Below are 60,948 nucleotides of genomic sequence, written 5' to 3' on the forward strand. Positions count from 1 at the left end.
AGTGCGTTCTGTGTCTTGTTTAAGAAATATTTGCCTGCCTCACGGTCATGAAGATATTCTCCGGTGCTTCTTTTCAGAGACTTCATTATTTTGCTCTGAAATGGGTAGCTACCATCCACCTGAGACGGGTGTTTGTGTGGGGATCAAAATTCACTTTTTTTCCATATGAAGATCCAGTTAACCCAACACCTTTCACGGGAAAGACCATCCTTTCCCCCCATCACACGACGCTTACACCTTTGCTAAAAATCAAGGGACGCTGCACGTGCAGGTTGCTTCTGGATTCCCTATTCCGCTCCACTGGTCTATTTGTCCAGCCTTGGCAATCACCATACTGTCTTGATTGCCGGGGCATCATAATAAGTCATGGGATCTGGCAGTATAGACCCTCCAGTTCTGTTCTCCCTTGTTAAAGTGATCTAGGTTTTCTTGACCCATTGCATTTCCATGTAAATTTTAGAATCAACCTGTCCGTTTTCCACACACACACACACACACACACCCTCCCCGGTACTGCTTTTCAGGTCTATCCGAGTTGTCCTGTGAACATCATGTCTGTGACTTCTAACTGTTGCAGGGTGTGGGTATCAGTCATTGACGAGGCAGGAAACGGAAACCCCTCTAACTAATTCAAGCAAAGAGGAATTGAATTCAAAGAGGAATCATGGAGAGGAGAAGAGGGGGTGTGGCCCGGAGACCAGGGAGCTGCTACAGTTCCAGGCTGCGGGCGCAGAGGGCAGGGGTGCTACATACGCATACGGAAGCCATCAGCCCCCCGGGCTGGGACCACAGCCCGAGCTCCCCTCGATGCCCAGAGCGACCACCAGGAAGCCAGGGATCACACCTTTGCCCACTGTTGTGGTTGAATATGTCCCCACAAAATTAGTATGTGGAAATCCTAACCCCAAGGACCTGAGAACGTGAGACCTTGATCATTGCCAATGCCATTAGTTAGGGTGGGGTCCTACCGGAGCAGGTGTCCTTATAAAAGGGGAAATGTGGACACACAGACGTGAAGATGAAGACAGAGATCCTCAAGCCAGCAAGGGCCAAAGATCGCCAACGGGCCACCAGAAGCTAGCGGGGAGCTCTGGAACGTCTCCCTCACAGATTCAGAAGGAACAAACCCTGCCTGGACCTCCGGCCTCCGGAGCTGTGAGACGATAGACGCCTACGGACTAAGCCCCCATCTAAGCCCATCTGTGGCGCTTTGTCACGGAGGCCTCGGGTAACTAACACACCCCGCTTCTAATCTGGTGCCCGGGCCTCCCGTTGGATGACTCTACCTGGGACCCGGCTCGCGAGGGAGGCTGGGACCTGGGACAGGTAGCTGAGGCTTCCAGACCCGGAAGCACAGAGAGAATAGAGAAGACGGAGAGCAGGAGACAACTATCGGGTCCCCGTCCCCAGGTGCCGCCTGTCCATCTACCCCTGCGGAGGACACCAGCGCTCTGATGGGCACCCTCTGTCGTGGCTCCTGGGTTCCCTGTAAGAATTTTGGTATTTGTGTCAAGGGGAGGAATTTCTGTAATGCCTCTGTCAGGTGTCTGCCTCTATGCCCTCAGAGCCCAGAATAGGGCCCGGCACGGGTAACAGGTGCTCAGTAAATATCTGTCGGGCGAATAAACGCTGTCTCTTCCCCACACCTTGAAACAGAGCAGGCTCACCCAAGCCTGGACTGAAGGACAAAGCCAGCTCTGAGTAGGCCTCGCACTGGGGGGTCAGCAGGCTGTCCTAGAGCTCGCCCGCCTAACCTCTCACTTACAGTCCCCTTGGGCCTCTGATCGCCGGCCCAGAGCAGCTCTCCTCACAGCCCATGCCCTTCAACCCAGTGGGGAGGACGGACTGGAGGGGCAGGCCCAGAGCCGGGGAGAGCAGCCCCGCAGGATACAGCAGGCGAAGGAGGTCTCTGGTGGGAGAGGTGCCAGGGCACTTGAACGGGTACTTGTTGGAAGTGGGTGGGGCACAGAGGCATCAGGGCTGCTGCTCGGGTCTGTGGCTCGGGTCCTGAGATGAAGACAGCCGGTGGGGCAGTTGGCTGGGGGTCAGCTGAGTCTGAGCGGCCTCTGGAACACCGACCACCCCCAGGCAGCCGGATACACGGCTCTGCAGCTCTGGGGGGGGGGGGGGAACGAAGGTCACAAGTGAAAACCCCTATGAAAATATTTTTGTTCACCAACATTAAACATTGAAGCAGCTCATGATACAAAGAGAGAATCAATAACCTTTTACGCATCTTAAATTAACCAAGATGAGTGCTGGGAGACGCTTGCAGAAGGAATTAGGCTCTGTTGCAAGTGCCAGGTGTATACGAAGCGTGTTTTTGTGTGTCTGTTCGTCTGCTCACATGTTCGATGCCTTAATGATTTTATGACTCAGAGTTATTTATTCCTGCCTCCTGGGCCTCACCACAGTCCCAGAAACAGAGAGAGTTGCACAGTTTCAAGCGGGGAGAGGCTCCCGTTGGCTTTTATTTAACCTGCTTGGCAGAGCTGAGCGGGGGCCCCTCTGCCCGCCCCTCCCCTGGGGAGCTGGGTGGTCTCAGCTCCGCTCGGAGACCCTCCTGCCCGAACACCTGCCATCCACCCGCACTCGCTTCCCCTGTCCCCGTCTCCCCCCGCACTGTACTGCAGAAGGCTGCAGTTCGAGCTCTCCTGAGTTTCTCCTCCCTTTTCTTTTCCCAATTCCCAATTCCTTTTTTCAGTTTCTCCCCGTTGCACAGACTCGCAGTCCATTTACACAAGACCCAGGGGGCTCAGGATGTGAAGAAGCGAATCTGCATATTCCAGAATTTCACATGAGGGGGATCGCAGGACGGAAGGCGTCATTCACCGATTCATAAACCCAACAACTCTTTGGTGAATTTCACTGTGTATCCATGGTTGTATTCGTCCCGGAGATATACTGGCAGGAAAAAAAAAAAAAAAAAAAAAAAAAAACACAGAAAAACAAAAAAAAAAAAACAGAGGCAGGCTTTTACCTATTGGGACTGTAAGTCCAGTGGGGGCGCCACACCATAATTAATTACACAAAATAAATGTGCACATTGTTCTGGTGACAAGTGTCCCAGATGAGGATGCCATGGTTCTAGGAGTGCATTTAAGGGGGGAGAGCCGACGTCAGCAGGGAAATCAAGGCAGACTTCCTGGAGGCAGTGCCAGTTAAACTTCCTGCCGAAGCCCCTCTTCTTCTTTCTAAAGCACATGTTGGGGCTCATCTAGAGAGGGTCTCCTCGTAACGACTACTCTCAGTTTTTATCAGAAAATACTTCTATCTGCCGTCGTCCTTGAAGAACATGTTGGCCGGCTGCCGGATTCTAATTGGCTTTGATTTCCTTGCAGCAACATGCCTTCCGCGACGGCTGTTGAGAAGTCAGCTGCGAACCTGGTTGCTGTCGTTCGAGGGCATCCGCCTTGTGATACCAGCTGCTTCCACAATCTTCTCGCTGTCTTCGGTGTTCCGCGCTTTCGCCGCGACGTACCCGGGTGTGGATTTCTGCTCGTCCGCCCTTGCCTTTTTATTTCCCTTTTATATTATTCACGTACTGCATTCTAGCTACCTTCTTTTCATGTGTCTTTTAGGGCAGAAAAGCATCCCAAGCTGGGTCTCCCCGCTTTACTCTTGCACATATCAATAGAGGTCAACTTATAAATCAAGCTGTTACAAGCGATCTTATCAAGTCTTTTCTTATGAACGTGTGTTTTTATTTCTCCCGGATCTTTATCCAGCACTTCCGGGTCGCAGGTTAGACGCGTGTGCCTTTGAGAGACATTCCCCATGTATCAAATGCCTTCTGTTCATCATACACACTGTCCTGTTCTGGAAAATGCAAGGCACATGTGCCACTTTCCCTCTTCCTGCCTCACTCCCCGAGAAGGTAGGACATGAAAAGTAAAAACAAAACAAAAGCAAAACCGAAACAAAACAGATACACTTCTGGCCTAAGTCCACGGCACAGGAGGGACAGGAGAAGCTAATCACCATGTCAGACTGAAGCATGGGACAGTATGGGTGGGCCAGCCCCTAGAGTCACAGCCACGAGAGAACTCTGGGTTTGGCCACACAGCTGTTCCGAGCTAGGAAAGGAAGATTCGGCAGAATACACTGAGGGCAGCGACTGGAGGGAGCCGAAGCCCCATTCCGTGTCCATGCGCTGCCTCGCGGACTGTTCCATAACCGCCAATTCTGAGCCCCTCCTCATGGCCCTGGCCTCAGCCCCGAACCCCATGCTCTCCCACTACTCTTATCTCCTCCCGTCCAGGTCTGCCTCCTGGCCACCGGCCTGAGCTTGTCGGGACAAGAGCCAAGACTCGAGACTCAAAGGAACAGAGACACCAGAGGGAAGGCAAGGACAGAGGCGCCACGGAGAGGGGTTTGCAGAAGCAAGCTCACTGCTCTGGAAGCAGACAACACGGGCTGCCTCTGGCCACTAGATCCGGCGCTGCTCAGGCGACGCGTCATCCTCCAGGGGACATCCCTCTGCCTCCTGGCAGATCTGCCCTGGCTGCCCAAGATCTGCCCTGGCTGGCCTCGGCAAGGCCTGTGAACGTTAGCGGCATGTGGTGACATCTCTGATCTCACCAAGAGGGGTTGGGACCTCTGTTTCTAGCACTACGCGCTCTGGAATAGGAAAGAGGGCCCTCGGGTCTGACTTCCGGCCACAGACGGGCACCCGTATGGAACAGCTCGGAAGCAGGGCAGCAATGGGTCGTTAAACCGATTAGTCATTTCAGGTGTGTTCTCGAAAGCCAAGCAGAGTCAATGGGGGCACCGATCTATTCGTGTCCTGTCCCTAATGACCTTGGCTGCTCCTCTGGGAGCAAATCCCACCTCCCTGTGCCCAGACAGGGCTGAGAGCAGCGCTGAGCAGGGCTTTCCAGGAGTTCACAAGCTGCTCTACTGGGATCCATCAGAGACGTGGCTCCCTGCCCTGCCGCTGGGTGGAGTGACAGCCACCGGCCCGCCAGCTCATCTCACTCCGTCTCATTCTCTTCTCCGTGCCCTTCCACCTTGGAGTCGCCCTTGTTGTTCTTGTCACCCGGCCAGGGCTCTTCACCTTTGCACGCTCGTCCCAGGCGTCACCTCCTCCAGGAAGCCTTCTCTGACCGCACAGGTAGATGAGGGCCCCTCTTGCAGGCTCTCGCATCACGGGTCCGTCTCCCCCAGAGGCTGGGCTCTGTTGCCAGAGGAGGAGGAGGCCAAACCCCAGGTAAAGACACCCGCCTTCCGCTTGTCTCGGCCACAGGCAGTTGTCTCGCGTTGGGGCTCTTGGGATACAGGCAACAGACACCCACTGGGGCTAATTCTAGGGATAAGAGGAGGACAACACTGGAAGGTGACGGGTACTCCGAGAATCACAAGAAGGATGAATGGCCTCGGAACGGGGAGCAGAGTGCTGCAGGCGGTTTCTGGGATCCAGATGGAGACACTAATGCCCAGCCCCTCAGGATGCACCCAGGGGACAGGGGAGCATCCACCGTTTGAATCTCTGTGTCCTTGGAAAACCAGCCTGGTTGGTCTGACTCGGGCCACATGCCCATGTCCTTGACCAAGCTCGAGTAGGACTCCGTGTTTGACAGACCCTCGTATGTCCTAATTCATTTCTTCTTCTGGGCATGTCCATTTGACAGCTGGGGAAACTGAGGCAGGGGGACGTTAAGCAACAGCCAGTGAGTGGCCATCAGGAAAGGAGAGCAACCAGATTGGCTCTAGACCCTCCTCCAAGCCACCCTGCCTCTAGGACCATATAATAAGTCACTGGGTGCTGAATAAGTGAGCGAATGAATTAGCAACCTACACCGAGCCGGCCTCTCCCTGCTGGGTCCCTGGGTCCCTCTCCACCCCCCGCCAGGTGTGAGTGGGTGCGGGGCCCTCCCTGAGGGATGGGTGATATTTCCTGGGGCAAAGACGGCCAGCACACCTGTCACTGCTGAGGTGATTACGTCCCCCTCGCTGGCTTCTCGGCCAAGCTGCAGCTCTGAAAAGTCACCGTGCTCTTCCCGCGACACTTGCAGCGAGAGCCTAAGAAAAGCTTAGAAGACACGGCTGAAGTCTGTGTCGTCTTGCGTGGTCGGGAAGGGAGTTCACAGCTTCAGAAAACGGGCCAGAGAGATGGTGAGACCCAGCTCGGCAGCAGGGGGCCCCGCCGTCTGGGCTGTTTCATTTTCAGGGGGGTGCTACCTAAGGCCCGGGAACATGTGAGTCAAGTTCATCGGGCCAGCCCGGCTTTGTCTCCGGATCAGAACACAGAGGTAACCGTAGACGAGATGTTAGCTAATACAGGGAGGACCAGAAGCTGAGAACTGTCCTGGTCCTGGACAAAAACACTAAGACGATTGTCCTACTGAAGGCACGCCCCTGCGGGTGGGGTCCCACGAGGGCAGTGTGTACCCCCACATGGGAGTGTAAGGGACCATATGGCAAAGAGTTAGCTCCTGAGACAGGAAGTGGGCGCTGGGGGGAGAGGAAGGCTTCGTCCCCCCTTGGGGTGAGCGACTGTGGGTGTTTACACCCGCGACAGAGCAGATGTGCTCAGGAGTGCTCAGCGGTGCCCAGGGAGATCCGTGCCCTGCCCCAGAGGAGGGTCCCATGGGAGGATCAGTGTGGCAGGCCCAGGAGGACACGCGGTGCGGCCTGGCCCTCTCCTGCCTTTACCCGGTCCCTCCTCACTGGAGGCAGGAGGGAGGGCCTGGGAGGGAGGAAGGAAGCAAGCAGGCTCTGAGGGGGGACAGTGCGGGAGGAGCCCTGGGGACGCTCTCAAGCACGGACTCCCCGGGACACTCCCCATCACTCTCCTGCCTCCAACTCCCCGCACCCCCCCCCCCCACCGCCATCCTTCTGGGACCAACTGAACCCTCCCTCCTCCATGAAAACCTCCCAGCTACACTTCCCCTGTCCCCCCCGGTACTGTAGTGATTTCCGCGCAGCCTGTCATACCCACGAGCTCCCGGGGACCCCAAACCCTGTCCCGTCCTTCTCAGTAGCCCCTGCCGTGGCCACAAGCGCCTCTCGCACCCCCGGCCTCAGTGGGGCCCCGGACGCATTGCACATGGAAACAACCAGGCCTGCCGTCACCTGGAGGGGGCTGCCGATGGGCCGCGTGCCTCCCAGATGTCAGTTCTCCACCTCCCCCCAGTGGAGCATAAGGTCCCCAGTGGCAATATCGTCCCCGCCGCAGAAAACCGACGCGACGGGAGGTTATGTAAGTAACTCGCACAACGTCACGCACGGGGTCGAACCAGAACTGGAGCCCTGGGGTATTGCTCACTCCAAAGCCAGGGTTCTCCTCGCCGCATCGGAAAGGCAGGGAGGAGAGTGAGGAGAAGGGTCTGACCACGGCCTGCTGGACGAGACGGGAGGGGACAGGGGCCGGAGTCCGGACACCAGCCCCTGAGCCGGAGCCCATGGGGCCCCTGCCCCAGGTGGCGATGACCAGAAGAGACAAGCATTCAGGCCACAGGTACTAACTTGGGTCAGAGGCCATGCTGGGCGCAGGGATAAGGCCATGGTCCTCACCCACAAGGGGATCACAGCTGGTTGGGGAAACGGACACCAGCATCAAAAACTATAAAACAGTGAAGCAGGACAAAGATGTGTGCTGCTGCCTCCACGCAGGAGGACGTGCCCTCCCAGACCTCACTAATCTCCGGCTGCTGTATGCACCCCGGGGCCCGCCCTTGCCCCCCGCCCCCCCCCACACCATTGCCCTGGTCCAGCCTCACGGCGACCCAGGAGAAGGCCCCGTGCTTCTGTTCCACAGACGGGCAAACCGAGGCCCAGGCCGGACAAGGGCTTTGCCCCCCAAACCCCGGGCGTCGGACTCGGGTCGGGCCTTCCCCCCCCCTCCCCGAGACCTCTCTGCACCCCACCCAGGACGGATTCCGAAACTGGCCCCGGCCGCGTCCATCCAGGGAGCTGGCGGCCCCCCCTTCATAGCTGCTCCAGCCCTCTCGGTTCTGATCCCAAATTCTTTGCCACCATACATCTCTCTCTTCTTTTCCTTTCAAAGATGACTCACAAAATGAAATGAGGCGTTCGGAGTAAATGATGACGGGCCTGAATTATTCAGACTCCTCCAGATGCTGAAATGACCTTAATGTGTTTATGTTTTGCATTAAGCATCGAAATGGGCTGAGGGTTCACACGATTTATCTTAATTTGTGAAATGCTTCTCGGTCCCACGCTCCAGCCCGGGACCAGCTGTGACACAAATGTCCAGGGACATCAAAACTAGTGGCCACTTCCCTGCTAATTCCCGTGCGTCCTTCCTCCTGGTCTACTCGAGAGCTCTGCTGTTTGCTGCAATCTTGGGTTCGCTGTTATAAGACCCGGCGCTGACCTGGGGTGGGAAAGGATTGCTCTGTGACTTTGGCCTGTTCTGCTGAGAAACCCTGAGGTCCCAGCTCTGGTGCCGCCCGGGGCAGAGCCACCCAGGCTTAGGACCGGTGACCCGTGCAAGCTGAACCTGGGTGTAAAGAAGAAAGTACCCGAAGCCCTGTTGTGTCCGTGACTCACGAGTGCCCGTGAGTCCCCTGGCACGCGGTGGGCACCCAGTAACGTTTCCTGGAAGGACAGCCTCTGGGCTGTGTCCCCACGCAGCTCTGGCCCGGGCTTCCCACCAGCCGAAGCCAGCGGGCACGGGGTGGGGGGGACAGGTGAGTCATCGATAAGCCCATGCAGGCCGGCACTCGGGACCCCGATGGGGCAGAGAATCACAGAGAACAGATGCGGTAGGGAGCTGGCAAAAGGCCCGAGCGCCCAGCACCGTGGCCCAGAACCCAGGGTCCAGATGCACTATCTCTGGGCACTTCCTGCCGGAGTAGAAGCAGCTCCCACAGGACTGACCCCAGACGGACACCATCACCCTCTCAGAGTCAGGTAGGAACAGGGGGTCCTGCCGCAGGCAGGAGACCAGCCCCAGGGGCCAGAGGGCGACGCTCGACTCTCTCTGGGTCTCTCTCCCACTTGCTCCTACACTGGAGGGACTCAAAAACCTCAGCCACAAGTAGTCGAGCCGAGGAAGTAGGAGCCAAGGAAGAGCTCCACCCCGTGTGGTCGGGTTTCCGAGAGCTGGTTCCCCAGACCTAGAACGCCGTGAGTTGCCGTAGAGAGAGAGGGTTCTGTAGTCACCTAAGTTTGAGGACTGCCGACCGTCCTGCTATCTGAGTATCCTAAATGTCCTGGCCCACTAAAGGTTCTGATAAGTCCTGCGGGGGCGGGGGAGGGCAGCTCATGAAACTCCTGAGCTCTGGGTTTCAGAAACGTATTTGTCCACAGAAGCTTTTCAGCGCAGAACATCTGTGAATCCTCTGGGTACTGCTGCTTGGAATTGCCACCAATTCCAAGAGGAGCCACCAGGCCCGTGAGCCATCTTTGTCACCCTGGCCTTTCTCCCTTGTATCATCCCTGAGCCCTTGGCAAAGACTTACAGGGTCTGGCCCAGACTCAGCTGTGCCATGCGGTTAATGGGGGAAGGGCTGGGTCTCTGTGCCCACGACAGGGGACAGAGAAGCCAGCCTCTGCCTCCCACCTGTCCTGGCCCCTCTCCCTGGCTTCCCTGGCCACCGGGCCTGCTTCCGGGGGCTGGCTACTTACACGGCCGGCGCCGGGCCCCCACGCGTGCGCCTGTGCTCCTACGCTCCTACAGACTTCGCGGCAACCCTGTGAAGTTTCAGCCCCGGGTACGTGTACGTAGGACACGTGGGCTCAGAGAGGTTGGGTGAAGTGCCCAAGCCCTGCCCGCCCACCCCCTGCAAGAACGCGCAGCCGCAGTCCTCATCACCATACAGCAAAACCTTGGTTTGTGAGCACAGTTCGTCCCGGAAACACGTTTGCCATCCAAAGCACTCGTTGGTCCAAGCACGTTGCGAGAAGCATCGGCTCAGCTGCGATCGTGCGACGTTTGGCCTCACGTACTCGTAAGACATCGCTCGTTTATCAAGTTCAAGTTTATGGGACGTGTTCGCTCGTCCCGCGGAACACTCGCAGGACGAGTTCCTCGCAACCCGAGGTTTCACCGTATTCTGGCCACCTCTGTTCCTGCAGCTTTCATCCCCCCCGAGGCAGCCCCTCACCCCAAGCTTCCTTGGGGTCCCTGCTGAGGCTCCGGCTGAGGGTTTAGAGACACTGCTCTCCTGAAGCCCCTCTGAAAGGAAGGGAACGGACTCTTCCTGGGCGCCCGCAACGTGCCCAGCTCTGGGGGCTGGGGACCTGGGATGCGTCCGACGGGGCCCTGCCTTCAGGAAGCCTTGAGTCTTAGTCCTCAGCATGCAAGTCAGCACCCGCATTCCCTTGACACAAACGAGAAAGGGCACCGGAGGTGGGGCTCAGAGCGCGCCCAGGGTCACACAGCGGGAACCGGTCCCCGCGCACTGGGGGGGTGTGCACACGGCTGCCCATCCCCCTCCCCCCGGGCTGGGGTGAAAGGCAGGTCTGCGCGGGGACTCTCGCCAGCCACTGGGGGGGGCCTGCCTGCCGTTTCCTGCCCTCACGGGCTGTCGCCGCCCCCCTGCCGAGCTGAACCAAGACTCAAGTCCCGGAACACCTTGCGTTCAAAACGTGCACCGTCGTCCCTGGTTGCGCTGCATGACATGGTCACCTTTAGCTGTCAATCTCCAGTTTGCTCCCGCTTAATGACGATGAGTCCTATTCCTCTCTCCTCCCGGACGGCTCCTGGAGCCCTCTTCCCTCCCAGGCTGTGTTTCCCCCTGACCTTTTCCACCGCCCGTGGAACTGGCCAGACGGGCCGCCCTCGAAAGCAGGGCCACCCACCTCACAGACACCCTGTGAGCGGCTCTCTCCTCGGGCAGCGGGGACGGGCCGGCAGGATGCTGAGGGGAGCGTGTTCTAGAGCCCGTCAGCGAGCCGGTTGGGGGTCTCGACTCTACCGCCTGGGCCACTGCTGAGCCCCCTGTGCTGTGTCCTCACCCGAGGAGTGGGAATATCGACTCTGCGCCCTCCCTCATGGCCCTGGGGCACGAGGGGCACTCAGCACATCTTGTATAATAAATGCCCAACAAAGACCAGGTATCCAGAGGGATTCGTGTTTCCACGGTAGGACAAAGCCTCACGTGGCCAGGCCCGGGATCTTTTGCATTGTGACTTCTCACGCAGAAGCTTCCGGAGGATTCAGGAAGCACCTCCAGGGAGACCTTCTTCTGTTGGGAGAAAGGAAGCCCACCGGCTGTCTCCTCACCTGAGCCTCTCTTCAAGGATTCGGCACGTTTGGGGTGGTGGCAGAGGGTCCAAACGCCGGCCCACGACACCCTCCCCACCCCCACCCTGGTCCCAGGCCCTGAGACCAGCCGCCCCGGTGCCCCCAGGCACGAGGCTGCTGCGAGCTGACGAGGCCTGGGCAGGTCAAATGTGATGGACGGATGTTGGCACCCCCCGCGCCGCCCCACACCAAGTTCACACACGGAGGCCCTAATGCCCAGTGTGACTGTAAGTGGAGGTGAGGCCATCAAGGAGGTCATTCAGGTTAAATGAGGTCAGGAGGGCGGGGCCCTGACCCGACGGAACTGGCGTCCTTATAAGAAGAGAAAAGGCCACCCGAGGACACCGTGAGAAGGCCACACGTCTGCAAGCCCGGCAGAAAGGTCTCGCCAGAAACGGAATCTGCCGGCACTTGACCTTGGGCTTCCAGCCCCCCGAACCATGAGAGAGAAATGTCTGTTGTGCCTTCTGTAAGGTAGCCTGAGCTGAGACGCTGAGGGGACGTCAGGGTCCAGGCAGGACCACCGGGTGGCCCTGGCCCGGCCCGTCGTGCCGCTGACACCCTGGACCCAGCTCAGACTCACCCGAGGTGGGAGGGGAGCGGGCCGGGTGAGCGGGCTGGGGGCAGCGACTCAGAATGAGAGCGGATGTGGGAGGTACACGGCGTATCATCCACAAATTGTCAGGGCAGCGATCCCCACACTCGCGGGGACATCGAGGATAAGACAACACACAGATCACTGGGCCCCCAACTCCTGGAGCTTCTGACTCAGTGGTCTAGAGGGGCTCCGGGGTATTTTCATTTCTAGCAAGTTCCCAGGTGCTGAGATGCTGCTGCTCCGGGAACCCCACTTTGAGAACCACTGAGGGAGTACTGAGGCCAAAGGTCAAAGTCAGAGAGCAGAGGGCCCCCGTCCGTTCCTCCATCCCCGGGTGCCATCGTGCAGCCGGGACAGCAATGACATTTGTCGAGCCCCACGATGTGGCTGGCCGGTGCATGGGCTAACTTAATCTTCAGGACGAGCCGAGGAGGTGGGCACGACCACCGCCGTTTTACAGACAGACCCCAGCTCAGAGAGGTGAAGCGACTTGCCTGGGGTCGCCACAGCCCCCGCCTTTCCCGTCCTCCGGGTGGCCCTCCATCACTGTGGCCTGGCACGCAGGGCACAGCCACGGGCCCCGGAGCGTCTCCCGAGGGATGTCAAAAACAAGAGAGCAGGCGGGTCCAGATGCAGAGAAAGCCCTTCTCTCTGACCACCTGGGCCCCCGGGTTCCTGCCGGTTTCCAACGGTAGGTTAGAGGGATCTGCATTAGTGTTGTGCCACCCCCTCCCGGACCGTCCCCGAGGGCCGTCAAGGCACAGGCTAGGTGGGAAGGAAGGTGCGTGTCCCCTGCCGGGGCGGCCGGGGCGGGAAGCCGGGTCCCACAGACAGAGCCGTGCGCCACGGGTTTCTGTGACAACCCGGCTGCAATTGTCCATAATTATAATTAACTTCAGAGTTGATCATCCTCCTGGACCCTTCGGCCGGGGAAGGCAGAGGAAGTGCTCATGTCTGGGCCTCTGGGTGGCTCCTGGTCCGGGAGCCTTCGGGGAACAAGATTTGGGAAGGACGTGCCAGGCACCGCGAGGGAACCATGGGGCTGGGTAAAGATCCCCCCAGAGCCTGACTGTCAGGGGGCCTGCCACCCGGCACTGCATTTACCTCCTCTGAGGGGGAGGGGGCCGGGGCGCAGTCACGGGCACCAGAGCGTGACCTGGGCGGTTCAGAACACAACCTCTCCGGGACCTGAGAACGCAGAGCACAGAAGACGGGTGTCCCTGTACCCCTGTGGAGGGTGGGGGCTGGCCCAAGGTAAGGAGAGGCATGGTGGCCAAGGCCCAGCCAGTCCCCTGTCCCCAGGGACAGTGCCCTGTCCCTGCCTCAGGGCACAGGAAGTCACAATGATGGCTGCTATTCACAGAGCACTGACTGAGTGCCAGGCCCAGAGTCTAAGCCCCACAGACGCACCTGACCCCAGGAAAGCCCTCAACTACCAGACGCACTTGGCAGATGGGCAACTGAGGCACAGAGAGGTCAGGGGCAGCGTCCAGGCTGCCTGACCTCAGCTCTGCTCCTGTGGGCCCCAGTCTCGCTTCTGACTGTTGGGGCCCACCGAGGCTTTGGTTGGGGGAAAAGAGAACGCTGCTTCCAAAAACAGTTTGAAAACCAGTGTTATGGTCCAACCTCCCCCCTTTACAGAAGAGGAAACTGAGGCGCAGGGGGGTGAAATGACCCGTCCTCGATCACACAGCTCTGAGTCCATACATCAAAGGCGAGTCAATCAATAGAGTCATTGATTCTAATGACTTACAGCTTTATAGTGATTCATAACAGGTGGGATTTTCTTTTTTAAGATTTTGAAGATTTCTGCCAAGTGTAGGCTAACTCTTCTGTACTTGACCGCGGAACATTCTAGGTGTGTTGAACTTGCTCTGTCCAGCTCCCCACTGCTTCAGATGGAGGAAACGGTCGGGGGGGGGGGGAGAGTCAGCCTGGACTGCCCACCCCCGGAAGGAGAGACCGCCGGTCAGGTTAGGGGGACGCTGAGGACAGAGAGGGGAGGGTGAAGGGTGAGGGATGAGGGAGGAGATAGACAGGGGGGCTGAAAAGCAGGGAAGGGGAGACTCAGGGACGTGGGAATGTATACTGGCAGGAATTTTTCCACCCCAAGAAAGGTATTTTCAGGAACGTATTTGGTATACTTGAGAACAGTCATATTTACAGAAGACACGAACGGCTGGAGTTGCTTAACAATCCGTGCTTGGGGAGAGGAGACAAAGCGTGGGGACAGAGATGACACAGGACTGGTTACATATTGATCCCTGTTGAAAAGAATGGTGCGTCAGGCTCATTATATTATTCTGTTTGTGTGTGTTTGAAATTTCCCAGCATAAGGAAGCTTTCTAAAAGCATATAGTCAATGCATTCCAGAATTTTTAAAGAATAGTTTTCTGAACACGGCTCTCTTTATGAGAAGAGTAGATTAATGAACTAATGCCCTCAGCCTTCCCCACCCCTGTGTCTCTCACTCCCCATTCCTCTCTCTCTCTCTCTCTCTCTCGTCCAGGAGTCAGCAGCCAAGGTTAGCAGCTGCATACTGACGTACTGATTCCTCTCTGTCTTTCCTCCAAAACATTTGTTAAAATACTGGCACAAAGGAAAAATAATTATTGGTCAACAAAACGTCACAGAAACCTTCCAAATCTATCCCATCCTGCACAGTTTGCTCTAAACGTTAGAAGTTTGACAACTTGGCCATTTGTCCAGTGGGCTTTGCCTGGTCCCCTCTGACCACACTGGTCATCTCCACCCTGGTCCTCACGGTAGAGACGGGGTTAACACCCAGATGTCTTCTCTGGACATCTGTGCTACCCTGATACCCGTAAAGCTGAGTTGGCATTGTTATTATTTGGGAAAGCCTCCCCTTCCCGGCTCGGTTTCCCCATCTATAAGAGAAGTGGAAAGATGAGACGCTCACTAAGGTCCTCGCAGCACCAGGACGTGAGATGCTCAGCACTGACCTTGGGGCAGGGACAGCGGCGTTACCGGGCTGGGGTCCGTTCTGGGAGGCAGAGAGGGCTCGTGTCTCCTACTCCAGCCACGTCCAAACCTTCCCACCCGGCCCTCCCGTCTGGGTCCCCCCGTTCCCCCCGTCTGCAGCCAACCCCAGGAGTAGCCGAACATCCCCAAGTGGGAGCCTCCCAGTTGAGATGAGCAGCTGTCCCAGTTAGCCCGGTCTGAGGGTTCCCACAACACCGGGCTTTTCGGTACTAAGCCTGGGATAGTCCCCGTCGACCTGCTCAGGCCGGTCGCCCTGTTCCCAGGCAAGCTGGCTGCATATATTGTTAGCAGAGAGGGGTATTGGATTGGAAGCAAGTTAAAGCTGTGTTGTGATTACCCAGTTTGGGGAGATGAAGGGAGCGGAGGCTGTTTGTGACCTGTAAGCCTCGCGATTAAAAGACAGCAAAACACCAGGCCTGTGCTGATCAGGGAGACCCAACCGCAAGAACATCTGCGTTCCTGGCATCACTGAACTTGGCCTCTCTTAGGAAAAGGCAGGAAAGGCAGAAGAGCCTGTATGAAGAGTCCCGCCTTCTCCGAGTCCACCAGCCAATGAGAAACAGAGCCCGCTCTGCCTGCGGAACAAGAAAAGTGACTTAACCAGGGAGGGGCTGGGGCAAGGCCCAGGGGGGACCTGGGAGGTCAGTCGATGGTGCCTTCACCCCACCGGCCTTCCAGAGGCCATAGTCCGAGGCCACGTCCGCCCCGAGGGCACCTGCCAGGACCTGACAGGCTCGGGCCCAGCCGCGGCACGAGAAGGTGGTGGGGACCTCCCCGCTTCTGAGACGGCCTGCATCTGAGTGGGTTCTGTGACAGTGTAGACGTGCGTCACGAAGTAAAGAGCAGGTAATGCAGACAGCTCCCCTCCCCTTGCTCATCACCCCTTTGTTTCCCCTGGAAAACGGGGAAAGTGTGAGTGGCGGAATGTTCAAGCCTCTCTGATTAGGTGGTGCCCGGTCAGAATATATGACCGGCAGGGGCGTCTGGTGGCTCAGTCTGTTGAGCGTCCGACTCTTGGTTTCGGCTCAGGCCACGATCTCATGGTTCGTGGGTTCAAGCCCTCTGTTGGGCTTAGGGCTGACAGTGCAGAGCCTGCTTGGGATTCTCTCTCTCTCTCCTTGCCCCTCCCCTGCTCCATCTCAAAAATAAATAAGCTTAAATATATAGAGAGATATATATCTTTCCAAATAATAATGACTGAAGCACCAAAGTTATGAATTGCTTATCTTTATTTCACCCCTGTAGTAACACTGCCTTCTCCCAGCTGTGGTCCAAACTCGGGGCGAACTCTAACCTGGCCAAGCCTACATGGGTGAGTCAGGCAACCGCCCGGCTGTGGGGCTGGGGAAACCTGAACCAGGACCCCGAGGGAGGGGTGGGTGTGAACTCGGGTCGTTCTGGGCCAAAACAAACCCTAAAACACAAGCACTAGAACCCGTCAGGTGTGAGTGTGCCTGCAGCCCGAGATCATGATGAAAACTGGAAAACACTGTTTTTAAATTGTTTTAACATGTATTTATTTTTGAGAGGCAGAGAGAGACAGAGCATGAGCGGGGGAGGGGCAGAGAGAGAGGGAGACCCAGAATCGGAAGCGGCCTCCAGGCCCTGAGCCGTCAGCCCAGAGCCGGACGCGGGGCTTGAACCCACGGACCGTGAGATCATGACCTGAGCTGCAGTCGCACGCTCAACCGACTGGGCCACCCAGGGACCCCAAAACCAGAAAACGTTTTGAGTGGAATCGTGAACGGGGCAAACCACGAGGAGTGCATGTGCAGCCATGCTTACCGGGAAATTGGTGGCCTTCCGTGCAGAAAGGAAGGACGGGGAAGCCATGCGCTCGTGGTGACGACGGGTGACCACTGAGGAGGCCCTGAGAAACGGACGCGATTTCCCAATCGCTGTGTTGCACCCCTGAATCTAACATGACGTCATACATCAACTCTAGTAAAAAAAAAAAAAAAAAAAAAAAGATAAAAATTTAAAAAAAGCAGCAAACTCAGGTCCATCTCAAAGAGCTACAAAAGAAACCGCGAAATAAATCCAAAGAGAGTAGAAGGCAGGAATAAAAATAAGAACACCAATTGGTGAACTGAGAAACAAACAGAAGCAGCAAAACCTACAGTTGGTTTCTGGAAAAGACGGGTACCTTCTGGAGAGCGGGCAGAGGAGGAGTTCTGACAGCTACGGATATCCTGCGGGCAGCTCGGAGCTGAGGCTCTCACCGGCGGCGTGTCCCTGGGGGGCTTGAGCGACCTGCCTACGTCTGCTTCTTTGCCTCAAAGTCAAGAAATACGACGTTGGGGCGCCTGCGGGGGGGGGGGGGTCAGTCGGTTAAGCGTCCGACCTCAGCTCAGGTCATGATCTCACAGTTCGTGAGTTGGAGCCCCGTGTCGGGCTCTGTGCTGACAGATTCTGTGTCTCCGTTTCTCTCTGCCCCTCCCCTGCTCATGCTCTTTTAAAAAATATAAAAAATAAGCTGTAAAAAAATTATTTAATGAAATGGTTAAGATAGTAAATTAAAGAAAGAAAGAAAGAGGGGCGCCTGGGTGGCTCAGTCGGTTAAGCGTCCGACTTCGGCTCAGGTCATGATCTCACGGTCCGGGAGTTCCAGTCCCGCATCGGGCTCTGTGCTGATGGCTCAGAGCCTGGAGCCTGCTTCGGATTCTGTGTCTCCCTCTCTCTCTGCCCCTCCCCCGTTCATGCTCTGTCTCTCTCTGTCTCAAAAATAAATAAAAAAACGTTAAAGAAAAAATTAAAAAAGAAAAAGAAAGAAAGAAAGAAAGACAATGTCTGCGCCATCAGCTAATATGAGAATCGAATGTGGCAATTGTGCACGATGTGTCCAGCAGGTAATAGAAACCGAGCGCCTCATAGTGGCTATTGTCACGGTGCTGATGGGGGTTGTGAATGTTCTGTCAGAGCTTTGGAGGGTTGCGGGGCGGGGGGGGGGGCACCGGGGGAGGGAGGACTAATCCCCTCCTGGGAACGGCCAGGGAGGACTGCCTTCCAGGCTAAGCACTGGAGAAGGAGGCCTGGGAAGAGGTAGACAATCCAGGCTGGGAGCCTAGTGAGCTTGGAGGCCTGAGGCCCGGCCTTTCCCCGTGAAACATGGCCGGCGGGGAGATGGGCCTCCCAGAGCCCCGCATCCCGAATCCCTTGGGCCAGCTGCCAAGCAGTGGGCTGACATTTGAGGCCAAGGTGGAGAATACAAAAGGGCCGGGCTGTGGGCTTCGGGCTCCTGCATTATGCAGCAGGGGTAAATAATGGATAACTTGGAACGGGGTTTGTTTTTTTTAACCATTTCGTTCCTGATTTTTGCCCAGGATGTGGAAGACACAATGAGCTTACTCAGCCTGTCTCTAGAGGGAAGAGAATGATTTAATGCTGATGCTCGCTCCAGGCTGACACGTTGCTTTCAGCTGGAAACAAGGGAGCAAGTCTGCAGCAGACGAAGTCAGCTTGTCTCAGAAGAAAGGAGTTCCCGTGGGGCTCTGCGCACTTTCCCAAAGGCCTCAGTCTACCCAACAGGCGACACCCACTCGACATTTTCCCAGGTAAAGAGAATGGGATGTGTCTGGAGCTGGATGCCTCTAGCCTGTAAGCTCGTGGGCCCTGCCTCTGGGGAGAAGGGGACGCGACCCAGAGTATCCTCTGCCCAAGTCCGTGGGCCCCACCACCCCACGGGAGGGCCTCAGTGGGGACCCTCTCACAGGAAGGCCGATCGGGGTGAAATGTCGTCCTCCCCTGAGGAAATGGGTCTAGACCTAGGTTAGAAAAAGGGAGGCTCTAATCCCCAAAAATGAGGGATGGGGGCCCTGAGAGGCCATAATCAAAGACTTCAGGGTCGCAGAAAGAGTTGGCACTGGAATATGTCACCAACAGAGTAGCCTACGAACTTGGGCTCCTGCAAATATAGTCATGAGGCAACCGCCACATGATCCCGCAATTGCGGGTTTGTGATCACACGGAAATCGGTCCACCGATGTTCACAGCAGCTCTACGTGGAACTGGCAAAACCTGGAAACAACCGGAGTCCTTGAAAGGGTTCATGGTAAACACACCGTGGCACGTCCATGCCAGGGAACGCCAGTCAGCCACAAAGAAACACCGTATTGATTCACCCAACCACCCGGTTCGTAAAGAACTGCGCTCGGTATGAACAGCCAATCCCCAAAGCCTACGTGCTGTTTGAGTCCATTTACAGAACGCTCTTGTGAGGACAAGAGTATGAAGATGGGAGGTGACTGGGAGCAGAATGGTGGCAGGGAGGGACCTGCAGTTATACAGAACAGCCAGAGGGACCCTGCGATGTCGGAACTGTCCAGGGTCTGCTGTGATGGTGGATCCACACACCTGCGCAGGTGATAAAAGTACACAAAACAGGGGCTCCTGGGTGGCTCAGCTGGTTGAGCGTCCGACTTTGGCTTAGGTCATGATCTCGCGGTCTGTGAGTTCGGGCCCCACGTCAGGCTTTGTGCGGACAGCTCCGAGCCTGGAGCCTGCTTCGGATTCTGTGTCTCCCTCTCTCTCCGCCCCTCCCCTGCTCACGCTCTGTCTCTCTCTCTCTCTCTCAAAAATAAACAAACATTTTTTTTTTAAAGTGCATAAAACTAAGTGAACACCCACACAAGTGGGTACGAATAAACCTGGGGAGGTCTGAGTGACACGGGTGGATTGTATGGGTGTCTATACTGAGGGTCATGTTATACTAGCATTTGCCAAGATGTGACATCGGAGAAAAGTGGATAAAAGGCACACTGGGTGTCTCTGGCTTGCTTCTTACCCCTGCCCGGGAGTCTACAATTATCTAGAAATAAAAGCTTTAGCTTAAAGAAATTGTTATGGGATATTGCTCGGTGCAAAGGACACACCACAAAACCCAATGTGTATTATGATCCGTACACTTTAAGCCCTCAAAATGGACACCCATCTACTAAAGCCAACCCCCCCCCTCATGACCATGCAATCCCCCTCCTAAAAGCATTCCCGAGAGAAATGCAGGCATGTGACCACCAGAAAATACGTACAAGGTTAATAACAGCTTTATTCACGGTAGCCAACGGTTGGAAACAATCCAGATGCCCATCAATAGTAGAACTAATCGACTGTTATGTTCACCCAACGGAATCCTTAACTAAAAAGCGCGATCCAGAGCCTTACACATGGAGGAGTGTCCCTGATAGGATGATAAACAAAAGAAGCCAGACACAAAGACCACAGACCGTGGGGCTCATTTATACCAAGTTCGAGAACAAGCAAAACCATTCTGTAGCGACAACAGCCGTTACCCAAGGAAGCAGAAGGACTGCCTGCGGAGGGGGCCCCCGGGGCCTCGGGGCGCGGGCAATGTGCCGCGTCCTCATCAGGGTGTATATACGTGTGAAATGAATCAAACCACACGCTTAGGACCTGTGCACTCTGCCGTGTGTGTTATACCTCGATATGCTTTTTTAAACAAGAGAAGAAACACGCACGCCTAGATTAGAGCGCAGAAAGCGACGCGGAGCGGAGGGGTCACCTGGAGGGACCCGCATCTCCCCCGTCCTGGCTCTCCGTCTCTATCTGTGGCGTGACAGCCGATTCCGGGTGAAGCTCCAAAGGGCACAGAGGGCCCCCGGGGGTGGGTGGGAGGGGCTACTCCATTCCTGCAAGGGGGTAGCTGGGGGAGGCCTCTGCCCAAGGGAGGAGGGGATGGCGGGGGTGCTTCAGAATAGAAAGCTGCAGCCGGGCCCCTCGGGGGCCCAGCCTGCTCCCGGGACACCTGCTGACCCCAAGTGTGAGCCCTATGGCAGCACTGGCCGCTACCATGCACATTGGGAGAGTGGTGGAGGAGAAAGGGGACCCCAGGAAGAGGGAAGAAAGAAAGAAAGGAGCTCAGAGGAGAGAAGAAAGAGGAGAAACAGACACGACCACAGCCAGCGTCCCCAGAGCACTGCCCTGTGACCCACGCCTGCCAGGCAGCTGGAGGTGGCGGGCTGTCGCCACCCATAGTCTCGTTTGCAAATGAGGAAGCTGAGCACAGGGTTTGTCACTTGGCCCGGGACTTCACACGAGTAAGTGACAGCTGCGTTGGAGCCCAGGCAGCCAGAGCGCGTGCTGGAGAGCAGGAGGAGGAGGAGACAGCAAGCAGAACGGGGCTCCAGAGGGGTGGTCAAGGGAGAGGGGGAAGGACACTCAGTCTTCTGTCCAACAGGTGTTTCCTGAGCACCTCCTACCTGCGGGCACTCCAGGACAGCGCCCCGGTGTATAATCAGGGTGGCTCCACGGGCAGTGACCCCTGCTGTCACCCAGGCCCGGTGCTTGGTTCTAAGGGTCTCCACGTTTTATTCCACAAGTTTTCTCTCCAGTCCTGAGTACAAAAATGAAGCGGTCACCCCCAATCCCTCCTCCCCTTCCCAGGATGACGGTCCAGAGGCTGCACCGGCAGGTCAGAAGAAAGAGGGACGGGGGCCCTGGCCAAAGCAGAGAAGCTGAGCGTCTGCCGCTATCACGGGGAGGGTTGGGGAAAGGGCACGGATTGTCCTTTAAAGCTGCAGAGGCATAACTCAATTCTTTTTACAATTTCATTACTGGAAAAATCTATCGGCCCCAGGAGCATTCTGCTCACAAAATTGAACAAAAAACAAAAGGGCATTCGCTGTGTCTTCCCTGAGCTCTGAGTTGAGCTGGATACCCATAAATCACTGTCAAGGAGAGAAGGGAGAGCCTCATTTAGCTTTGTCCCCGCCCGCCCAGGTTCCCCCAGCACAGGAGGCAGCAGAAGCCGCAGGAAAGCAGTGTGCCCTCCCCACAATGGTGTGAGGAAGGGATCGGCGCCCCCCCCTTTAGAGCTAAGACACTGTAACTTGTCCGGGGTCACGCAGTGACCATGTCCCCCTCTCAATATATTCATGCTACGACACATTTTGATCTCCCAAAGGAGCTGTGCTGCTACATTTTTGCTCCTGGCCGACGGGGGAGCCCTGCGCCCGGAGGAGCGGCCCCCCAGCCTTTAGACATCACCGAAGCAGAACCTTCTCCCACATCCTTCCAGATCCCGGCTGGGTTCGGGAAGCATTCACAAGGCCACAAGGCCTCCCAGACGCCACAAGGCCAGAGTTTCCGTCTGTTTTGTTTGCCACAAAGACCCTGTATCCAGACAGCACCTGACACACAGCGACACTCAATAATTTCTAATGAGAAAAACTATTCAAGGGATGTTAGCTCCGGAGAAGTGTCCATGACTGTTCCTGCCTCCGCCCGGCTGACCGGCTGAACTGCCCCGTTCCCCAGGCGAGGACGACGTCGTCCGGGGAGCTGGGGCATCACTAGTCCTGACCCAACACCCAGGACAGCTCCTCTGTGGCTCCTGAATCGTGCGTCCCCCCCCCAGGCTCTGACAAGTTCACGGGTCCCCTCTGGAGCGCTTCAGAGCACCGCCTAACACCTTACTCAGTCCCTGTGCAGTTCCCTGACAGGCCCCTTCTCCGAACAACTGCAGGATCGCGGGGAGGCGGGGGGACACAGAGCCTTGGGGGCTGGAGTGGGGGCGAGACTCAGGAGGCCTGAAGGCCCTCAGGAAACGCAGACAAGCAGACACATCCTGGCTTCTCCGTTCAGAGTTGCCCACGCCAGCCGGTTTCCTTCTCTCCCTTTGCCGCGTCTGCCCTATAAACTGCGTGAAGATCCATAGAGGGTCTTTTTTTTCCCTCTCTTCCCAAAACTCTGTTGTGCCTTCTGTAATCTCGTCAACAGCCCAGGGAGATAGGGGAGAGGGGACCAGGGTGAGGAAGCTGGGTCGAGCTGCAGGCAAGCGGCCAAGAGTTGGCCGTTGAGGCCAGGTAGTGCCCTGCTTCCGACCCGCTGCCTGAGGTCTGTGCTGACTCACTGCCTGAGGTCTGTGCAGGCCTCGCTGCCTGAGGTCTGTGCAGGCCCCGCTGCCTGAGGTCTGTGCAGACTCGATGCCTGAGGTCTGTGCTGACTCGATGCCTGAGGTCTGTGCGGGCCCCGCCGCCTGAGGTCTGTGCTGACTCGATGCCTGAGGTCTGTGCAGGCCTCGCTGCCTGAGGTCTGTGCAGACTCGATGCCTGAGGTCTGTGCAGACCCCGCTGCCTGAGGTCTGTGCTGACTCGCTGCCTGATGTCTGTGCAGGCCTCGCCGCCTGAGGTCTGTGCAGACTCGATGCCTGAGGTCTTTGCGGGCCCCGCCGCCTGAGGTCTGTGCTGACTCGATGCCTGAGGTCTGTGCAGGCCTCGCTGCCTGAGGTCTGTGCAGACTCGATGCCTGAGGTCTGTGCAGACCCCGCTGCCTGAGGTCTGTGCTGACTCGCTGCCTGAGGTCTGTGCAGGCCTCGCTGCCTGAGGTCTGTGCAGACTCGATGCCTGAGGTCTGTGCAGACCCCGCCGCCTGAGGTCTGTGCTGACTCGATGCCTGAGGTCTGTGCAGGCCTCGCTGCCTGAGGTCTGTGCAGACTCGATGCCTGAGGTCTGTGCAGACCCCGCTGCCTGAGGTCTGTGCTGACTCGCTGCCTGATGTCTGTGCAGGCCTCGCTGCCTGAGGTCTGTGCAGACTCGATGCCTGAGGTCTGTGCAGACCCCGCTGCCTGAGGTCTGTGCAGACTCGATGCCTGAGGTCTGTGCAGACCCTGCTGCCTGAGGTCTGTGCTGACTCGCTGCCTGATGTCTGTGCAGGCCCCGCTGCCTGAGGTCTGTGCAGACTCGATGCCTGAGGTCTGTGCAGGCCCCGCTGCCTGAGGTCTGTGCTGACTCGCTGCCTGATGTCTGTGCAGGCCTCGCTGCCTGAGGTCTGCGCAGGCCCCGCTGCCTGAGGTCTGTGCAGACTCACTGCCTGAGGTCTGTGCAAGCCCCGCTGTCTAAGGTCTGTGCAGCCCCATACCCTGTAATGAGAGGCTCCTCGTGTGCCTGCTTGGGGCAGAGGGGGCTCCAGATGACCTCTCTTCTGATGAGGCCTGGGCCCTGCACCTCAAAGCAGCCCGTAGCCCCGAGGCCCCAGCCTCTGCCCACAGGGACTCTACAGGAGGCCGCCTCTCCTGGCCTCTCATTTTGTGCTCGTTTTTCAAAACAGCCTTCTGTCTGGCATCTGATTTCTAATCAGGCGTTTGTCTCTTGTGCTTTCAAGGGGCTGTGGCTGGGAGGGAGCGGGGGCCCAGGCCTCCTGCCCTCTCTGCTGCTAGGAGGCATATGGGAGCCTCACAGTTCCTTCTGGCGGAGAGGCAGGTTAGAAGGAAAGTGCAGGGAGGGAAGAGAGAGACCCGGGCCTCAAATGACCCACCTCGCAGCCGGAGCCCGTGCGCATCCCCATCACAGGCCCAAATTGACTGCCAGCCGCCAAGGGTAGCTGAGCTAATCAGCCAGCCAGACACCATCTCCCTCTGTCTCTGTCTCTGTCTCTCTCTGTCTCTCTGTCTCTCTCTCTCTCTCTCTCACACACACACAAACACACACACCCCGGACAGGAAAACAAGACTAACAGCATGGTCCATCCACTCCCTCCACTTCAGCATCTGTGGCTCCTACTGAAATGCCCACTCAGTGCCCACGGGCCGGGCCAGGGGCCGCCGGTCCCGCCACCGGTGAAATCAAAGCCGGCGAAGGGATTATGCAGCAACCTGGCCAAGAGACCCTTTCTCAGGAGGGAGGACATCTGTTTCCAAGATAACCAAGCCAACTCCCAAGGCATGATATATTTATGTTCTATATCTCCAGCCACCTGCTCAGCCTCCAAAACAAACTCCAGGTTCCAGCCACGGAGGAAATGTGACAGTTAAGTGGGAAAATTGCAAATGGGTCATTCTAGGAGCTGGAAAACATGATGATGGTTCCAGCAGGGGCAGGAGCTCACGGCTGGGGAGATGGGGGGGTGGGGGAGAGTTTCCTGAGCACTCCTTACAGCGGGCAAGCCTGCGGAGAAAGGCAGTCCCACCCCTTCCCTCCAGAAAGTCTGAGCCTGGGCCTCAGGGCACCCTGGGAGCCGGCCTTCGTGGCAGGAGCCAGGGCAGAGCTCCCCGTGTCCTGCAGTAGAACCTAGAACCAGGCAGGCAGCCTGAGGCGTGGGGGAGGGGCTGTGCCCCTGGTCCCTCTCGCCTTGGGTACCGCCCTGTCTCTACAAACTGGATGTCAGCCGAGGCCTTGGGGACTCACGGGCAAGCCAGCTCAGAGGTCAACCACCTTTACGGCTGTTTGAAAGGAGGATGGTGAGGCAGGGGGGGAGCGGCGTGGAGATCCACTTGGACCCCCCACAGCGGCTGTGAAGATTATTTGAAAGACATTTGAGATTCAATAGGTACAGAAAGAAGCCTTTGCAGAGCTCTCCTCTGGGCCCGAAACTGTCATAAATCCCCTCCCCGGGGGAGGAAGAGGCCGGAGAAGATCCGCTGCATAAACAAACATCATCACCAGGGTCTTATCTCCTATTTTGTTCCCCTAAAGGCCCAATGGTCTTTCCTAAAAAAAAAAAAAAAAAAAAAAAAAAGAGGCTCTGTCCCTCCCCTGTGAAGTCTAGAAACCCCTCGTTACTGAGCCCCCTCCTCTTTTCTCTGGTTGATCCGTCCGCTGTCAGTTACATTCACGGGCCCCAACCACGGAACCCGGATCCGTGGAGGAAAAGGTTTTCCTCCCCACGGTTTGATGTTGCTGCTCTGAGAGCCGTCTCCAAGAAAGCCCTGGACGTAATTCCTCGGCGCAAGCAGACAAGGGCTGATCAAATGCGCAGGGGCAGTGGGCCCCCGTGGCCTTTCCAGGGAAGAGAAAGCAGAACAGCCACGATCACCTTCAATTTGGAAAATAGGCGCGGGCAGGCCATAAACATTTGCCACGAAGATCTCGAGGCAGGAAGGCACGGCCCGAGCGCACCCCGCCTGCGGGGTTAGGGGCTCCTGGCCCAGATCCCACCGCTCGGGTCTCCGCTGGGCTTCACCCGATAGCCAGCCAACCCGCCTTCTCTTGTCCTAGCCAGTGAGGCCATTCCCTGCCACCCGCCACGTGACCCACAGCCCGGCCTGACCCGCCGTGGTCTGGGGACCTGGGCTCTGAGCCTGGGAGGACTTTGCTGCACCCGTTTCCTTTCCCCCAGGAGGATCAGCCCCCGCCCCGTCACGTTCCCTGGGCCTCCTGTCCAGGCTGCTCCTCCTGGCTCAGGGCGCAGAGCAGGGACGGGTGGAGCCAGGAGGCAGGAAAGCCAAGGGAAAGAGGATCTTCACTGTTGCTGTGTCTTTTGTCGCACCCTCCCGGCTCTACACAGCCCGTCGGTGTAAAAGACCGGAGGCAGGACGCTGCCTTCCCCCACCCCTGGGCCCAGATGCACCCGGTCCCCTGACAGACCCACACGGACACACACCTGCCCTCCAGGGAGCTCCAGTCCCCGCCCTTCCTAGTCTTACCACCAGCTGTGCAGGGCACGGTCAAGGGCACTGTGGGTATTTATGTCGTGGGCCTGTATCTGTCAGCCCCCTGCAGCCCGCAGGGCCAGAGGCGTGGAGCTGAATGGTGAGGTCCTGGAGCAGGGGCAGGGCGAGAGGAGCCTTCCCAAATCCATCCAGGGCCTTCATTCATACTCGTCATTCACTTCTCACTCACTCGCTCCTTCATTCTTTAATTTGTCCATTCGTTTGTCTAACGATCGTTTCCTGAGCGTTCACGATGCCAGACCCGGGAAAACCAAGACAAGCACCAAGCAGCGGAGGCGGTGCCACACGGGGGCTCCCGTAACGGGGTGCCCAGAAGGGGCGGTGCTCCAGGGGAGGCCAGTGCCGGGCCGGGGTGCCCAGAGACCGCGCGGTGCGGGCGGCATCGGAGCCCTGCCTTGAAGGAGGCGGTGACGGACAGGGGTCAGTGCGAGAGCATCAAACAGAATTTTACACCCAGTCGCAAGGGCACGAGCTCTCGTTCTTGTTCTTGAGGAATCTGCCGCCCTCAGCCCCTTGCAAAGTGAGGGGTGCTCCTCGCGCAGACACCCCCAGTCCCTTACTGGGCGAGACACCGTCCCTGTCCCGTGCTCCGGCCTCACGGGTGGCGAAGCCTTCCCCCAAAGGCTGTCAGCAAATAGGCGCTCTCATAACCAAGTCCACATCGTGAGATGCCCGGACTCACCTCGGGGTTTGGCAGATGACAAACAAAAGCGGGACACCCCCCCCCCCGGCCCCCCATCGGCCACTGCGGGGGTAGAGCGTGCAAGGTCAGCCCCGGCCCCCTGTGCCTCTCAGCTGGCTCCGGTTTCGTCAGCTGGAAGGTGGGATCGCCGTCACCCCCCTCCTGGGGCAGCTGGGAGGCTTAGAGGGGACCCGGATCCTGAGCGCCTCGCCCACCTGCCATGCAGTGGGCAGTGAGAAGCTGCGGAGTCCCTCACCTGCCTGACCCCGAGAGAGGCCCCTGCTGGGACAGCCTGGCGTCTGGGGAGGGCTGGCAGCCTGTGAGGGTCCTGTTGGCCGACAGAGGTTTGCAGGGTATCGGGAGGCTGGCAGTGGTTCCGGGGGCTGAGAGAGCGGGGCCAAGGAGAAGGGCCGTTGCCCCCCACCGCGGGGCTCTGCGCAGCCCCGGCGGCCCAGCGCGTCTCCCCCGCCCCGGCAAGCTGCCCTCTCTGAGTCTCACTCACCCGCCTCTGCTCTGCAAGGCCTGGTTCATTTCGAGGAGTGATTTTAATCAATTAGATGAAGTGTCAAATAACTGCTCTGCTCTGCTCTGCTCGGGAAATGGGGCCGGTCGTCTTTCCGGCTTTATTGAAAAGGCATGGAGGCTGGAACTGTGCGTCCCTGGCGGGCGGGAGCAGAGGGGAGCTGCTGGGGCCGGAGAGAGCTCCCTGAGCGGGGTCCCATCGGCTCCACGGCAGCCCCACTGTCCAGCGACCCCGCCGGGGAGGAGGGACCTCCAGACCGTGACGGCCCCGCCAAGTGCCCACCGCCGGAGAGGGTCCTCTACGCAGAGCCCAGATGTGCCTCCGTCACCCCTCCAGCAAAATGGGCGCGAGAGGTCACGTACTCGCGGCAGCCAACACGGCCTCGGACCACTTATTCGAACGAGCCCAGTGTAGCTTTTCCCAGGCCTCCTCCGGGAAGGATTCTCCTGGTCCGGTCGTGTTTTCAGCTCCTTCACCGCCCCGATCGGCCAGCAGAGGATACTAGTCATGGTAACCGTGAGCCAACGGGGCCCCGAACTGGGAGGTCCCACATTTGGTCTCAGCCTCCTCCCAGCCACGGGGTTCCGTGAGGGCCGCACCGGGAAACGCGCGGGACCACCTCCAAAACGTCCTCCGAAGTGTTGAGATTAAGAGAAGCTAAGAGGGTAAGTGTTCTCTGAGTGGGCAGAAACACAAAGCCTTTTGTTCGAGGAGCGGCCAAAGGATAAAGAGATAAATGAGGATGCTTCTTCTCGTGGCCGTGGCCGCCCGTGGCAACCTGTCCCTCCCCCCGCCCCCCGTGAGCCTCGCTGACAAGGCTGAGGCCGCCTCACATCCCAGGTGGGGACCAGGCTCTGCGCAGCGGGACTGGCTCCTCTCTGGACCGGGTTCTCTGGCCACTCCTCCATCTGTCTCCTAAGTCCCCAAACTTAGAAGTAGCCCTGAGGGCTGTCTCTTCTCCCCAGGGGTGGTTTCCAAAATCTGTGACCGTTAACATCATCCAGCCCCGCCAGAACCCAGGTTCTGATCCTCTCATTTCAGCCCCGCAGGAACAGATTTATCCCCACCCACATCACCCGCTGGCACGTGTGGATTGTATAGTGTGAGCCTAAGCCATCAGATCATGATGGTGACACTGCTAAAATTGACTGGGCACATACTAAGCGCTGGTGCCTGCTCTAAGTGTATTAACAAGCACCCTTCCCGCCACGCATGGTTGGAGTGAGAAACAATCGCTACTGAGAAATGAGGCAACTAGAGATCAGAGTGCTGACCGCACACAGTCGGTGAGGGATGGGGCCACAGGCGGACACAGACGCAGACTCTGTTGTAACACTGTTACCTCTCTCTAAGGGGGGAGAAATCCATTGGAATATGTTCTCCAGGCTCCATTTAAAAAATGCAGAAAAAGCACACACCCCGTTCAGAAAGACTTCTGTCCAAACAGCCACACACACATACACACACACTTTGGTTGTGGAGAAAATGCACTCACACGGACCCTCATTTCCTAATGCTGAGCAGCGACCGTGAGCGTTTGCCGCCTACTGGGGGTCCCGCTGTAATGTAGCAGGAAACAGCGACTCAGGCCAAGGAGCATCGCTAATGTCACAGCGCTCAGAAGAGGCAAAGCTGGGACTTGAACTTCCGTGGGACTTGAAGTCCAACGAGGCACTTGCCTTAGAACTAGAAATGTTCCTCTCATCCAGGCGGAACACAGGAGGGCGTGGTGGTTAGAAGCGGCCAGAGGACCAGGCTCTGCCCTTGACTGCTGGAGCTCTCTCCTCCGGCCCTTCTGGTACCATCTGCTCCGGGCCCGCGGCGCCCACCTGTCGTTCCTGTGATGAACGGGCTCCATATGCGCATTCTGCACAGGGCTCGTGCTGCAGACCTGGGGAAACTGAGACCCCAGGGGCTAAGAGACTTGCCCAAGGTCGCACGGTCGGCCCCAACAGCCCGAGGCGTGCCACACTCCTGGGCGCTCCTTGTCCCGGCCCAGCCTCTGCTCCCTCCTGGTGGAGGCCATCCCAGCCCCGCCCCCGCCGAGGCAGGCCTGGCAGATGCGCCTCTTTTCTGCTATTTCTTCTCCCAACTCTGTGCCCTCTGGTTCCCCCGGGAACAGACTGACATTCACCATGATTAGCTCGCTTCCCCCTCTACCCGCAGCCAAGAGCTAATTGTCCTGATCTTCTTCCAAGAACGGTCTCTCTGAATAGCCTTCGCAGGCACAATTAGGCAGGTTCGGCCTGGCTTTCACACTCCAGTTCTGAAAAAAATCAAATCAGCGAGGAAGCGGAGCCTCTCGGAAGTTCTCTGAGAGCTCCTTTGTGCGGGGAACAAAGCGCACACATAATTACCTGCTTAGCTGATGAGCACCGGACCCCAGGGCCCTACTTGCAGGAGAGCTGGTCCCACTGGCTCTCGCCCCCCGGTGGCGGCTGTTCTGGGGAGCGGCCAGCTGAGTGCACCGATCTCCCGGAACGGTGTGTGTGTGTGGGGGGGGGGGTGGTGGTGATATCCAGAGGTCCCCTCCCTGGGCAGGCCTGGCCAGCTGCAACCACAGGACATTATCACTGGAGAGCCCAGGGGCGAAATGGTTGAGTGGTGACCCCTGCAGGCTAACAAGCCCAATCCCCTCCCTCTAAAGCTGGAGCCCTGAGGTCAAACAGCAAGTTCAGGCAGAACCCCAACCTGAACCGGGTCTCCCTGGAGGTGCACCGGCTTGCGATGACCACTCAGCTAGTTTAAGACGCACGGCCATTCTGGGCGCCTGGCTGGCTCAGTTGGTGAAGCTCCGACTTCGGCTCAGGTCATGATCTCACGGTCCGTGAGTTCGAGCCCCGCGTCGGCTCTGTGCTGCCGGCTCGGAGCCTCGAGCCTGCTTCAGATTCTGTATCTTCCTCTCTCTCTCTGCCCCTCCCCTGCTCACACTCTGTCAATCTCTCTCTCTAAAAATAAATAAGCATTAAAAAAACACTTTTTTTTAAATAAAAAAAGATGCACGGCCATTTTTACCAGAAAAAAAGGAGGGGCTTCCAACCGAAGACAATGATTTTTCCCCACCAGTCTGATGCACGGAACATGAATCAAATTGTGGGCGGGCCAAGGAAGCGATTGCCAGTCGCTTCTCTGGGGACATAGAGGGATCCTTCATCTCTAAGTGGAGACACCGAGGCCCAGAAGGAACTGGTCCAACCCACGTAGCCAGTAAATGGCAGAGCTGAGACTCCTCATACATCCCCTCATTCCCGGGCCAGCACTCACGACCGACATCGCTGAGCCCCAGCCCCCCAATCTGTATCTGCAGTCCTGGCGAGATGGCACGTGCCCAGGTGCACAGGGCTCAGGGGGAAGGAGACCGATTCCAGTGGGGCTCCCTCCCTTGGAGTGGCCTCGCTCTCAAGCTGCTAGGCCCTACGAAGTTGTTGGCTGAGCCCAGGACTCTGAAAGGGCAGCTCCACACTGCAATCTGTAATCTGGCTCCCCCTCTCTGAGCTCTGCGCCCCTGGGCGAGACCCTGCCCTCTGGGTTTCTCCATCCCTCCTCTGTAAAATGAAGATGCTACCTACCTCCCGGGGCCGGGAAAGTGCCTGGTCCAGGCTGCCATGTGACGCGTGTGCAGTGAAGGTCATGCCCAAGTGTGTTTGGGGAATGTCCCATTCGACACCAATAAAGCAGCCAACAAAGGCTCTGAGCAGTCCCGCAGGAACGAAGCCTATTTCGCTGTTTCAGCCGCTGTGATCCCTCAACCTCGATCCTCTGGAGCTGGCTCGTTTTGGCGGCACTATTAAGATCCTGCTTTCGGGGCGCCTGGGTGGCGCAGTCGGTTAAGCGTCCGACTTCAGCCAGGTCACGATCTCGCGGTCCGTGAGTTCGAGCCCCGCGTCGGGCTCTGGGCTGATGGCTCAGAGCCTGGAGCCTGTTTCCGATTCTGTGTCTCCCTCTCTCTCTGCCCCTCCCCCGTTCATGCTCTGTCTCTCTCTGTCCCAAAAATAAATAAAAGTTGAAAAAAAAAAATAAAAATTTAAAAAAAAAATAAAAAAAAAAGATCCTGGTTTGGACAACGTCGCCGGTGCCCTGCCCCTCGGTGGGGTCCTCATGGAAACACCTGAGTCTGACGTCAGCATCACCAGCCCAGAGAGGCTGGTGGCGTTGTGTGTGGAACCGAATGGGAGGAGAGGCCCAGGGGTGGGCTAGACCCAGGAGTAGACACTGAGCCAACACTGCCAGCCAAGGGGACTGGTCATTGGAAGAAATGAGGAGCTCAGTGGGTACCCCTAGTGCTGACGGGCAGGGATCAATGGAGAGTGAGGCGTGGAAGGAGCCCTCGGGGGCCTGAGGGAGAGACGCCCAGAGCTCCCTCCTGTCTCGGCACCAGAGCACATGGGGACCACTACTCACAGCCCCTTGACCACTCGGGCTGACCCAAGGACAGACATCTCCACTCACGAGGGGCGTGGTTCCTGTCCTATTTGGGGCCACAGACCCCTTTGAAAATGTCACCCATTGCCCACCTCACCTCTTAGGACCAGATGTAAATAAAAACGAGGGCCAGATGTGGTGCCCATTTGAAACTGACATCCGTCCCTCAGCCCGAGAGTGTGATGCAAACGACACATCGGTGGCAGCATCCACGAGGCGGTCCCATCCAAAGGGCTAACACGCCCCCACCAGGCCCCCCGGGCCACAGCTCTCCCTGGGTCATCGTTGTCACTACTAGCTGGTTGTCCAGCGGTGCAGGTGCTGGGGAGGGGGCCCTGCCGGGCCTGCCGGGGTTGGGTCAGGGTGGCTTCAGCTCGGTCACAGATGACTGACCCGCATCCCGACCCCACGCGCCTGGTGGAGGAGGCCACTTCTCACAAGCACCCAGTCGGTCCACGGCTGGGAGCAGCCAGGCCCGGCTCCGGGCGGAGCCTCAGCCCTCACCCCAGAGTCAGACACTAAGCTGCTCATTATTCAGTCTAAATTAGCATAATGAGTTCAAGAGGCCCTATTACTCCAGACACAGAAAATGGAATTAGTGAGCAAAGACCACAGCAATTGTGTGCTAATCTCATCCTCTGGCTGAGGCCGGTTAAGGGAGGGAGGGCGCCAGATCCCGGGGCTGAGTCTGAGCCCATCGCTCGCATCGCGGTCCGGGTGACCCGCAGGGAGAGGACGGTGCGGGCCTGGGGAGGAGGCCCGCACAGTCCGCCACCCAGAGAGAGGCAGATGTGGCGGCGGTCAGGAAGGCACAGCTGGGACCCCTTCGCTCTCCCACATCCCCCAAAGACAGGCAGCCCAGGTGGTGGAAACTGTGCAGTTGTGACAACGTTCAGGTTCACGGGTTCAAATCCCGGCTCGGCCACTTACAAGCTATGTCACCTCGAACCAGAGAGGAGGCCGGCAAAAGTTCATGAAGCCCTTTTCGGAGACGGACGGTGCTGCCTGCCTTCTGTGCATCACCCACTTACAGCCTCCGTAAAATGCAGACAATCCCCCCCCCCCCCATCTCAGGGGACTGTGGCGAGGATTAAACATGCTAACATTCACGAGAACTACCAGCCGGGTAACTAACAGAAGGCCACACGCAACAATGTCCTTTACAGAAATGCATTCATTTTTTCATTCATGCCCTTGTCACTCACTCACTCACTCACTCATTCATTCATGCACTCTTGTATTTAAAATAAAAAGGCGAGGGGCGCCTGGGTGGCTCTGTCGGTGGAGCGTCCGACTTCAGCTCAGGTCACGATCTCGCAGCCCGTGAGTTCGAGCCCCGCGTCGGGCTCTGGGCTGACAGCTCAGAGCCCGGAGCCTGCTTCGGATTCTGTGTCTCCCTCTCTCTCTGCCCCTCCCTCTCTCCCTCTCTCTCTTTCTCTCAAAAATAAAAAAATAAAAAATAAAATTAAAACAAAATAAAAAGGTGAGCTCCAGACCCTTAGACTCCAGCAATGAACCCTATCACACTACCCTCCCCACGTCAAGCCCGCATCAAGGTTTGCAGAGTCAGGAGGAAAACTGAGCCATGAGCCCCCTTTACCAGGATTACTCAGAATTCTCCAGATGGAAACAACACGAATGCCAGGGAGCAGTCGAATGAACAAACTGCGGTGCGTTCGTACAACAGAACACTCTCTACAACAGCAGAGAGGTCGGGCTGTCGCTGCACAACACCGTGGACGAGTCCACGGGCGTGACGCTGAGCCCAAGGGGCCGGATTTCCCGTGATCCCATTTATACCCGGTAGCAACCCAAGCAAGACCACCTCAGGCGACACAGCGGGGACACGGCCAGCTCCCCGGGGAGGGCCAGAGAGACAGGAGGGGCTTCCTCGAGCTGTCACGGTTTCCTTCCTGATCTGGGAACTGAGCCCCAAGTGTGTTCACTTTGTGGAAAGGCGTCAAGCTGTGCTCTGGCAACATGTGCTTTTTCTGTTTTATGAAATCTGGTTAAAAACATGTTCGCCAGACATCCCAGGGAGGCGTCCTGTAGACGGCGGTCCGGGTCACGGGGCGGGTGGGAGGCGAGGAGGGAGGGCTGAGCCCTGGGGCGTGCCAGTGTTCCAAGGTCGGGAAGGGAAGAGGACCCAGCAGAGAAGACAGAGAAGGGGGGGGTGCCCGTGATGCTGGGGGGGCATCCAGAGGCCATGACGGCTTCCAGAAGCATATGCTGTGAGGACCAGAGAAAATGGAGACAGAGGACCCACCTTTGGGTCTGACAACATGAAGGTCACTTGGTAAGAGCATCATGGAGGCGAAGAAGGGACAAAAGCAGACTGCAGCAGGCTGACGAGAAAAGGGAGGTGAAGAGGGCAGACGATGAATCCTCCTTTTCCAGACTCAGCTCAATGCCGCCTCCTCCGGGAAGCCTTCCCTCTTCCTCTCAAGGCCACTTCATGGTACAGTCACTTAAGGCTGTCCCACCCTGTGAGACGTGCACCGCCCCGAGGCGGGACTGTCCTCCGTCACCCCTGCATACTGGCACCCGGTGGGCATTTCGGAAACCTCAGCTCCTCTCTCTCTCCCTCCTCAGATCACAGAAGGACATTCTGAGACTTCCCCGAGACTTTGTTCTCCCGTAAAACGAATCCTTCCTCCCCAGCCAACTGTTGTTTTTGTGTTGCTGTGCGAAGATTATTAGTATAATGAGGAGAGTTAATATTGCATTAATCTGGTTGTTAAATTATTTGCATTATCATAGTCATTAGCTCGGTGATTGCAATGTTGTTGCCATTTCAGCTAGCTCCTTGTGCATTCCGTCAAAACCTCCAAAGATAATGGAACCCAGAACCACATTTCACAACAGACTGAATATCAGATTTACAGAATTTATGGAAATCTGGCCTGCAGTGGCCACCCTCCACAATGGGAAAAAAAAGCAAGGGTAGCAGGTATAGGCAGGTGAGCCCAGGGCAGCCCCCCGCCCCCGCCCTCCCACATGGGGTGGGGGGTGGCGGGCCGGTTCTCCAGCCCCTGACAGCGCTTTTTTTGGTACGCAGGAGACAGTTTAGCTAACCGGCTCCCATCATGACCTCCGCCATAGCCCAGGCTACAAGGCGGGCGAAAAGCCCGGGTTCACTCATCTGGCTTTTCGTCACTGGGCTTCACAATCTTTGTGCTTGAACTAAACCCGAACAGCTACGTTGCTGATGGCTGAAATTTGTCTGCCGATAGTCTCTCGAGGCAGCTCTTACTCCTCAGCTGCTGACCCGACTCAGAAACCTCACGGCTGTGCCAGAGCTAGAGCACAGATCAGTTTACAGGGAAGACTCCCATTAGCCAAGCTCGTTGTATAAGCTCGATGTATAAACCAGAAGCCACGTTCTTCGCTGACGATGAACACGCGAGCTGTGACAAGGACCGGTCAGTTTTCTCCCAGGGATGCAGTCTCGCCTTTACCCGCTTCACCGGGCCTCCGTGTGGCCCTCCTCTCCTGCTCCCTGCAGTGGTGAGGCTGTCCCGGCCCCACAGGCCGCTGAAACCCAGGCTCCACCTCCCATCACTGCCGACAAGCCCACTGCCCATTTGCCCTCGATTTCTATTGCAACCCCTCTCCTTGGGGCTTTCGGGGGAAAATCCCAATACAGGCAGTGGATGGAGCTCACTTCAAAACGTGGCTTTTCACTGAATTCCAGAATCCAAAGCAGTCCCTTTCACATAGTCAAAGCTCAATGAGTCGTGAGGAAACAGACGGACGGATTGGCCTGGCCTTTGCACCTCCCTTCTCTCTTCGTGCAGGGAAGCCCTTCCCCGGGCAGCAAACAGACCCTGGAAAGCTGACGGCCCAGCGGGCCTCATCCTGGAGGAATCACCGCTGGCCCTCCCGGCCTCGGATGCCGCCGCCTAGCCTACCTCCCGTTGGCTCACAGCAGTGCCTCACTTACAAGCCTGGGAGCTATTCTCCCTCTAAGACTATGCATGTCTCTGTTCCATTATAGACAGACTTGAAATGCAGCTTTGAGAGTGGTTATATTCCCAAGGTCTAAACAGGCTCCTTGGGGTGCCTTCAGGTTCTACCCATAGACCCAGGCAGATCCTGGCCAGAACTGCCAGGTCCTTGGAGACCACTGTGGGGTGGGGGCTTTGGAGTCAGATGACCCGGTTTAGAAGACTGCCTGCGTGACTTCGGACAGGGTGAACGACCTCTCTGGGCTGCAGCCTCCTCACCCTTAAAAGAGAATCTACGTTGCGAGACCTTTATGGCACAACTTTATACCTCTCTGGGGGCACAACAGTGTTCACATGGTCCTGGCTCAGCGTCGCTCCCACAGCTGGGGGACTCTGGCTCCAGGAGAACCCCCTGCAACGTCCTTGAGGAAATCCTGCCTGTTGGAGAAGATGGGAAGGAAGAGGACAGGTGTCACCCAGGCCAGGCCCCATGGCTCAGGGCTCAGCAGCTGCTACCGGTCAAATGAAAATCAGAGGTGTCGAGGCAGAAAGGAAACATTTTGGCCTGAAACGGGAGAGGAGGGAATCAGAAAAGGTGGAGGAACACTCCAGAACCCGACCTATGTAGGGTGGGGTGGGAGACCCAATTCTCTGCCCCACCCTCACTCTCTAGTAAGGAAACCACAGCCTGGAAGCAAGGGCCTGAGCTGGGGCCACACTGGCTCAGTTTGGGCACACAAAAACACAAATTATAAAAGAAACAAACAAAGAAAAAAAAAAAAAAAACCAGTACATTGGACTTCACCGAAATTAAAAAGCTTTGTTTTCAAGATCTTCTGTGGAGAAAATGAAGAGGGAGGGCACAGGCTGGAGAAAATATTTACAAATCCCATTTACAAATCTAGCAAAGGGTTTGAATCCTTGCAACATAAATAATCCTTGCAACAGAAGACAAAGGTTTTGAATGGACAGCCAACCACAGAAGATACATGTAGGAAAACTGAGCACATGCAAAGACGCTCAATGTCGTCAGTCATTAGTGAGATGTAAATTAAAACTCCAGGGGATACGCCGGACACCCGCTAGGATGGTTACAATGTAAAAGACCGGCCACCCGAGGACGAGGACGCGAAGCAGGTAGAACTTTCCAGTTGCTCTCACCTGCTCGCGGGCAGGTAAAATGGGCAGTCGCTTAGAAAACAGCTTGGGAATTTCTTAAGAAGTTCAACATAGGGCACCTGGGTGGCTCAGCCATTAAGCACCTGACTTCGGCTCAGGTCATGATCTCACGTCACGGTTCATGAGTTCGAGGCCCATGTCGGGTGAGCTCAAGCCCCGCATCAGGTGAGTATGAGCCCCACTTCCGGTGAGCCCCACCTCTCTCTCTCTCTTTCTCTCCCTCTCTCCCTCTGCCCCTCGCTCGCTTACACACTCTCTCTCTGTAAAAAAAAAAAAAAAAAAAAAAAAAGTTAAACGCACACCTACCCTCTCACCAGCCCTTCTGCTACTAAGTATTTACCGGAAAGGAACAAAAGTGTACGTCCGTGAAAGACTTCTACATGAATGTCTGTAGCAACTTTATTCATAGGAGCCAAAAAGGGGGAAAACTCAAAGGTCCATCCACAGCTGAATGGATAAAGAAGCGTGGTGCATCCACACCGGGAAATACTACACAGGGGTAAAAAGGGATGGACCCTGGTGGGATAAGATGAATCTCAAAACAATTGCAGGTAACAGAAGCCAGACGCAAGAGAAAATATGCTCTAAGATTCTACTTACACACAATGCTAGAAAATGCAAACTGACCTAGAGGGCAGAAGGCAGATCAGTGGTTGCCTGGGGACAGGGTGAGGCTAAGGGGGAGCCTGGGGAGCAATCACAAAGGGACAAATCACAAAGAGGAAACCAGGAGTGGTTCATGAGCTTGATCGCTGTGATGGTTTTCTGGGGGTGCACACGCGTCAACACTTAATAAATAGCACACATTAAATATGCACAGCTTATTGTATGCCATTTATACTGTAATAAAGCTGGAAGAAAGGGGGGAAAAATCACTGCAAAGTAACAATAAATTCCAAAAGGCAGCAACAACATAAAACATTCTATAATCACTGTGCAATTAAGTTAAAAACACGAGACAAGGGGCGCCTGGGTGGCTCGGTTGGTTAACCGACCGACTTCGGCTCAGGTCACCATCTCGTGGGCTCTGTGCTGGCAGCTCAGAGCCTGGAGCCTACTCTCCCCGTCTCTCTACCCCTCCCCTGCTCACGCCCTGTGTCTCTCTGTCTCTCAGCAATAAGTAAATGTTAAAAAAAATATATATATATGACAAAATCTGTGGGGGAAAGGCCACCATCTTGGGGCAGGAAGAGTCCTTCACTCACGCATCAAAGAAGCGGTCCAAACCCAAACCGCAGAAGGTCTAGAAATAATAATGATGAAAACACCACAAGTGAGGTCCTACGGGGAGTCAGCTAAACAAGTCCTCAGAGGAAGATCCAAAGTCTTAAAAACTTACGTCTTACTTACCAAAAAAAAGTGTCCAAAGTAGGAAGTGAGAAAAAGAACCACATCAACCTAAGGGAAGTGGGACAGAAAAGTGCTGGATTAGAAAACCAGCCCCCCCCCCCCACCAGGCACCTCCTCACTCTTCTTACACCCCTCCCTCCACCCAGGCTCAGAGTGGGTGCAAAGCCCCTGAGTGCCTTCCCCACCTGTCCTCCCCACCCCCCTCTGGACTCACCAGACACCCCTCAGGGCCTGCTCCACCCCTACCCCACCCCAGCTCTCCTGCCCCCCAAGCCTGGCCCCCCTGGGGAGGAGGGCCAAGGGGACGGGGTGTGAGCACACACCTGGGGGCAGGGGTGAGGGTGTGAGCACTCACCTGGGGGCAGGGGTGAGGGTGTGAGCACACACCTGGGGGCAGGGGTGGGGCAATGAGCACACACATGGGGGCAGTGGTGGGGGTGGGCACACACAGGGGGCAGGGGTGGGGGGAGAGTACACACAGGGGGCAGGGGTGGGGGGTGAGCACACACAGGGGGCAGGGGTGGGGGGTGAGCACACACAGGGGGCAGGGGTGGGGCAATGAGCACACACATGGGGGCAGTGGTGGGGGTGGGCACACACAGGGGGCAGGGATGGGGGGAGAGTACACACAGGGGGCAGGGGTGGGGGGTGAGCACACACAGGGGGCAGGGGTGGGGGGAGAGCGCACACAGTGGGCACAGCGCACACAGGGGGCAGGGGTGGGGCAGTGAGAACACACATGGGGGCAGGGGTGGGGGATGAGCACACACAAGGGGCAGGGGTGGGGGGTGAGCACACACAGGGGGCAGGGGTGGGGGGAGAGCACACACAGGGGGCAGGGGTGGGGGGAGAGCCCACACAGGGGGCAGGGGTGGGGGGAGAGCACACACAGGGGGCAGGGGTGGGGGGAGAGCACACACAGGGGGCAGGGGTGGGGGGTGAGCACACACAGGGGGCAGAAGGGGGGTGGACACACACAGGGGGCAGGGGTGGGGGGTGAGCACACACGGGGGCAGGGGTGGGGGGAGAGTACACACAGGGGGCAGGGGTGGGGGGTGAGCACACACAGGGGGCAGGGGTGGGGGGAGAGCGCACACAGTGGGCACAGCGCACACAGGGGGCAGGGGTGGGGCAGTGAGAACACACATGGGGGCAGGGGTGGGGGATGAGCACACACAAGGGGCAGGGGTGGGGGGTGAGCACACACAGGGGGCAGGGGTGGGGGGAGAGCACACACAGGGGGCAGGGGTGGGGGGAGAGCACACACAGGGGGCAGGGGTGGGGGGAGAGCACACACAGGGGGCAGGGTGGGGGGTGAGCACACACAGGGGGCAGGGGTGGGGGGAGAGCACACACAGGGGGCAGGGGTGGGGGGAGAGAGCACACACAGGGGGCAGGGGTGGGGGGTGAGCACACACAGGGGGCAGAAGGGGGGTGGACACACACAGGGGGCAGGGGTGGGGGGAGAGCACACACAGGGGGCAGGGGTGGGGGGTGAGCACACACAGGGGGCAGAAGGGGGGTGGACACACACAGGGGGCAGGGGTGGGGGGTGAGCACGCTCACGGGACAGGGGAGAGGGGATGCACTCGCAGCTGCAAGGTGTGGTTCTACCAGCCCCCAGAAGAGGGTCCTGCTCGTGCACCGGCTGAATGAGCAGAGCAGCCGGCAGAGGTTGGGACGGAAGGCAGACACAAAGGCCACCCACACCCCTTCCCAGAGCAGTGGCCCCCACTTAGGGAGCCGTCGGGATTGCCAGGGACCTTCAAACTTGCCGAGGCCCAAGCCCCTCCCCCAGACACCCAGATTTAATCTGCGCACGTGTCTCTCGACTTCGGTCGGCTCGTTGCAAGAACCAGGAGCGACAGGGGAGAGGTGGCCCAGGAGGCAGGAGGGCTGGTCTGGAGCCCAAACGTCATCTCTGCCACTTGCCGGCTGCGCAACCTCAGACCAAGGCGGTGACCGCCCTCAGGTATAAGTGTACCTCCCAGAGGTAGCTGGGGATCGAGGATCACTGACATGAGTCTTCAGCTCGGTAGGGGTACCAAGGGGAACTGTCATCATTGCTCTCCATCCCCCCCCCCCCAGCAGCTTGATATCTGTGAGCCCACGGGGCTCCAGGACCACCTGCTACATCTGGGAATCCAAGTGTGAGCAGGCGGGGAGAGGCTGGCCATGTAGACAGGGCCACCTTGGATCCACAGTCCCCGGCTTCCGTGAGACTCTTCTGGATCCAATTCCGAATGCCTGGCTCCTGGCTCAATGGGCTTTGTCCCAAACATGTAATTTCTATTTTGATTCCGTGCGACATTTAATGAAATGACTTTCAGACACCACGCAGCATGTCTGAGTTATGAAAGCACAGCTTCTGGATCCCCAACACGACACAGTCACAGGCCCCTCTTGTTGCTTCGGGAACTGCCCCTTGTCTCTCGAGGGGGGTACACTGAGCCCGCGGATTTGAGGGGCTGTGCACAGCCCGAGGGGCCAATGTCGACCTGATGCAAGCCCCGCCCCTTCCCCCCCCCCCCCCCCCGCCACCTCCCACCCATCTGCCCCAGGGCGGGCGCTCCCCACCCCTACCCCCGCGGCTTCCCGGCTGGACAATGACAAGCAGCCTCTGCCCGGCTTCCTCTCTCCAATCCAGTGCTGTTCAAATTGCAGATCAAAAGCATTCGGGGAGACGGAAAATCAATGGAGAGGATTGCAAACAGCGTTTTTAGAAAAACAAATGAAACAGAAGAGAAGAGAAAACGCTGGAATGCATTGCACACGGTTGGAGCGATCGCCGCTTCCTGGCACCTTGGAAGGGTTAGGTCTCTGTAAAACGAAAGACTGACGGGGCAGAGCTCTAATCCACTGCCATCCGGCCTCTTGGAAACGTACACCTGATCTGTTACTCCTCTGTTAAGTCAGTGAGGGCTTAGGGACAGAGTTCAGATCCCTCAGCCTGACACTAAAAGCCCCCAAGACCCGGTCCCTGTCCACCCGAACCCTCCTTCCCTAGCAGAGGGCAGGGCCAGCCGGGGCCCCTCGGTGCTCGGTGGATCGAGAGGACCGGACAGCCCGACTGAGCGAGCAGTGCGTGATGTCACCGGGGCCGTCTCCTAGGTGATCCCACGCCACCTGCTGACCTCCCCTGGGCTGGGAGGACTTCCTAGATTCTATAGAAGCAAAGGTATAACTATTTCTGGAAGCCTTCTGTTCAAAAGGAAGTAGAAGCCTTACAATCTCTCAACAACTCGGCTATTAAAAATAGAAGTTCCACCTACACACGGGAACAGTTTGTCGGGGATCACGGAAGGGCCAGAGTCGTAAGGTCGCTCATGTGTTTGGGGGCCGAGGCAGCTGCCGGGCTCAAGAGCCGGAAGAAGACAGACAGCTGCCTGCGGCAGGAGCCACAGCTCCAAGGCCCCCCAAATCTCTAGAAGCACAGGGATGCCAAGTGATACTCTGCCAACAGCTCCAGAACACTCATTTCCCACACCACGTAAACATCCGGACAAGCACAGGTCCCAAAGAAAATTGACAAAGAAAGCAATTGTGCCTTAGCAAGTCGATGCGAGACTGAGTCTCTGACCTTGGGAGCACCCGAGGAGATGCCCTGGGAGCTGGCTGCCGTCTCTGGCCGCTCCAAGTCCATGGACGACAGCACAACCCGGCCCAGGGCCAGGGGCCAGCGGGGGCTGGAAGAGCTGGGGTGCAGGAGGATTCCGCCTTCAGTCTGGGCTCCGGGCCCCGAGGGCCTGAAGCCGCGGGTGATGGGACCGTCCCCAGAGCGCCCTGCGAAGGGGCAACAGCGGCAGGATGGACAGAATGGTCACTTAGCATCGGCAGCCACTCGCAGGTTAGCCAGGACAGGGGACAGGAGGAGGAGCGGGGAGTGAGCCCCATTTACCAACCACCCCCTCAGGGGCCAGAGGCTCCAGAGCATTATCTCGTTTAGCCCTCACTCTTGTGACCCTTCTGCTACCGTGTCAGAGGCCGCAGCCTCTCCCCCAGTCACTCACTTGCTCCCGAATTCCCTCATTCATTCATTCCCTCATTCATTCATTCTCTCGTTCATTCATTCACTCGCTTAGTCACTCGCTCATTGAGTAGATGTTTATTGAGAGAATCCAGAGCACCGTGCCTGAGTCAGAGGCCAGCGGAAGATACCGTGGGGGCAGCAGACCGCGTCCGTGACCTCAGGGGACTCACAACCTGGGGGGCGGGGGGAAGGGTCTGAAAAGCGGCGGACAGGTGTAATTCTGCATGATAAACCCTCAGAGCAGATGCTGCTGCGGGCCATGGGAGCATAGAGAAGACCCCTAAGCCCGCCCCTCCGGGCCTGGGGAGGTACCCAGGTAAAGTGGTCTCCGGAATGAGACGAGTTGGACAGGTAGCAAGGTGCAGGCAAGGGCAGGGAAGCGGCAGAACGATGTGTTTGAAGCCCTGAAGCTCGGTGAGGGTCAAGGTGAAGCCAGCGAGGCCCCTGGACCGGTGCAGGATGAGGGCTGTGGCTTTATCTGGAGGACTGGGGGCGCCCCGGGGGGATTTAGCAACACGGTGGCCCCACTTGATTTACTTTCTGAGAGATCATTCTGGAGGCTGTGCGGATAACGGACTGGAGGAAGGCAGAGCAGAAGACGGCAGGCTGACCGTGAGTGCGGCGGTAACCCAGGAGGTGGCCGTGGGACTGCGCCCGAGCGCCATCTGGGAGCGGATCCGCAGGTGGTGCTGGGGTGGGGGTGGGGGCCATGAGGGAGAAGGGAGGGTGCGAGGCGCCCCCTCCCGGCCATGTGGGGAATAGCAGAGCCCATCCAGGATTTAGGACCTAGCTCCTGGGGCATTCACTGAGGAAACAGACGACCAGCGTATCTGGGGTGCAGTTCGGGGCAGCGTCCCCAAGTGGGGCGCCCAAGTGGAGATGTCTGTCTAGTTGAATGTTCGGTCTGAAACTCAAAACCTACATTGAGGAGAGAGTTGCAATTCCATAGACGGGTGTGAAGAGGCTCCAAGAGAAAACCCTACGGGGGCAGAGAGGAGAGGGGGAGCAAAGACTGGGAAGGAGATGCCTGAGCGGGAGGTAGGTGTGGGACCGCGGAGCCACGGGGATGCCACGGGGGGGGGGGGGGGGGGGGCGCGGGGAAGCGGGGTTGCTTCCCAGGACCTGCAGGAACCAGGCCTGGAACCAGGTAGGGGCAGGGGCGCCCCGGGGAGGGGGGCAGATTCGCCGCTGCCCCCTGGGAGAAGTGGGGGGTGGGGCACCCACAAACATCAAGAACAGGCAAAGCAGCCCAGGTGGGCAGAGTGCAGGCCTGTGACTGGTCCCAGCCTCCCCACCCCCCCACTCCCACCCCGGCGCTGCTCCTTTGCCGGAAACTTCCCTCTCCGGTCTGTACTCACCCCTCCACAACCTCAAACACCACCTACACATCAGGCTCCTGAGTGCCGTCTCCAGCCCCGGCCTCTTCCTCGAGCTCCGGTCCCACGTCCTCACCAGCCCGTCCAGCACGTGCCGACGCACCCGGCAGGCGTCTGGAAGGACACCTGCCCGGACGGCCTCTGGGCCCCTCCTCGCTGCCCCGCTCCTCACACTTCCCCATCTCAGTCACCACAACTCATCCTTCCAGGACCCCTGGAGCCTCTGACCCCTCTCTCACACACAGGCAACTCCGGAGCTAATCCCGTCAGCTGTCGCGGCCGGCGTGCCACCTGTCCCTCACCTCCTGTGCCAACAGGAGGGCCCGAACCCACCCTCGTGCCTCGCTGTGCTCTGACCCCACAAATCAAAACCGTCCCTGCCACAGGACCTTTGCACTTGCGTTGCCAACACCTAAAACAAGCTTTCCTTGCTAACCGTGTGGTCTGTCTCCACTTCCTCCTCCCGTTCTTCAGAGCCCTTCCTCGACTACCCACATGAAACAGCATGAGCCCTTTACCCATCCCCCTCCTGCCTACTTCCATTTCCTTCCCGTGACTTACCGCACGGCGGTTACTTGGCTGGGTTTCCGCGTCGCCCACCAGTGCACGATCTCCGCGAGGGCCTGGGCTTCCTCCGCCTTGTGCTTTGTTGTCTCCCGGCACCTGAGCAGAGCGGACAGGGTAAGGCTTTCAGCAAACGGGTGCCAATTCCTGGTGTCCCCAACCCCACGCCTCACCCTCCTCCTGACCGTTCGGTCTTTGTGCTACTGTTTCTGGCCCTGGAACAGCAGCGCTCCTACCCGCCCCTCCCCTCTTTCCTTCCCAGCAAGAACAGGTAGGGGGTTCCTCCCCTGCGCTCTACCCTCCCCCTCCCAGACCCAAGGGGCACTCTCCTCGGTGTGACCTTGGGACACAGGACCCTTAATCGCATGCTGTCTTCACTGCAAGACCAGGCCTCAGTCAGCAGGCTCCTTCCATTCAGACACAAGCCGGTGCCATCTACAGCCAGAGGGTCTGCTGAGGCCTCCGTGGCAGTAACCGGCAGCGCAAAAGGAGAACGCGGGTCGTGCCCACAGGGGTGGAGAGCCTCCCTGGGGAGGCCACATTCGTATAAGAGACGTCAGCCCAGGACAGCCCCAAGACCTGCGTAACCGAGCTTGGCTGGGTGGGCACCGTCCGCCTGCAGACCTAACCCCCGGGCTCAGGGGACTGTCTCAGAAGCAGCAGAGCAGGACCCAGCTGGGTCCACTGGGCTCCAAAGCCCAAGGTTTCCTGAACTGAAAGGGGGCACCAGGACGGCGCCCCCCACTCCCAGGCTGGCCACTGCGGACAGAGACAACCACACATATTTTTATGCCATCGTAACCATGGGACGCAAATAATTTACCGTCTGCTATTTTCCTTCGCCATCGTCCCGTAAGCAGCTCCCCACCATCCGTATCCACCCTTTATAACAACTGCTCAGCCCTCCCCGGGGGGGACCGGGGAGAGACTACATAATTCGTTCACCCATGGCCCTTCTGCTCAGCATTCAGATTACTCCCAGCCCTAACTCTCACTGGAGATGGGAAGCTGAATCCCCTTTTAGAAATTTCAAAATGAGGGGCACGCAGGGGGTGGGGGTGAGGGGCTCAGTCGGTCGAGCGGCCGACTGCGGGCGGCTTGGGTCGCGATCTCGCGGTTTGTGAGTTCGAGCCCCGTGTCGGGCTCTGTGCTGACAGCTCAGAGCCTGGAGCCCGCTTCGGATTCTGGGTCTTCCTTTCTCTCTGCCCCTCCCCCACTCCCGCTCTTGTCTCCCTCTCAAAAATAGATAAATATTTTCTGAAATTTTTCAAAATGATCCGGCCATTCAGCGAGCATTCGTGGAGGACCTTCCACCTGCAGAGGACACAGAGCCTTGCATGCACACTCCACACACAGGCACAAATACAAACCCACCGCCAGCCAGTAGCTCACACACCACCCGCCCCTCCCCCGCCAGCTCCCAGCCCTTCCGTGGCTCCCCACCCCCCCATGGCGCCCCAGGTACCAGGTCAAGTACAGCCTCCCCAAGGCCTGGCATCCCTCTCCGTACCCCACAGGGCCCAGGCTGACCTTCTCAGCACCTAGCGCCCTGCACCGGTGGTGTGGGTAAATGTTCAACAGCCAGCTCTCCAGAAAGGGACCCTGGATTGTAGCATTTACTAATCCCCATGGTGTCCGTACTCCCACCAAAGCGGATTCTGAGCTACCGCATGCCCAGCAATACACCGTTACATAGTTATTTGCACCTCAGAGACACGACAGACGACAGGCGTCACTAGCCTCAGGAGCCCAGGGAACAGTAACATGGTTAAGACAGAGTTTAAGTCGTTACTATATTTCTCTTTAATATACTTTACGAATGTTGAGCTTACGTCATTTCCTTTGTAATAACGGCTGTTGTAACTAACCACTAGCTCAGTGTTATGGGCTGAATTATGTCTCCCTAAAATTGTCATCCCTCTGGGCTGACAGCTCGGAGCCTGGAGCCCGCTTCGGATTCTGGGCCTCTTCCTCTCTCTGCCCCTCCCATGTTCCTGCTCTGCCTCCCTCTGTCTCTCAATAATAAATAAATGTTAAAAAGAATTTTTTTTTTTAAATATTTTAGCTCTACCTAAATACGGTCTCTGTGGCAGCATTTCCATTCTGCCACAGCAGCATGAAAGCAGCCTTGGACAGGCAGACGGGAGTGTGGCCGTGTCCCGGCAAAACCATCTATGAGTGCTGAAATGTGGCTTCGTATCATTGAAACATGTCACGAAATACTATTTCAGTATATCTTTAAAAATTCTTAGCTCAGGGTCTGTACAAAAGCAGGCAGTGGACCAGACCTGGTTCCTGGGCCCAGTTTTCTGACCCCCGACCTTCCGTCTGTTCCCCCCCACACACCTCACCCCCCCCAGCACAGGGCCGGGGACAGAAGGAGGAGAGAGGCTAAGTTAATGTTTAATGATCGAGGGTGAAGAAAGGAAGGTCAGCCAGCCGGGGGCAGCCTCTGCGATTCAGCGGCAAAGACCATTTCCAGGCAACATCATGAATCTTTTTGAATGCAAATTTTTTTCCTAATAGGCCCAGGGAAAAAAGGGCTTTCTGAAATATAAATCAAGTTTCTCCCTGCCAAATAGACCCATCACCTCTTTGTTGCCTCTAACATTCTAAATGATCTCTCAGAAATAACGGGGTGCCTGAGTGGCTCTGTCGGTTAAGCGTCCGACTTCGGCTCAGGTCATGATCTCGCGGTTCGTGAGTTCGAGCCCCGCCTCGGGCTCTGGGCTGACAGCTTGGAGCCTGCTTGGGATTCTGTGTCTCCCTCTGTCTGCCCCTCCGCTGTTTGCACTCTGTCTCTTGCATTGTCTCAAAAATAAATAAACATTTTAAAAAAAAGTTATTTAAGAAATAAAATCCAGTGCCTCTTCCGTTAATAACTTCTCTTCATTGAGTATCTCAAAAATGAGCCCAATCAAACCCGCGGAGATAGAACTTGCAATCAGTGTCGCCAGGGGCTGGGAGGGAGGGGGGCCGGGGAGGAACTTGCTATGGGGGGGAGGGCCTCTTTTTGAAGGCAGGAAAATGTTCTAAAGCTGATTGTGGTGATGGTGACACATCTCTGTACTAAAAGCCAACGAAGTTTGGCTTTAAATGGGTGAATTGGATGGTCTGTAATTATACCTCAATAAAGCTGTTTCAAAAAATACGCTAGGCATTAGTCACCTGATTCCTACAATGGCATTTTTAAAAATTAATCTCTACAACCAACGTTGGGCTTGAACCCACAACCGTGAGATCGAGAGGTGCACGCTCTTCCGACTGAGCCAGCCGGTCGCCCCTCACAGTGACAATTTCTAAAGCCAGCCTTTTTGCCACCATCCCTGCACCAATGGAAACGAACAGGCCCGCTGTGGCGTGGAAATGCAGTTCAGCAACTGAAACCCAGATCGGCCCAGGGGAGGCCACACCAGTCCCAGGCAGGCACCTATTTGCACACCTTCCAAAGCAAACCTGGCAGAGCATGTCCTGGGTCCCCGCAGGAGAGGCTGTCCGCCCCCAGGTGGAGGGGAGGCCCGGTGCAAGACCTCGCACAGGCAGCCAGTCCCCAGGATCTTTCTGGAAACAGCTGGAACCTTCCTGCGTTCCACCTGCCAGGCTCGTTATTGCTTCCCACCTCCTTACTAAGCCTGAGATTCCAATTCCCGTGGGAGTGCGTGACCCTCTCCTCAGCCTTCCTAGGGCAGTGGAGGCTCCCCAGGCCCACCATGCCATTGGGGGGTCTTAGGCAGAAGCAAGTTGGGCATGGTTCCCTGGGTCCAAAGCCTGGGCCAGTGAGGATAGAGGAGACTCCTGCCCAGACAGGCCACCTGACCAGTGTCAAGGGCAAAGCAGAGCAGGGCACACAGGCAGAGCAGGTAGGGGGAGCCAGAAGCACTTTCCTCGGGACCAGAGTAGAGGCCTGGGGTGCCTGTTCTCAGAAAAGTTTGCATGCCATGGAACCGGAACACCTGAGTCCCTGACTGGCCGCTGTTTATCTACCTGCGGTCCTTAGCAAGGCCCACGGCCTCCCTGAATCTCTTGGACACATCTGTGATGTGGGGGGGCCCCCACGCCCCCAGGGTGGCTGTGGACCAAATGAATTCACGACTGTGGGTGCCGTCCAGGTAGATCTTCGTCGCATGTGGCACAAACATCCTGATGCTCTTAGGAATTTATTGGCTTACTTAGGTGAAAATCCTGGGGAGTGGAACTCAGGCGCGGCTGGATTCAGAAAACGAACAAGGTCCTAAAGACCCCGTCTTCTCTGAAGCCCCCTGCGGATCAGCTCTCCTCTCCTGAGTCTGGGCTCCTCTCTCAACAGGGCTTGCCTTCCTGGCCGCGAGGAGGCTGCAGCAGCCCCACACCCTTTGCACCCTCAACTCCCAAAGCCAAGGGTAAAAAACGGCCTCCCCCGCCTCCAAACTTAACCCAAGCCCTAAGCCTCCGGCTGGGAGAACCCGCAGGGGCTGTCAGAGGGCTTTTGATAGTGAGCAAAAGAGGTCAGTCAGTGGCCTCTGAGGGAAAACGAGGCTTTCCAAGGCCCTGCCCTCTCCTGAAGCATCTTGCCACCACCAAGAGAGACAGCAGCTCCCTCCCACCACCTCCATCCAGTTCAGAGTATAGAAAGAAAGGCCTTCTCTGGGTCACAGGCGGTCTCGGCACGGGTCCTATAACCTCTCAGGTCAGGCCACGCCCCCAAGGCTCTGCCCTCCCCAAACTAGGAGGACCTGACATCCCCACTCAGCAAGTCTTGCCATCTGTCACCATCCAGGCCCCGACCCCTGGTTCATCCCGTTAGTGGGGCCAAATTGTGTGCATCGTGCCGTCCATTAGGTTACACCCGCCGAGCCCATGCTGGACCCAGGACCCCAGCCTGTGGCCCTGCCTGGACATGGGAGGACCAGGCACCTTCTCTCTGGTAGGAAAGTGAATTGCATCTGCTGGAGACAGTCGATAAAGGCTGTGCTCCGGGGGTGAACCTCCAACCACCTGCAGGTACACTCAGAGGACTCTGAAACAGGGACGATGCAGACAATCCCAGGTGAGGATTAAAAAAGCGGGACAGTGACTAAGGAGGGTTAGGTCAGAACCACAAGACATTCCCCCTTTGGCCACCACATCCAGCCCCCAGGAGGCCCTGGGAGGAAGGAGAAGTCAATGCCCAAAGGCACTGCAGACAGGGAGGCCACGCGGTCAAATGCGGAATTACAACCGCGTCTCCCCAGATCATCCTTCAGGCATGAACTTCTATTTGCAGGAAGCCTTTTTGCCCTTTTCTCTTGCTAACAGTTCAGCCCGAGGCTTTTCCCCATCCACCCTTCTGCATTATGTAAGTTTCGGAAATGGATTCTCATGGAGTCTTGAGCTCCTATGATTTTTTAATTGGCTAGGGCGGTCTGCCTGCATTTATTGTGTTCACAGATCTCATGGTGGTTTCCACTCACCACGCTTTGCTTTTCTCATCTTTTCTGCCGGTTAGACTGATCACGTGTCCCACGTCCCTATGCTGCCTCCCTGTGACTCTGGTGGGTTCTTTCAGGCTGTCCTCGTCTTGCCAGGAGAACTGCAGATTCTTCAGGTGTCTGGGGAACCTGCGTCACCAGCCTCTCATTTTTAGCACAAGGACCTTCCCCCAGTGTCGCCCCTACCACGTGGTCCAGTGTTCTGGGTCCCCCTGATTTTATCTGTGCTTAGACTTCCTACAGGCTGACCAATTCCTATGCTCACCATCCTTCCTTTGGGTACCATTTTCTCCCTAAAGGGCATTCTTCACTTTTCTTTTGAAGAGGGGGATGCATGAACTCTGGCTGAAGTCTCCCTTACTTCTGAATAGGTTTTAATTATTTTCTCCGCATTGAAAAGATTTGGTTCCATAATCTTTGGCTTCGACCGTAGCACTGTTGCAAATTTCTGCTTAATGGTTACTCCTTTATAGAGCTACCGTTCCTGTAAACGTTAATGACCTTTGTCGATATGCTGCGCAGACTCACTACAGGTGAGTCTAAGTATAGATTTATTTTCATTTACTGGACTTGGTATTCCTTGCACTTTCTGATTGAGTCGCTTCTAGGAAACTATCAGTCATCACCTCTTTAAACATTAGCCATCCAGCCCCTCGTGAACATCTATCTCCTTTAGAAATAACATGCACCCCCTTCCACCCTCCACATCTCCCCCCCCCCTCTACTTCTAGAGAATTCCCCCAGGTTCTTTCCTGTCACCCATGCACCCTCAGTTGTGTTCCCTCTTACTAAGCATCTTTTTTTTTAAGCCCCAAGACTTTTAATTCCAGTAGTTTTGTTAGGTTATATCTAGAAATCGTAGCAAGTTTCTTTTTTTAATCTTTCTTTAGGATACTCCATTCTTTGGGCTTTCATTTTTTTCCCTCTGAACCCATTAGATCTATCATCCTGTTGACTGGAAGTTCTTGGGTTTTTACCTGTTGTTCCTACAATCATGTGGCGTCCTCCTGTTTGTTTTGCAACCTAAAAATGGTGAACACCGTCTGTGGGAATCACAGGCACCCAGGCTGGGGTTATGGATGTTCCTAGATCACAAACCCGCGAGAGGTGCAGGTCTAGGATTTTGATTTGGTCGAGTCCAGAAAGATAAGCACCCTCACCCTCTCCCCCAATGCCAGTGGGATGATTTCCTAGCCCCGTCTCACTGTGGTCCTGGTTTGATGGCAGTTTCTGTGCTACAGGTCAGTCCCTTCCCTCCAAATCTGGGAAGGGGGGGTGGTCTTTGGTCCCTCACCCCCCAATTCCTCTAAGGGACTAATAACCACCCCCAGCACTCTGATAAGCCCGAGCTTCCCCAGTCCTTCTCTTGTTCCCAGCATCTGAAAATTCCCCTTTCTTAGCAAGTCATTACCCACTTAACTCTTGTGATCACTGGCGTGTTTGAAGCCCGGAGGGTGTTCAGATCACCTCCGTCTGCTCTCTTGCTGGCCAGGCCAAGGGACTGTGGCCCCTGAACCTTACATCCCGCAGCGGGGTCAGCCATTCTCATCGTAAAACATCCTGGTGTCCAGAATCCCCTCCCAGGAACGACAAGGGCCGTCACTGATCGTTCTCTTTTTCAAGTGCCCGGAGTACACCGGGAGGGTACCCTCCTCCACAGAAGTGGGGTGGGGCTGGGGGGGCCTATTAGCTTTCCCTGGGCCGACAAAAGCCACAAAAGCCACGCCATACAATCCTGCTCCCTCCAAGCTACAGCCACACCCCAGGGAGCCAGGGACCATTATCTGGATCTCTGGACCAACACTGGCAGAGCTATTCACCCTCAACAGCACACACAGCCAGTCAGCTCCCTGGCCACGTGGCATTAGATACCCGTCCAGTTCCAGCTGTCAGGAGCCAGTGCTCAGGCTGGATCACAGGCCAGGGTGGGCAATTCTGACTCAGTGGCCCGACTGCGCTTAACTGATGCAGACCCTCTATGGGTCTGTTCTAGAGAAGGTAGCTGGCATAGGTGGGACGGCAGGTGCAGGCGTGACTGTAGGTGACCCACAGGGAAGCCATTTGGAGTTGGTCCCGAGAGCGTGGCCGTCCCAAACACCCACGGTGGGCCTGCCACCAACCTGACAAGTCAAATGACATTCCGAGTGCCCCTCGGGTGGAAAGGGCAAAGATCATGTTCCTCTAAGACACAGAACATGCCTGCCCCCAAGACATTACCCACACCAAATTATTTCTCCAGGGCCTGATCCTTGGAGGTCTCATGCCGAGACAGGGGGACAGGCAAGGACCTGGATGTGCCTTCTCCGCGGAAGTCTCCCATCCCTTCCTCCTCCAGAGAAACAAGGTCACCCCCTCCACACGCCTCTCCTTCCTAAGTGCTCGTGCACCTCAAGCTCTGCTGCTCCTTCCCTGCCCTGGTTCCACGACCACAGCACTCACATTCAGATTCACTTGCGCATCGGCTTCTTGCTTGAGAATAAAGGTAAGCTGTGCAGGGTGGGCCAGACCCCCTGCCCACCTCTACCTGCTGGGTTAAAGTGGCAGACACAGGTCACCATTTCAAAGACGCTTTAAGAAGGCAGGCCCAGCAAGGCCATTTATGGACAGAGGGACCAACCCAAGACTACAAAGAAGTCCATGCAGGTCAAGTTGATGAGACGAGGAAGAACAAAGCTGGGGAGATTGTTAGCCCCTTCTGGTCCCACCGCCTGTCGTTTAGCAGATGGGAAAACTGAGGCCGAGAAGTGGTTCACTTAGGGTTGCTGGGAAATTGAACCCAGTCAGTCCTGGCTTACAAACTCCGCGTGCAGCGTGGTTGATGCTTTTGACCGTCACCTTTCAGGCAGACCCGTTTCCTAGAGACCTCGTGCCAGAACAGGCATTAGGAAAGTCCCCTCCCCGAGATGGGATGAAAAGCAAATGAACTCCTGAGCCTTCATGAAAAAAAAAAAAAAAAACCCTGTTTTTTCTTCCTAAACTGAAATGCAAATCTCATCAAGGAACAGATGCGAGAACAGTCTACTTAACATCTGTGCAGCATTCAATTTTGAGACTTCTAAGTGCTTTAGACTAACACCAGTTTCCCTTTAAACAGATCAGGAAACTGAATCTGAACTGGCAGAAATTCTTACATTGCACGCTAAAGGAGGCAGAATTCTAACACCCGCTTCCAGCTTCCAACTGCATGCACCTGACACGCGGGGCAAAACGTTTATTCACTTCTGTGTTGCACAAGTGTAAAAACCACACAATCTGGGATCGACTTTAGGTAACAATAATTTAAAAGACAGGAAGCCCCTCTTACAGAAGTGCTTAAATCAACTATTTGACAATTTATACAATAAATGAAGGAAACAGACAAGGGAACAGGGCCAGGGATCAGCCAACACAATACAACATAGTAACAAACGTGGCCGAAGGATTGGTGCGTATCCTCCTTCACGTTCCATGTAGCATCTTGGCTGGTTTTCTCCTTTTTTGGGGGGCTTGGGGGACAGGGGTAACAAAGGCAGGCTGCCTCAAACTAGCCTTATTAGGTATATTATTCTGTACTTCATTCTAAAATTAATATGTGAATAGAACATGTATTTATAGCTCACGCAACTCTAGTTTCCTCCTGAAGGTCAGGAATCCAACAAGGCAATGCTCAGATTTAGGCAGGCACTGAAGTGAAGTCAGTACACTGAACAATATCCACTTCGATCATGAATCGCGGTGCCGGGCAATTATTTCAAAACATGAACCACAGATAGATACATCGGGCATATACAGCAAAATGACATTTCCTAATTTAAAAAGCATGTAGCAAATATAAAAGGATGAAGTCAACGGGACCTACTTACACATGAAAGCAAATCGGAATAAATGCCCCAACGTTTCAGGGAGCCAATTTCAGTCCTGGTTTTGGCCACTTAACTGGAGTAAGACCTCAAGTGGGTCATTTTGTTCAAGGATCGTTTGAAGACTCAACGTACGGTGCTACCTCCGACCCTATAGCTAAGGACCTAAGGGTCTTTCACAAGAACTCAAAGTTGGGGGAAATACGGTTTGAGAAATAGACAGAAACCGCTTCTCCTGCACCTCCATGTGACCAGCAGCCCGCTCACATCACATTCTAATCCTTGATGATTTAAGTTGGAAGCTCCCGTCCCCTCTGATCCCACCATACAGGACCTGACCTGTATTTATATAAAACGCAACCTGCCTTCTTTGGGACACCAACTGGCTAATACCCAGGGGTACGTGCAGGACTGACTTTAAAGCTGATCACAAAGCACCTCAAGTCATTAAAGAAAATAAAGAAGAGAAATAACATGCTTGACTTGCACAGGTTTGGCAGACGTGGGTCACCTAGTAAATCCCGAACTGGCTCCCATTAGCGGTCAACAGAATGCTCTGCGTTTGGTCTAGAAACCAAGTTAGGTCAAATCAGGCCTTTACCTCAACAGTACAAAATAGGTTTTGTGTAAAGTGCCAATTTTATATACAAAGCAGTAAGTAAACTTTAAAATCTGCTTTGAAGCACCAAGGCTGACCCCCTCCCAAGGGCCTTGTAGCAACTGTTTAATCCTGCCGGGTCAGACTCAGAGAGTCCCCATACCTTGAGCCATGATTGCTAAGAGCCATGAAGTCATGGACAGCCACGGTGCTTGCAAAAGCCCAACACGGCCAAGCTCTTTCCTAAGAACCCAAGTAGCTTTTTTCCATGCTTCTTTCTAGGGGAGACAACTAGCATCACTAATCAACAGGCTTGCGTACGAGGTAGCTACACAGTTTTAACAATACTATTCATGAACACTATTGGTGATTCATAGTGTAGCTAGTTGATTCACTTCAAGTAGCTGATTTTTTTTTTTTTTTTTTTTTTTTTTTTTTGATGAGAAGGGTTGGAGGGGGAGGAATCAGCAACATAAGAGCACATCTTCGTTCACTTAGAAGTCAGCATCCAAGGTAAAAGAATTCTCTGTTGGACTTGACATCACTCCCATCCTCTGATACTCGCCTACTCTCTTCTCAAAGAAGTTAGTCTTGCCTTCCAGTGAAATATTCTCCATAAAGTCAAATGGATTTTCTACTCTGAAAACCTGAAAAGGTCCACAGCAAAATTTGAATACAGAACACCAGTTTCCGGGAGAACCAGAAGGCTACAAACAATACTGTACCTTGCCAAAACCTAGCTCCAGCATAAGTCTGTCTGCCACGAATTCAATATACTGCTTCATTAAAGTGCAATTCATCCCAATTAGTTTCACTGGCAAGGCCTCCGTGAGGAATTCCTAGGGACCAAAGCAGAGCTTCTCAGTAAGACGGTAGCACAAATAAAGACATCTTCTAGCAAGCACGAAGAGACCCTGATGCAAAACCTACCTGTTCTATCCTAACGGCATTGATAATAATTTCCTTCACTCTCTGCTCTGAAGGTTTGTGGACCAGGTGTTTGAACATCAGGCAGGCAAAGTCACAGTGTAGACCCTAGGAAAAAAAGGTTTAGTATCACTGTAACGCCAGACCTTTATCATTAACATGCAACAGGAAATGGCTTTACCCTTTTCTGCATTCCCCTTGTACATCTTGCCATACTACAAGCACTTTAACTGTCAAAAAAAGGGAAGAAGAATCCAACGGCCATCTGCTCTGCCTATGCCGAGGCGGGCCCATCTGCATGCAAGGCCCTCCATGCTGCTACCCGGGTAGCAAGAGCAGGCCAGGTCCCGGCCCTGCTGCTCCGTGAGGTAGCCAAGGACGGCACAGGACTTCTGCTCCGAGCGTTCTTTCTACAGCGTTCTTTCTACAGCTATGAGCTCTAATTTTGCCACAGTTCCTGGCAGGAAAGGCAAAACTCAGTGACCGGGCTAGTTCTGAGATTTACGACCTAATGCTCAGGAAACCAGTGATGCAGTTTCCAGTGAAATCGAGTCTGTGAGCCTTAATGCCAAGTAATCCCTATCTTCCCCTACAGGAAGGCAGAGCATCTTACAAGGCACGATCAGCTGTCTGATCTGCTCATTGGGCTCCAAGTATGGCAGGGTTCATGGCCCTTGCCTTTCAGACTGGACTTAAATCAGAACATCTGGACATACTCCACCTTCCTCTCCAGTTTAATCCAATAGCACTCAAAGACATACACTGGACCGGAATGGATTCTCACTTCATCAGGATGCTCAACCAACTGCGAAATACACTAGGGTCAGAGATAGGCTACCGGGCCAAAATAATACAACATCCCCTCACCTACAGTGCAACGGACATATAAATGTATTGAGAACACAAATACCTTCCAGTAAACGAAAGTAGTGTTCATTCTCTGCCAAATACAGGTATCATTGAACTCACATGTTAAATGTAGATATAAGGCAATCTGTTGTCTTGAGTTCCCTTCAGGGAACCCAAGAGTTGTAGATATTTGGGGTGCAGATTAGCCTGTTGTGTGTATTAGACTCACCTCATCTCTGCTAATCAGTTCATTGGAAAACGTGAGGCCAGGCATCAGGCCGCGTTTCTTGAGCCAGAATATCGACGCGAAAGAACCAGAAAAGAAGATTCCTTCCACTGCAGCAAAGGCCACAACCCGCTCTCCTGCGGAAGAGTTAACATCGACATAGTTCTAGTGGGCAACCGAGCACGTGCACAGGAAGGGCTCACAAGCCAGTGACCGTCACCAGAGGATGAAGCTCAGGCATAAGTGGGGCCAAAGGTGTCCTCACCATAGGTAGACTCTTTGTCCCCAATCCAACGCAAGGCCCAATCCGCCTTCTTCTTTACACAAGGCATCGTCTCGATGGCGTTGAAGAGAAATTCCCTAGTAGGCACCCAGAGTGTCAGCAATGATAGCAAAGACCTCCTATCACAAACATCTAGGGAACAACACTGGGAACGAAGGCCAAATCAAGACTTAAACTGAAATGTTTTCTCATTACTGTTTTTGCTTTTCCCCCAGTGTTTTTTAAAATCTCGACATTCATTTGGTTCCTGTTAATACAAACCTAAGTACTCTTTAATTCACAGGGAGCCCCGAGATCTACGCACATCGAAAGCCTCAGTCCATTACACCAAGAGCACTTATCAGCTTAATTATATCAAGTCCAGGTCATGACAAGGTTCATAGGCCCCATCTTTAAACGTGAAAAGCCATAAAATCTTAACTGCTAAGACTACTTAAGCTATGCTGACCATTATCTTCCTCGACACCCCCTCCACCACCAGACTATAACATCAGGCCAATTATATGGGCCCCAAGTGCCATACGGATATAATAAAACAATTAAAGCCAATAAACTAAACAACCTGAGATTGCTTCCTACTATAATTCTATGCCTCACTGATGATCCCAGGTCAGGAAAGAAAATCGACTGGCCCTACACTCACTTGGGTCTTTATTAGCCTCTTCCGCCTCCAATGTATCCCTGTGCTCAGCTTGGGAGCCTGCAAATTCCCCAGCCCATTCCTTATCAGGTGACCTTGTTTTCTAAAGCCAAGGTCATCATGGGGCGCCTGGGTGGCGCAGTCCTGGGTGGCGCAGTCAGTTAAGCGTCCGACTTCAGCCAGGTCACGATCTCGCGGTCCGGGAGTTCGAGCCCCGCGTCAGGCTCTGGGCTGATGGCTCGGAGCCTGGAGCCTGCTTCCGATGCTGTGTCTCCCTCTCTCTCTGCCCCTCCCCTGTTCATGCTCTGTCTCTCTCTGTCCCAAAAATAAATAAACGTTGAAAAAAAAAATTAAAAAAAAAAAAAATAAATAAAAAATAAATAAATAAAGCCAAGGTCATCAGACTGTTGGGCTCCCTTCATTCTCTCTCCACATCCACATGCTCTGTTGGAGACCTGGGCCTGCCTCTCCCTGGCTTTTGAAGCTTAACCATCGGACTTTCCTGATCCTGCCCCTTCTGGTTATTCATCCCAGTTATGCCTACCTTTGTCTTTTCTCATTTATTTATTTTTTTAAAAAGCACAAGTGGGGGAGGGGCAGAGAGAGGATCCGAAGTGGGCTCTTCGCTGACAGGCCGACAGCAGCAAGCCCCGTGTGGGGCTCGAACTCACTAACCTCAAGATAGTGACCTGAGCTGGAAGTCAGACACCCAACCGACTGAGCCACCCAGGCGCCCCTGTCTTTTCTCATTTCTGTCCACAATGTTTCTACCCCCAAAGCGTTTCCCCGATCCTGCTAGCCCTACCAAGTCGTCACTCACCTTCCCTCTTCACATTCTCCCTGGTAATCTACAAGAGTCTGCTTTTCAGCTTTAAGACTTCGGCTCCACACAAGGCACCCCTCCTGAGCTCTTAGTACCCAGAGCACTCAGGCAGCCATTGCTAACTTTCTCCTCCTCTCCAATCTTCAAAACGTTAAGATGGGCCTTAAGCTCCCACCTCGTGATCCCATAACAAACCGTCACTTTGGTCAAACAGTTCTGTGCCTAAACTCATCTAATGGTGAGCTGCCTGCACATCACTATGTAATTCGTCTCCCTTCTATTTCTAGGTCTTATTTCCTGTACTGCATTACTGGCTCCTTAAGAGGAGAGTAACGTTCTACTTGGGTACACTCTCTACCTCCTTCACATCGTAGGTTAACAGCTTTGCCACAGGAGTCAAAACCGTCAGACCTAGGAATTAGTTTGTTGTACACAGCCTCTACGGATGTTTTTTGTTGGCTTTTGTTCAAAGAGAGGTTTTAGACTGAATGACCAACAAGAAAACGGAGTAACCGCCTAACTTTGTTTTTAAGTGACTGGCTCCTAATGTCAATGTAGGCCTCTTCCTCAGAGCAGACGTGACCACGCGTGGTAGGGATTTGCCTGCTTAGCCATTCTAGAGGCATTGTCCATCCCTACTTACGTAAGCTCAAAAACTTGCAACAGGGTAACAGTAAGTGAGTCCTAAACACGTTGGCATACCACCCAAATACTCACCTCTCTCTGGGATCTTTAATGTAAGTGTCAATGAGGAGACTATACATCTCAGAATGGATGTTTTCCATGGCAATTTGGAAGCCATAGAAACAGCGGGCTTCAGTAATCTGAACTTCTTGGCTAAACCGCTCCACCTAGTGGTAAAACATCACAGTGCAGCTTGAGGAGAAGCCACTCAGCCCCAGGACCCCAGATCCATCACACTCCCTTTGTACCATTACAAGGTTTGTTTCTACTTGAATACTTCTTCACTATGCTGTGGTAAAGCTGGACATTTCATGCCACACGCTCATTGTACAAATCAGGAAAAGAGATAACGCCTGTGTTACAGGGTTTCTGCGAACGCTCATCAGTTCATTCTTTCCTAACTCATTGCAGGAAGGATCCACTCACAGTAAGGCATACACGGAATCAGGTTATCGGAAGAGCAAAGCCACAAAAAGAAAAGCAATGCCACAGCCTGGAGGAGTAAACCCATGGCTAGCACTTAACATGGTCTTTGAGCTTCTCTAGAACCAGGGGGGAGAAAGATACCCATGAGGAAGAAACAACTGCAGAGCACATTATAAAACAGCAAACTCCATGTAATAGAACTATGACCTTACAAACACATACGATATCAGGGCGGGACAATGTTAAAGGTGAGGGAAGAGGACATTCTCTCAAATCTTGAAGTGAACGAAAGCAGACGTTGTTTGGAAACTCACCAAGTTCTCATTTACTATGCCATCACTCGCTGCAAAGAAAGCCAGAACATGCGATATAAAATATCTCTCCTCTGCCTTCAGGGACTCCCAGTGCTGAATGTCCTTGGAAAGATCCACCTGAAGTTGAGAAGTTTCACAAGGGGTTTACACACGCGGGGCCTCACATATATACTTGGTTCTTAAACCTTTTAAGTCTACGAACACGGCTTGATCGGTAACATCCCTCCCATCCAGAACTCCCTTTGCCAGTGAGAACAGCTCACATCCTCGGTGGGCAGCCATCCCCAAGAGGAACCAGAGGACGAGTCAAGTATATCTCCAGCCAAGGCATAACCGCTAGGGCAGGGGTCCGCCTCAAGAGTTGGGGGGCAACGCGTAAACTTCCTTTTTAAGTCTCCCGGTTCCTGATCCTCGTTACCTCTTCGGCGGTCCAGAAGGAAGCCTCCGCTTTCTTATACATCTGCCAAATATCATGGTACTCGATAGGAAAGATGACAAAGCGACGAGGGTTTTCTCGGAGCAGTGGCTCATCCTCCACGCTGGGGACAAGCACCTTAGTTTTCTGCCGGGCGAGGGGGTAATGGAAATACGACTTGTAGGGCGTCCCACGTGAAATTGCCATTTCTTCAGGCCAAGTGCGCCCAGTGGTCGGCAAGCTCATGTGGTTCAGTGTGTAAGTGTCAGCTGTCACACATGGATCTTACATAGAACACAGCCGGGAGGTACCAGAGGGACAGGAAGAAATCTACGGAAGTGTGTGGCAGGCCAGGGAGGGAATGCTTTGGCGGGAAAGGAGCGCGGGCCGGGGAGGGGCTAGGGTTTGAAACGGCAGAGGAAACAATGAGGCTTTGGCGCCAAGAGCCGGCTGGCGTCCCCTGCCGGCAGCGCCCCGCCCCCACAGGCCCCTTCCCAGCCGGCGGCCAGACCCCCCACTCACCGGCTCGGCGGGCTCCTGGAAGATCCTCCGGGCGGTCTTGCTGGCCAGCACGCGGCTCCCGCTGAGGGCCGGGGGCTGCGGGGAGACGCGCGGTGAGGGGGCACGCCCACGTCCCAGGAGACCCCCGCCGCCCCGGCCCGGCCCGCGCGTCCTCACCGTGTTCTCCTTGTCCGCCAGGCTGAGCCCCTTCAAGGGCGAGAGCTGAAGCTGCTGCTGCGGCTGCTGCGGGTCCACGATGGTGGCGAGCGGGACGCGGACAGAGAGCATGGTGGCGGCGGCGGCGGCAGGGAGTTGACGAGGCGGGCGAGGCGGCGCGCGGGTCCTGGGAGCCCCCGCACCGCCTCGCGGGCTTTTAAAAGCCCACCGGCGGGGCTGCGCGCTCAGTGGGCGTGGCCAGACGCCGCCTTCCCATTGGATGCACCGGGCCCCACGTCAGCCGTTCGAGAGCCGCGCGGGAGCTGCAGCGCCGAGCCGCCCGGGACCCCCCGGGACCCCCGGGACCCCCGTCCCCGGGCCCACCCCGGATCCCCTGGACCCGTGGACCGGGCTAGGGGCGCCGCCGCCCGGCTCCCTGCGGGCCCCACCGGACAAAGGCTGCAGCCCCCGCGCGCCCCGGTGGCTGTGGCGCGCGCGGGACTCACTCCTCCAGGAGCGGCTCGGAT

The 60,948-nt window shown here is 55.9% G+C and overlaps 1 protein-coding gene and 2 long non-coding RNA genes across 9 annotated transcripts; 1 reads left to right on the forward strand and 2 right to left on the reverse strand.

The window, feature by feature from the left end:
* Positions 1 to 976: 976 nt before the first annotated feature.
* LOC123579784 lies at positions 977 to 3,670 on the forward strand. The gene is made up of 2 exons (XR_006702950.1): positions 977 to 1,488; positions 3,342 to 3,670. It is a non-coding gene; the product is annotated as an uncharacterized LOC123579784 (long non-coding RNA).
* A 9,882-nt stretch (positions 3,671 to 13,552) lies between these two features.
* Positions 13,553 to 60,679, reverse strand: RRM2 (ribonucleotide reductase regulatory subunit M2). Of its 7 annotated transcripts, none has more exons than XR_006703850.1 (12): positions 60,443 to 60,663; positions 60,287 to 60,361; positions 59,768 to 59,911; positions 59,350 to 59,466; positions 58,643 to 58,776; positions 56,445 to 56,539; positions 56,183 to 56,316; positions 55,108 to 55,212; positions 54,903 to 55,016; positions 44,291 to 44,392; positions 16,602 to 16,757; positions 13,553 to 14,077 (listed from the first exon to the last, which is right to left on the reverse strand). XR_006703850.1 is itself a non-coding variant. In XM_045447750.1 (12 exons), exons 1-12 carry the CDS (start codon positions 60,551 to 60,553, stop codon positions 37,795 to 37,797), a joined length of 1,209 nt encoding a protein of 402 aa, XP_045303706.1. In that variant the 5' UTR covers positions 60,554 to 60,663; the 3' UTR covers positions 37,348 to 37,794. The 7 variants fall into 7 exon arrangements, 5 of the variants coding, with proteins under 5 accessions (XP_045303706.1, XP_045303705.1, XP_045303704.1 ...); XR_006703849.1 differs by having other exon boundaries at positions 13,553 to 15,391; XM_045447750.1 differs by lacking the exons at positions 13,553 to 14,077; positions 16,602 to 16,757 and adding exons at positions 37,348 to 37,824; positions 38,324 to 38,371.
* Positions 42,412 to 42,767, reverse strand: LOC123581602. Its single transcript, XR_006703851.1, has 2 exons — positions 42,666 to 42,767; positions 42,412 to 42,526 (listed from the first exon to the last, which is right to left on the reverse strand). It is a non-coding gene; the product is annotated as an uncharacterized LOC123581602 (long non-coding RNA).
* Positions 60,680 to 60,948: the final 269 nt, after the last annotated feature.

The sequence above is a fragment of the Leopardus geoffroyi genome, chromosome A3 (assembly GCF_018350155.1).
Source record: "Leopardus geoffroyi isolate Oge1 chromosome A3, O.geoffroyi_Oge1_pat1.0, whole genome shotgun sequence".
Lineage (NCBI taxonomy): Eukaryota > Metazoa > Chordata > Mammalia > Carnivora > Felidae > Leopardus > Leopardus geoffroyi.

Bases quoted from the DNA above. Each gene is read 5' to 3' on its own strand.
- RRM2 (XM_045447748.1), bottom strand. From the start codon at position 60,553: ATGCTCTCTGTCCGCGTCCCGCTCGCCACCATCGTGGACCCGCAGCAG. The intron at 59,912-60,286 runs GTGAGTGGGGGG...CTCGCCCGGCAG, and splicing joins TCCAGGAGCCCGCCGAGCCG to AAAACTAAGGTGCTTGTCCC. The intron at 55,213-56,182 runs GTGAGTCTAATA...TTTTTTTCCTAG, and splicing joins AACTGATTAGCAGAGATGAG to GGTCTACACTGTGACTTTGC.